We start from the raw sequence: 72,089 nt of genomic DNA, 5'->3' as shown, positions 1-72,089 counted from the left end.
GGGGAGTGGAGCCGTGATTCCCTAAGAAAAGGGAGAGAGATAAGAAGGGAGATATACAAGAAAGTTAAAAAAAAACAGGAAAAGGGAGAGATTCTTCGTCATTCCAAAAGGAGAGAGTGGAAAATGGAAAAAGAAAAACGGAGAGCAGAGATGGAGGAGTGAAAACCGAGAGAGGAGAGAGAGGAGGAGATGGGTCTTCGGATTAGGTAGAGATGGAAAAAAGGAAAATGAAAACAGAGTGAGAAAACGGAAAAGAGAGGAGAGTTAGCAAAAAATGGAGAGAGGAAGGAAGGGAGAAGGAAGAAGGATTTTGAAGAAACAAAGGCAATGGATTGAGACAGAGCCGTTGGGGTTTCCCTGAGCGAGGGAAAACCAGTCTTCTTCCTCTGGTTCTTATTTTCTTTTATTCTCTTTTACTTTTTTTTTTCTCTTCTGTGACCATGAACCCATCTTCGTCTTCCTCCACCAAAAGCCCTCCATTAAACCCATTAAACCCATTCACCTGAAAATCGTCCTCTTCTCATCTACTTCTTTCTCTTGTGTGTTTTTGTTATTTCCATTTTATTTTTATGAAAACCCTTCATCTCCATCTTCATCTTTTCTATTCTTTCAATTTAACTCAAATCCATTTTCATTTCCTACCATCTCTTACCCACTAACCTGTTCTCTTTCTTTCCACTAGGCAAGCCCTCATCCATCTCAACCGATCCACTTCATTTCCGCTTTCTTATTTTTTCCTTCCAACAACCTTAACCAATTTCTCCCCTGTAATCCTGAAACCGACATCTCTTTTCTTTCAAATGTGGGATTCGAGCAACGGCAGTAGCTGAGACGATGCATCTCTTCCTTTTTTTTAATGAAGTTTGAACCAAGTGGTGAAGCATATAGATGAATCCAAGTGTTGACTGCCGATCTCTTCAGATTTATGAAGACAACAGTGATGGTGATGAAATGATGGCGAGGGGCAGTGCCAATTAAACTCGGAGAGCTCGGCTTGCGTCGTCCGTGAAGTGAAGGGTGTTGCTGTGATCCGTATTATTGACTCCTTTTTAATTCTGTTCTGTTTATTTTTGTTTCATTTAATTCTCTTTGAGTGGGTCTGTAACTAAACCCCTCCCCCAATTTAGTTCCCGGTTTGTAATTAAATCCCTTTCCCCATTTTGATTCCCTAATTGTAATAAATAATTTTCTTCATCAGCACAAGCTGCTGTCGGCTGCACTAGGGAGCTCCAAGAAGACCCCAGGTATATTTCTCTCCCTCTTTATTTTTCATCTGTTTATTCTGATTTTTTAGGTATAAATTGTTCTTATTTCTATATTTCGGTCCTGCGTTTTGTTTGGCTTAAATCTTGGAAATATGTTTATTCCAATGCTTCAGCTCTTCTGTTCTGTCTATTTTTGAACATTGGGATGCCTATGGTCGTTGTGTAGTATTATGCTTCGATCCCTTTGTTTTTGATGCTCTCTGTTAATCTTTTTGAATATTTTCAGATCAGATTTCAACCCTGTTAGATTGTTTATGTCTTGCTCACATGACCCTAGCCCCATGATTCTTAATTTCGTTATGTTGATCGGTTGCAGTTTGGTTTGTTGTATCAATTTTAGTTTGATGGATAAAATTCTGTTATGTTTGTTCTCTTCCCTGTTGTTTGTGTGTGCCATTTTGAGTCTTGGGTTAGGTTTATTTTAGTTATCCAAGTGATTTATTGGTCTGTGGCATTGAATTTTATGAATTAGTTCTCGAATCAGACTGTGTTTTGTGGGTTGGGTCAGATCGTATTTGATATTAGATTGGGTTGATGATCAGTTAAATTTTAATTTGCTGAGGGGTTTTGATCGAATTTCATCCCATATTTGGATTTGGGTTTCAGACCTCTAAATTTGTGAATTTGGTTTGGGCCCAATAATTTGGGTCCATTTGGCTTTGGTTCTGGTCTGAGCAGACTGAACCTCTAATAACTTTTGGCCCATTATAAGTGGGACATCGGTCAAAGGGGAAGGGTTGTGCTCGACCCGTATAATCCTTTGGGCATGATTTTAGTTCGGGTTTCCAATCTGATAAATTGACGAATCAAAAATGGACTTAAAATTGAACTTACAAATATGATTAAATGGTTGGGCTTTTGGGGGTTTGGTCCCATTTCTAGGTTAGTATGAATGTGGGTATGATCTTGGGCCTCCAATGGTATTAGGCATTTAATTGAGAAATTGGTTTCGGGCTTGAAATTACGAGGCTTGGACTTGGTTTAGTTGGGATTTCGGTATGGGCCGTGTTCCCAACTTGGGCCCATTTGGCTTAAAGTAGTTGACTGTAGGATTGGGTCGGCCCATTGTGAATGGGCATGAGTCTTTTGGATAATGGGCTATGCGGACCCAATTTAGACTCGTTTCAAGTGGGAGCCAATTGACTTTGGCTTTGGTATGGGCAATGATCCATTAACCAAATCGGATTGGGTGGAGAGATTCGGGCTTATTCCTTTGGGCCCATGAGTGCATTTTAATTTATAATTTAGGATTAAATAAATACCTCCCCAAATTCAAATCAATTATGAATCGAGGTTATGGGATTCCAAATGAATTTCAAAAATCATTTTGTGTAGAATGTAGGGTTCCATATGATCTTGACATCATGCCTCAAAAACCAATGAGCCTATGACTTGTACTGGGATTTTAAATTCCGGTCTATCGACATAGTCCTCATGTTGGTCTCCCATCCCATTTCAGATCACTTGAGACCCTATTTAGGGATCATTCGGGTCGTGGGTGTCCAAGCATTGGCCCAATGACCAATCACGGATTTAGTGCGCATGTGAGTGAGAGGGTGCCCACCAGTGGCTCGAGTTGAGATATGTTTGATTTGGGGTTCCCTTGGGACGTAGATGCACGGTCTTTAGGATGGGAGTTGGGCTAGTCCGTCATCTAGCCCGTGGAGGTTCTAAAAATCCTCGTGATATGTTTAGTTAGATTATCTTGCCCCATGCTCTGTGTTCCATGCTCATTGTTCTGTATTTCATATTCCATGCTTTGTATATTTTTGTATAATGCTTTGGTAGCTTAATCATTTTGTCAAATTATCTGATTACACCTTAGTCTAGAATAACTTAGAAATCTGGTTTAGACTTTGAACCCCTGTACATAGATACCTAGTATAGGACAAGTGGCTTGAGACTAGGACTGTTTTAGTGAGCAACAATGGTCAAAGCAAAGGATGACCGGTTTCAACCGGGCAGACTGAGTGCCTAACACCTTCACAGTCCGTAACTTGACACTTGCCCGATGATCTGGGTAGACCATAGTCTTATCCATTGAGTCATTAGTCACTCCCTAGTGGAGAATATTTATGGGTCCTAGACCCTTTTTAGGTGGCGACTTCCTACCAACCCGTTTACCCTCTTTAGGAGAAATTAGGGTCCTTGGTTTAGGTTTCACCGGCGAGATCCGATTTGCATCGGGTAGAACCCACCCCTTGTTAGGAGTAATTGGATTAGCTGAAATGCCTTGGTTCTTACACAAAGATTGAGGATAAAATAAAAATTTGTATTGAGCAATAAGTACTCATTTTGCTTTTGAAGCTGCTGTGCGTAAGGAGATTCAGGATGAAACTGATCGAATAACTGGAAAAATGAAGCATATCTCCAACATTCCGATTCATCTAAGCATCTACTCTCCAAATGGTTTGTATCTACATACCTTTAGCTCTGGCTCTTGGTCTAATTGCTGTATTTGGATTACTTCATTATACATGCATATGTAAATTTGAAGAACCGCCCTTCTTTTAAAAGATTTGGTGGTGAAATGGTGTTCTTCTTCTTATTGTGTTACAAATTTTGCTTACATATTTAGTGGTGAAATAGTATTCTTCTTCTTTTAAAAGAAGCTGCCCCCACTTTGGTTTGTGCTTCAAAAGCTCTATTTCTTCATGTGAGACCTCCTCTTGATGTTCCAATGATCTTCAAACAAGTTCATCTCATGGTTTTTTCGAATCTTTCACATAGTATTCTCTTCCTTGGAACCGCTTTGTAACCTAGGGTTCCAAAGAGAGGAGGAAAGAAGAAGAAAGTAACTCGACTCTCAAATAAAAAAAGTATGCTTTGGTATCAAGTTGGAAGTTAATGAATTTCCAAGAACAAGGAGTAGAAGAAGAAGATGAGGGAGAAGAGAAGAAGAAAAATAGGGAAGATGGTGGAATGTTGTGTGTTAGAGTATTCTCTCCAACATACCTATATTACTTCATTAATAATAAGAAATTAATTACATACACCTCCTTAAGGAGGTATAGGTGAAAACGAAAATTACAATATAAGGCAACTAGACAACAATCTAGTTCCTAAGGTACCCTTATTACATAATGTAGACACGAGCAGTTTAGGCCTACAATAAATAATTGGAACTCCCCTTGAGCTTGACAGATGTAATCTGAACATTGACATTGTCGGTGGAAGTCTTTGTGTCAGCCATAATGAGAGAAAAATCTTCCCAAAAAAAAAGAGTAAGGGTAGCAACAGCTGATTCAAGAAATTCTTCAAACTCCTAAAAGGCAGTAGCAGTTGATTCTTGAAACAGGGCAATGGCAGTTGATTTTGGAAGATATAACCAAGGCGCAGCTAATACAACCAACTCCAGGATGTAGAAGAGTTTGAATCTTCAACAAGAAGAAGAAAACAAACTAGCAAAATAGAAGCTAAAATCAAACTAGCCAAGAGGAAATCAATGTCAGGGTTTTGAGAAGAATAACCCCAACTTCAAGTACACACTATAGGCATTAAATCTAAGATGCAATCAATTGCAAATACCAACTAGGAACCATAGTATCACAATCTTCAATAAGCACAACTCCAAAAACAGCCATATAGAAGAGATTAACATTGTCAGGTTTTTGCCTTGGAATCGATTTTTGCAGACCTTAGCTGTAGGAGATGCAATCTTCAAATCAGCAATCATTAGTAGTGTAGCCAGAACTAAAACACTCCATTAATAGGGAAAGGAGTGGTTTTAACGCATAGTAACCACAACAATAGGTGGCTGATCACCACAAGGGAAAATCAAGAAAGATAAATCAACAGGGAAATTGTGGAAGGGACTCTAATCTGATTATAGGTGCTCTGAACTATGTTAGAGCATTAGGATCCTATAATCAGACCAGAATAATAAGAGAATGAAGAAGAGAAAGAAGAGAAGAAGCACACAAGGTTCAAAGGTGGAAGAGAACCTGCGGCCAGAACAGAATGTTCTACCGCAGGTCTATCCCTCTCTATTTATAATAAATCATAATAAATGGATAGGACAATACTACCCCTACAACGAACCGACATTACATATAACAGAAAAGAAAGAGAAAAAGACTAAACTGCCCCTAGCACACTAGTACTTCAACAGTTGAGATGGTTATTTTGCTTCAATAGTCGTAGTTTAGAGTGTTTCAGTATTAAAAGAAAAAACATTCTTTTTCATTGTTAATTTGGTCGTTTATGTTCACTCTCTTAGTATATTTGATGAAAAAGATATTGTTTAATTGGCAGTTGTGAATTTAACACTCGTTGATCTACCTGGGTTGACAAAAGTCACTGTAGGTAAGTTTCTGGATCTTATTGCTTCCTTGCTATTTTATTTTAGTGGTATACTATTCTCTATTATGATTAATTCTTTCCTTTGCAGAGGGATAACCAGACAACATTGTTGAAGATATTGAAAACATGGTCCGCTCTTATGTTGATAAGGTGAGAAACATATCTAAACATCGAATTCTTGTCAGTTTTTTTAATGTAGTCCTAAGTTGGTAGAAGACCAACTAGGAGCTAGTACACTAGGATCTAATATGAACTGGTAATCCAGTTAGGACAAAATATGATTTTAGGTCAAAATTAGGGTAAGGGTTTGAGGTGTTGGTTATGCTAGACAGGTATAGGGGAGTCTATCAGTGAAGGTCCTGAGATGTTTTAATGGAGAGAAGTATGCTGATTTGAATTAACAACAATTTAGGGTTAGGGTTTCAGGTTTTTGAAAAGTGTAAAATAGGGGAATCTAGGATTTAGAGTGGGAGGATGGGACTAGGGTTTGGATAGAGTGCTATAGGAGCAGGGGTGGAGAATTTGAACTAAAAAAGAGGGATTTTGCTGGTTGGTTTGGTCTGGGCAGAATTTAGGTTATGGGAATGTTGTTCAGTGATGGGGGGATGTTAGGGTTTGGTGGTTTAGAGGATTAGAAGAAGAAGGATGGGGATGGGGATGCTTCCACTTACTTGTAATGGCAGAAAATTATTGGCAACAGCTTGTTGATGGAGGAACTTAAATAAAATTGAATCTTTGACTGAAATTAGAAAGTAGAACTTGAAGAGACCTAACCGGGCTTCACACTGTAAGGTGTCTATTGGATTAAACACTAATCCCACCAAATAATCACCCGGGCTTTCCACCGCAAGGTGTCAGTTGGATCAAACACCAATCCCATCAGCCTTGATCAAACACAAGACAAAAATCTTCAACGGAGAAGAAGAAAAGCAAAAGCTTTTCATTAATATCAAAATTCGTGTTCAATGTTTGCTCCAATTATAACCTTATATAAAAGAATAAAAAATAGACTCCTACACTAAAAAAGAAAGGCCTAACCCAATTCTTAACTTGTTAGGTAACTTAAACTAATTAGAAAACTGAAATAGACTCAAAACAGAGTCCTAATAATACTTAAAAGAAAACTATTAAAATCACTTAAATTGAACCATTGGTTACCGGTTCAATTATGAACAAATACCCCAAAATAAAACTAAGTATGGGACTAAAACGACAAATCCCGTATGCAGCCTAAGTATCCATATTTTATGCCTATAAAAGTGGCCTGTTACATAGAAAACCCATGGGATCAAAGGCCCAACATGTATAGAACCCAACCTTAGACTTATTCCTAATAAAACAAATTTATTTTGGTGAAGAATCTACATCATCTTTATTTCTCTCTCTCTCTCTCTCTCTCTCTCTCTTTTCTGAGCTTATACTTCCACAAAAGGAGATGTTCAGGGTCTTTCTTATGAATTTAGGTTATTCCCCAAAAGAAGATGTTCAGATCTAAAACAACAGAGTGTTGGTGTGAGATATGTGTTTGGATCTCCCATTCAGTACAATTCTCTAATTCTTACTAATGTGCATTTAATATGTATCAATTAGTTCTGCATAAATTGAACATGAACTAGATCATTAAATACAGTTTGCTTGATTACTGGGACATTGCATATTATTCCTATGTATATTTAGTAGATCTGTAGTACTGAAATCCCAATGCCCTAAGATTTGGGAGGTAGATCTAATTCCAGGATTTGTATCCATACCAGACACCCTCAGGAGGTCATCTTACATGATTGTGGGTTCCCAAACAAGAATTTGATGACATGATTGTAGATAACTAAGAATTCTTCTTTCTCCAAAACTACTACTCGTATTTTTCCAGCTGGCTGTTTAAGAATTCAATAGAACCATGTATCATGTATGTTCTTTCTGATTTTTAATTGCTTATGTGAGATCCATTGATGACAGGTCCCCTCCTGCCCACCCTGCATATACCTTATGTTTTAAAGTTGCGTGATACCAGGGCTTCTTTATTTGTGGTTTTGGAACTATCCATGCTTCTTTCGAGGCCCAGATAATTATTGCAAAGATGCATCATCAATTTCTTTCTCTGCCTTAATCGATCATATAGAAACTTGTTTTGGTTTTGTAGCCAAATTCCATCATATTGGCCATTTCTCCTACAAATCAAGATATTGCCACTTCAGATGCTATAAAGATTGCAAGACAAGTTGATCCTTCTGGTATATTGAGGTTAAATTTTATTTGTTTTTATTTCACAGTAAGGTTGCATTGCTTTGTGTATATACTCTAGGTTCAAATTGGACATATTTGGTTCACAGTTTTATGCATTTATTGCATTATTTTTATTGTATTTTGTACTTTTGTTAGGTAATAGAACATTTGGGGTGTTGACAAAGCTTGATCTGATGGACAAGGGTACCAATGCTCGGGATGTACGAATATAATTTTGGCTTTCTATAGAAAAATGTTGACCTTACATGTTATTTATGTTTGTACACAAGATTACATGGAGTTAACCTGGCACTATCCCAAATATACTGGACACTCTTGATATTCTTACATGATATGTTTTGCATAAACCTGGTGATCTGAACTTTTGAAAAATGATTTGCTGTTGTTTCTGAATGTGTAAGGTTTTTGAAGGAAGATCATACAGACTGTAGCATCCCTGGGTTGGAATTGTGAACCTTTCACAAGCTGATATTAATAAGAATGTGGATATGATTGATGCCTGTAGAAAGGAGATGGAATATTTCCAAAATAGTAGTGATTATAGTCACTTAGCACATAAAATGGGATCAAAATATCTAGCGAAACTTCTATCTCAGGTGGACACCAATTGTTTTCTGGATGTTTCTTTCCACATTTAAGGGCTATTAACATAGAGTCGTCTTTTATCATGATTTACTTTTTTTGTCAGCATTTGGAGACGGTAATCAGGCAACGCATTCCAAGTATTATAGCATTAATAAATAAGACAATTGATTAGCTAAATACAGAGTTGGACTATCTTGGCAGGCCTATTCGATCTGAAGGGGGGGGGGGGGTAACAATTGAGAATCTCTTTGAAATCAATTGTCCTAAAATATGTAATTATTTTTTAGCCCGACTTTATTTATCTCACATATTTTGGTTGTTACAGGCCCAGCTGTATACAATTCTAGACATGTGTCGTGCATTTGACCGTGTATTCAGGGAGCACCTAGGTGGAGGGTAAATGGAAAGGAACCTTTTTTGTTTTTGTTAATAATCTGCAAGTTGCAAAAGATATAGATTGGTCTTTGTTGGACAAGTGTGTGTCCATCAAACCCGATTCGGTCCGGTTCAATCTGGTTCACTTTTGTATTGAATATTTATACATTTTAGTTTAATATTGTCACATGTGATATAAATTTTTTGAGCATTATGTGTCCGTAAGTTATACTTAAAATGGTAGTCATGACTAGGGTTTGGGCTGGGCACCCTTATCATATGGTCGTCGCATTGGGTATGCCTAGACATGTGATGTTAGGGTACGAATGCGAGTGTTCACATGTTTGATGTGTGCATTGGCAAAGAATCTACTTTGTCGATTCCCTCATGTATTACTGTCAGATGAAGGAAGGGATAGACATGTGTCACCGACACCCTGTACCTGAGGGAACCTTGTCACTGCAAAGTGTGATCGCATTCTTTGGTTCATCAATGACTGAGACTCAAGCGAGCCAAAGCCGGTGTTCTGGGAATACGTGAACACTTTGTTAGTGAAGGAGTTATCCAACACGGTCATCACTGCCCGATTAGGGAACACCAAGATAGAGACTGTCTGTGCATGGTCGGATCAGAATCTGGATCCAGTATCGTTTTGGAAATGGTTTTACAAAATTTATTTTACATAAAATGATACATTATTTATAGTTATTTTAAATAAAGTGTTTTATCGAGTTTTGCGGGACCCGATTGGATGCACAGACGTTCTTATATGGACATGTACTATGGATTGGGGTTTGGCAGTACATGTGTACATGCCCTAGATTCCATAATGATGGTGTTGATTAGTGGGGGGGGGGTTATATATGATAAATTGTTATCATATAGGGAGTTATTTAGAATTTGCTAATTTAATTGGTTCTTTATTTAATTAATGGATTTGGTGCTAATTGTAATTATCTATTAATAATTAAATAAAGAATCTAATTAATACTTTCTCTATTAGATTCTGCTTCTTCACCTGTGTAGCACTTTGAGTTTAAACAGAACTGCCAGACTGAGAGAGAGAGAGAGTTAGACTCTCACTAGGGCTCTATTAAATCTATCTAGGATTTAATTAAACCCTATTATTATAAATAGGGGACCATAAAACGCAGAAGAGAGGAGCTCTCCACGTTTTTGGAGCAGATACTCTCTCTCCTACGTTTTTGGTTTCTCTCTCTCCCTCTTGTGATCGCTTCTTCTTCTTGCTTCTCTCACCTGTGTTTAAGAGTTAGGGTTTGTGAAACCCTAGATCTGTGCTGAGGAGTTTGAGGGCATCTGAGACTGGCGTGTAGAACCTTGGTAGCACCATTGGAGGTTCAGATCTGTTTGCTTGGAGCGCTCGTTGGAGGAAGAACCACTGTCTATTGGAGGAGCAACACTTGAGGCTCACCAGGTTAGCAGTTCTTCATTAATTCCTTCACTTTATTGATTATTAATATTTATGGGATGCGAAAGAAACTCGAATCGGCTTTTTCCGCTGCGCATTCGAGTTAGGGATGGATCCCCCTTGCCATGTGATGGACTAGGGATGAGTTTCTTCGTCCCTACTGTGATAATAAATTTTATGGGACACATGAGGGAAGGATAAACCCTAACAGGGATGTACCAGGGTTCCCATAGACGACCATGGGAAGCCCTAAAAAATTAAAATGGGGCACCCATGGGACACCATGGGCTAACCCAGGGCATGCAAAACCCTAAGGATAAATATATTGGTCTCCCTAGGGAAGCATGGTTTGATCTCTGGACCGTTGTTGGGCCAACAGTGTGGTATCAGAGACACCTTTCCTACCCATGAATATTAGATAATTAATGGTTTAATATGATTGTCATGAGTGGGATGCAAGTTGGCACATGGGTAGTTAAAATTATGGTTGTTGTAACAACCTTCCCATGTGCACATGGGTAGTTACAAGGTTGTTAGTGTAACAACCTACCCATGTGATGACGGATTTGGTTTGTTTTATTTATTCCAATTGTTGAAGCATGTATCAAATTAAAGAGTGATTATTAATTTTATTAATTTAAATTTTTTAATCATGATTTATATGTGGGGGGGGGGGGGGAGCGCACGCTGCCAAGCCTCTATGCACGCCCTCCCCCTATTGCCTGCCTATGTGCGCATCCCTTGAGGGCTGCTGCCTGCGGGCAGCAAGCTTACGGGTTGCGGGCTTGCAGGCTGCTGTCCGTGGGCTTTAGCCTACGGGGTGCAGGCCTGCGGCTGCTGTCCGTGGGCCTTGTGCCTATGGGCTGCGCAGGGAGTGCCTGCAGCCTGCGCATGTGGGCTGCATGCACCCCCTTGTTTTCCCTTCAGTTTAACAATTAAAAAAAAAAAAAAGAGGATTTTTCAAAACAGAATTTTATTCATTTGTTTTGTTTTTTGGAGGATGATGATGGGTGAAGAGATTCTCTCTTTATCCACTTGCAATTAAAATGCGATTTTAATTTTATGGGCTTGGATACATGTTATCACATGCGATGTGGTGGTTCAATAATTGAAGAAATCCATGTTTTAATTTTTGGTCCACTTGCTTTAATGCCCATGCTTGAAATTATATTATGATGTGATTATGGGAATGCCATTCTAATAAATAGATGGATTGTTTATGTATGTGATACATGGGGTTATGGGTGGATGTGATGCTTCTCTCTCTTTCTCTCTCTCTCCCCCTTTCTTTTTTATAAACAAATGTACTCCATCCCATGGGCAGCCCAAATGGTGGGTTGGTTTCTCCATGCGGGGTTTCTTTATTATTATGGAAAGGAAAGTGTATAGAATTTTTCCTAGGTTTCCATTGTAATTTTAGAGGAGTTAGGACTCCCAGGGCATGTAGATGGTGATCCACATGTGGCGCTCAAAGCTTATGGAGATGCAAGTCACCTACTTTGAAGATGTGATCGGGCGGAGGAGATGATCGAGGCGTGGCATCCATGGCATGATAAATGCACCCAAAGTTATTAGTTTTATTTTTATTGGAAGAGTTCTTTAATTGCTTCTGATAAAAATGCCGTCATCTCATAATCACTTTTAATTAATGTTGATTAATTATGTTATTTTATTCCATCCATGATATGTATGTGCGAGTTGCTTAATCCCTCTTTAATCATAATACATGTATGATATGGACTAGTCTTAAGCGGTAGACATGTCCATGGCCTCCTATTAAAGATAAATGTAGAGATTGTGTGATATGCTCCGCATACGCCGACAGGACATTGTCAGGACCACTGTCACATTTATCTATATTTACCTCTATCGAGATACATTAGGGTATGGATAGTGAGAGGGCACTGCGACAGTGGGCCATCTTTCATGATTCCATGATTCTAACTAATGCGATAGGTAAGTACATGACTTGGGTGTGTGTCAGCCGACAGGATCTGGACATGGCACCTAGGCGACCAAAAATATTGGAAGCCCATGAGGCGGACAACTTAGTCCACACTACCATGGTGTGTATAATGACTCCCGACAGGGTAAGTTATGCATGCAAGGGTTGTAGGTATCCAATTCATCTTTTGGGTTATGAGGGAAACCCAAATCATGAAAGACCATTGATGTGTGTGTGCTCAATTTATTATTTTCAATGGTCATTAATTAGCATGTGGTTATTTACTTGTGCATGTGTAGATTAATATACGATGGGTGCCGTTAATTCCAACCTGTTAACACTCATTAGCGAATACAAACTTAATGGTACAGACTATGTAGATTGGCACCGGAGCATTAAGTTGCTCCTTACTGCTGAAGGACTATACACAGTTCTAGATGAACAAGTTCCTCCTCAACCCGACCCGAGCGATTTTAAGGCAAATGAAGAGATGCAAGAGTTCCTCATGAGGGATTCCAAGGCATCACTCTATATCCTAGGATCATTGGAAAAGTCAGTTGTAGATTCAGTCAAGGATATACGCACTGCTGGGGGTAAAATGGATAAGCTTGTTGAATTGTTCAACAGGCAGTTGACACACGCACATTTTGATGCGGTGAGTCAAATCCATAACTCCAAGATGTCCCAGGGGACTCCAGTGATGGATCATGTAATGAAAATGATCAATCTGTTTGAAAAACTAGAGTGCATAGGGATTGATTTCAGCTTGCGATACAAGGCTGATGTAATCTTAGCGTCACTCACTTCTGCCTCCGCACCTTTTAGGATGTCCTACAAGATGTCCGAGAAGGAGATGGAGCTCACCGAGCTTGCTAATGCACTGGTAGAGGCTGAAGAGTCCTTGAAAAAGGACAAGGCTGAGGTCAATGCAACTGAGGCAAAACCTTCTTCAAACGGGAAGAAGAAGAAAAAGGGAAGTAAGGGTAAGACCCTGAAAGCCAAGGGTGGAAAGTCTGGTGTAGACACTGAATTTTGTCACCCCTCGGCCATGATGACAACAGGACACGGACAGACATCAGTATCTCTCTCATGAAGGACTCTTGTCCCTACATATAAACCAAATCACCTTAACATCCCTAAAATGACTTATAAGACCCTTTTATCAAATGCTGAAGGAGGTACTGCTCCCCCTCCCCCACCACGGCGCCGTGGACGCCTTCCCACGGCACCGTGGGGATGTGTACCGGATTTCCATGGCGCCATGAGGGGGTGTGACATCAGCCTGCTGACGTCACCCACGACGCCGTGGAAAAGTCCCCCACGGCGCCGTGGAGGACTTATCTAGCCAGGAGAGAGAGGGGACCCCTCCCTATAAATAGGAGGGTCTCCCCCCCTCATTTCTCAAGCTTTTCTCGGGTAAGGAGACCCTCCAGAGCTTGTTTTGCCCCCCTTTTTACCTTCTTTTCCTCCGTTTTTCCCTCTTGAGTATGTGAGTGAGTGGAGTTTTTCGACTTGGGTAGATCCTTCGGTTACCCATCCAAGTATAGAGCGATTCTGCTCTCGGGTATTGTTATCCCGTCAGTGTACGGATAACGAAAAACTCCCTTTACAGTCGTTATTCTGTCTGTATACAGATAACGAGAATCTCTTATATAGCCGTTACTCTGCCCGAAGTCTGAGTGACAAAACTCATCTCGTATAGCCTCATTCTGTCCGACAAGAGAGAGACAAGACGATCGTCCGTCTCCACCTGAGCCGTGGGACATCACATATTTCGCTCTCGGTGCGCTTTCATTCATTTCTTGCATTTCTAGACAGGTATCTGTCTCTTTCCCTTTCATTATTTTTGGCATAATGTAGACAATTAAAGCAACTCGTTTAGTGTACATAATAGATGATTTTCTCTTCCTTTGTCAAGATTAGTGTATCATAATTTAGCCTTACATGTTAGTATAAGATATATTATCAAGGGAGAATATTCAAAAACCAGCATCTAGTAGAAAGACCGGTTTATCCGGGCGAGGTGGGTGCCTAACACCTTCCCACCCTCGTAACCTGACTACTTACCTTGAATCTCTGACCAGACCATATGGAATCAAGTAGCCCTTTCCGCTAACCCCGGATGGGGCTACACCCATTGGGTCCTAGGCCCTAATCCTAGGTGGCGACTCCATTTCTTTATAAAGCAGGATCCCAATCCCCATGATGATATATCGGAATGATACGCCGTTATTCATCGAAGCCAATCCTTGTCGCCATAAGGCTGAGGAACCCTCGTCCCGAGGACCACGGTACTTACATCTGGCAATAAAGGCATAGGCAAGTGCTTCTATTACAAGAAGGAGGGTCACTGGAAAAGAAACTGTCGTGCTTACCTGGCAACTTTGAAAGACAAGAAGCCGGATGAAACAGAGGCTGCTAAAGAAGGTACATGTGATGTTCACGTTCTTTATGAGTCTAATTTGTCTTTTGAACCGACCAATTCTTGGTTGGTGGATAGTGGATCCACTGTTCACATTTGCAATGATTTGCAGGGGTTCAAGGAGACAAGGAACCTAGAAAGAAATGAAGTGCGTCTTCAGATGGGCACTGGAGCTGAGACCATGGCGTTGGCTGTGAGAACTTTTATTTTAAATTTTAGTTCTGCTAGTTTAGTTTTAAAGGATTGCTATTATGTACCCTCTTTCAAGAGGAAGATAATTTCAGTTTCAAAACTTGTTTTGGACGGATATAGTTTTTCCTTTAATTCTAAATTGATTATTCGTTTTAATAATTCCTTTGTGGCATCCAGATATATGCAAAGTGGTTTGTATTTTCTAGATTGCCCTATTAGAATGAATGTTGTTTCAAATGTTGATTTGAAACAGAAAGCAGCTCCAGTAAACTCAACATATCTGTGGCATCTAAGATTGGGTCACATTAATGTGGACCGAATCAGTAGATTGGTGAGGGATGGGCCCTTAGAGAGTTTGAGGGTGGAACCATTCCCCACCTGTGAGTCATGCCTTCAGGGCAAAATGACCAAGAAACCCTTTAGCAATAAAGGTGCTAGAGCCACAGATTTGTTGGAGTTGATACACACTGACATGTGTGGACCCATAAACATACAAGCAAGATATGGGTATGAGTACTTTATCACGTTCATCGATGATTACTCTAGATATGGTTACATATACTTGATGCGTAGAAAATCGGAAGCTTTTGATAAATTTAAAGAATTCTAAGCCGAGGTCGAAAGATAGCTCGGTAAACGCGTTAAGTCCTTACGATCAGATCATGGAGGGGAGTATCTATCGGATGAGTTTAAAGAACATCTCACATCCCAAGGGATAGTTAGTCAGCTAACTAATCCAGGCACACCACAACAAAAAGGTGTATCCGAACGACGCAATCGGACCCTATTGGATATGGTCAGGACGATGCTCACTTATAGTGAGCTGCCTCTTTCTTTCTGGGGGTACACTTTAGAGACGGCGATATATATATATATATATATATATATCTTGAATAGGGTTCCATCTAAGTCTGTAGCCAAGACACCCTTTGAGTTGTGAGAAGGGCGAAAGCCCAGTATTCAACACCTTAGGGTATGGGGTTGCATAACACATGTGCGAAAGCAACAGACAGACAAGTTGGAATCCAGGACTTCGAGATGCTATTTCTTAGGTTACCCCAAAGGCACGATAGGCTATTATTTCTATGACCCAGTTGACCAAAAGGTCATTGTAAGTAAACATGTCACATTTTTTGAGGAAGAAATGATGACCCAGAGGTCTGAACTAGTAGTCATAAAAGAGCTGTCAGATGGCTCAGAAACGTCACTTCCAGAAGTGAGACCAACTGACATACCCGCTGAAATACTAACACCTGAGGAACCTCGACGCAGTGGGAGGACTATTAGACCACCCACCAGGCTAACTCTTCTAACCGAAGAGGAAACAGTGGAAGAGTTCCACATGGTATCGGTTGAATCGGATGATGATCCGATGACATACTCTGAGGCTCTAAAGGATGGTGATGCCACTAGGTGGCTGGAAGCAATGTGCTCTGAAATTGATTCGATGCATTCCAACAAGGTCTGGACTCTAGTCGATCCACCACTTGGCGTCAAGCCGATTGGATGTAAATGGATCTTCAAGAGGAAGAAGGGCGCAGATGAAAAGGTCGAGAGATTCAAAGCGAGACTGGTGGCAAAGGGTTATACCCAGAAAGAGATATAGACTATGAGGAAACCTTTTCACCAGTAGCGATGATGAAATCTATCAGGATTTTATTGGCTATCGTAGAACACTTTGATTATGAGATCTGGCAGATGGATGTGCAAACTGCATTTCTAAATGGATTCCTTCAAGAGGAAATCTACATGGAACAACCAGAGGGGTTCTCTTCCTTGGAGGAAGAAAGAAAGGTGTGCAAATTGCAGATGTCTATTTATGGGCTAAAGCAGGCTTCCAGGAGCTGAAACATCAGGTTTGATCAATCAATCAAATCGTTTGGTTTTGATCAAAACATGGATGAACCATGCGTTTACAAGAAGATCAGTGGGAGGGCAGTATGTTTTCTTGTTTTATACGTAGATGACATATTGCTGATTGGTAACGATGTAGGATTCCATTCATCAGTAAAATAGTGGTTATCCACAACGTTTTCGATGAAAGACCTTGGTGAATCTAGCTATATCCTTGGGATCAAACTTGTAAGAGATCGCCAGAAAAGGATGGTAGGCTTGTCACAGGCTACCTATATAGACAAAGTCCTGACCAGATTTAGTATGGAGAACTCCAAGAGGGGAAGTGTTCCCTTCAGGCATGGAGTCAGTCTTTCCAGATCTCAATGTCCTCAGTCTTAGACGGACATTGAAGAGATGAAGAGGATTCCCTATGCCTCAGCAGTAGGAAGTCTAATGTACGCTATGTTGCGTACGAGGCCGGACATTTGCTATGCAGTAGGTATTGTGAGTTGTTACGAGTCTAATGAGTGGAGGTGCCATTGTTTAGAGGAGTACAAAATAGAAATCTACAGCCGATCCCTATTTTTATGAACACCTTGCATCATGTGATGCGGCTAATAAGGTGTTTGGGTTAGGAAGTTCCTAACATTTCTAGAGTAGTCCCTGATCTTGTCAAGGGCCCCATTCCCCTGTTATGTGACAACAGATGGGCCATTGCACAAGCTGAGGAGCCTAGCGCTCATCAGAGTAACAAGCACGTGCAGCGGAGGTATCACCTCATCAGAGAGATTATCCAGCAAGGCGACGTGAGTATCTCCAAAGTAGACACAACTAAAAATGTGTCTGATGCCATGACAAAGGGTTTGTCACCAGGAGTGTTTGAGAAACACATGGAAGGCATGGGTTTAAAATATATGGGGAATTGGCTTTGATGTACAAGTGGGAGATTGTTGGACAAGTGTGTGTCCATCAAATCCGGTTTGATCCAGTTCAACCCGGTTCACCTTTGTATTGAACATTTATACATTTTAGTTTAATATTGTCACATGCGATATAAACTTTTTGAGCATTATGTGTCCGTAAGTTATACTTAAAATGGTAGTCACGACTAGGGTTTGGGCTGGGCATCCTTATCATATGGTTGTCGAATTGGGTATGCCTAGACATGTGATGCTAAGGTACAAATGCGAGTGCTCACATGTTTGATGTGTGCATTGACGAAGAATCTACTTTGTCGATTCTCTCATGTATTACTTCCAGATGAAGGAAGGGATAGACATGTGTCACCGACACCCTGTACCTGAGGGAACCCTGTCACTGTAAAGTGTGATCGCATTCTTTGGTTCATCAATGACTGAGACTCAAGCGAGTCAAAGCCGGTGTTCTGGGAATGCGTGAACACTTTGTAAGTGAAGGAGTTATCCAACACGGTCACCACTGCCCGATTGGGGAACACCAAGATAGAGACTGTCTGTGCATGGTCGGATCAGAATCTGGATCCAGTACTATTTTGGAAATGGTTTTGCAAAATTTATTTTACATAAAATGATACATTATTTATAGTTATTTCAAATAAAGTGTTTTATCAAGTTTTGCGGGACCCGATCGGATGCACAGACGTTCTTATATGGACATGTACTATGGATTGGGGTTTGGCAGTACATGTGTACATGCTCTAGATTCCATAATGATGGTGTTGATTAGTGGGGGGGGGGTTGTATAAGATAAATTGTTATCATATAGGGAGTTATTTGGAATTTGCTAATTTAATTGGCTCTTTATTTAATTAATGGATTTGGTGCTAATTATAATTATCCATTAATAATTAAATAAAGAATCTAATTAATACTTTCCCTATTAGATTCTGCTTCTTCACCTGTGTAGCACTTTGAGTTTAAACAGAACTGCCAGACTGAGAGAGAGAGAGTCAGACTCTCACTAGGGCTCTATTAAATCTATCTAGGATTTAATTAAACCCTATTATTATAAATAGGGGACCATAAAACGTAGAAGAGAGGAGCTCTCCCCGTTTTTGGAGCAAACACTCTCTCTCCTACGTTTTTGGTTTCTCTCTCTCCCTCTTGTGATCTCTTTTCTTCTTCTTGCTTCTCTCACCTGTGTTCAAGAGTTAGGGTTTGTGAAACCCTAGATCTGTGCTGAAGAGTTTGAGGGCATCTGGGACTGGCGTGTAGAACCTTGGTAGCACCATTGGAGGTTTAGATCTGTTTGCTTGGAGCGCTCGCTGGAGGAAGAACCACTGTCTATTGGAGGAGCAACACTTGAGGCTCACCAGGTTAGCAGTTCTTCATTAATTCCTTCACTTTATTGATTATTAATATTTATGGGATGCGAAAGAAACTCGAATCGACCTTTTTCGCTGCGCATTCGAGTTAGGGATGGATCCCCCTTGCCATGTGATGGACTAGGGATGAGTTTCTTCGTCCCTACTGTGATAATAAATTTTATGGGACACATGAGGGAAGGAGAAACCCTAACAGGGATGCACCAGGGTTTCCATGGGCGACCATGGGAAGCCCTAAAAAATTAAAATGGGGCACCCATGAGACACCATGGGCTAACCCAGGGCATGCAAAATCCTAAGGATAAATATCTTGGTCTTCCTAGGGAACCATGGTTTGATCCCTGGACCGTTGTTGGGCCAACAGTCTTACACCATAGTTGCCAAAGCATCTCCTAGGCATTCAGGTGCCCTTTGCTCGAAGGGTGCCTTGTTGGTATCGTCTTGACGTGTAAGCCCCCTCCAACACCTTGGGTCGCCTAGAGCCAATACAACTATGTCTTACACTATGTTCACTTGGTTGGTTAATCCAGTAAAGAAAAATGCGTAACTTAATTGATTGTTTTAAGTGAATGTGCAATCCATAGTGATAGTAAAATATTTGTAGTTCTAATGAAAAATATCTTGAAAGGGAAAGCAATCAACTTCTCTGTCAAAACCAGGTAGTACATTATTTAATGCTAATAGTCTTTTTTGATTCTGCAATATTAGCAACATATTTGTTTTGGATGGTCTTGACGATTGTTCATTAAAAATGTACACAAAAACTGAATTGAGGATTTGAAGGCCAGGGAACCATACCAGATTTTATGAGCATTACATTGTGTTGTTTTCCCTTATGAGGAGACAATAAGAGGCCGAAAAAGTTTATCTTGTTGGCATATTAGTTTCTGCCCAATACTCTATCAATGTGTAAATGTGTTTCGAAGATGAATAAACACATAGGTGATAGTTTACCAAACTGGACACCTTGGTGATGACCATATGGTCATGATGATTTTGGGAGTACTAACTCCCAAAGCTCAAGAACCAATGAAGCTGCAAGCATCAAACCTGAGTTTAACTAGACGTATCAAGCAAGCATCGATTGAAGAGAGATGAAGAATCAGACGATCACAACATACAAGCTTCACTGAGCCACGGTTATTCAAGAATTGATGAATGTAATGATTTGGAAGAAGCAACATGCATCAAGGGATGAAGTGATCAAGACCAAGCTTCAAGTGTCTATAGAATTAGGTCTTTACTTGAGTATTTGCACTCTAGCCGCCTAGAAGCTCTTTAAAAGTTGTAATAAGTCACCCAAAAAGATAAGGGAGTCAACCAGTCTCTTAGGATATAAGTTGACAGTCATTATTGTGTCTTAACTGAGATGGCAGTCGAGATACGGTCGACTGACAATGACTGGCATGACTAACCTAAGTAGTCAAATCCAGATGGACGATCATCCAGATGTCCTATAGTCTGGACGGATGTCTGAATTACTAGATGGTCGACTGGACAGAACTTGATCTGATAGGAAAAACTTCCTGAGAGCAAGGTCTGGATTTTGAGCTACAGGTGGTCGACTAGATGCCCATACAGTTGACTGGCCAAATAGCCGTTAAGGCAGAAATAGAACCGTTGGTTCTAACTGCTAGTCATGGTCCGGTCGACCGGCTGAAGTCTAACAGCTATATACGGCTTGTTTTCTGAATGTTATGAACCCTATAGCCCTCTCTATCCCTTCGCCATTCTCTCTCCGCCCACATGATTCTGGTTTGCTCTCTCTCTCTCTTCCTCTCTTCTTACCTAACAGATCGAGTTCTTCTTCTCTTCCTTCTATCTGAAACTCACCACTAACAGATTTGTCTACCAGATATGCATCAATAATGCAGCTCATACTAAAATGTTCCAGGGTTTTTTTTTTCAGTATGGCATGTTAGCTTATTGCATCCCATACGTTAGGGCTTCTTGAATTACTACATCTTTTCTATTGCTATCAAGGCAATGTTTGATTTTCCCCATCAAAGGTTTCATTGTTATTGAATACTTTGCTTCTTTCAGGCGACTGTGGTGGAGATCGGATATATGGGGTTTTTGATAACCAGTTACCAGCTACTCTGAAGAAGCTTCCCTTTGATCGACATCTTTCTTTACAAAATGTTCGAAAAGTTATTTCAGAAGCAGATGGTTATCAGCCCCATTTAATTGCTCCAGAACAGGAAAATAGAAGGCTTATTGACAGTTCTCTTGGATACTTTAAGGGCCCAGCTGAAGCCTCAGTTGACTCTGTAATACTCTGATTTTAATTTAACTTTATGCTGAAGATATTGTTACTTTGTAATGCTAAGTTGGTCCTGCAACCATGGTGTACTCAGCTGGTTCACCACTGAACCTGCATGTAGGGCAAGGACTATAATCCTATGTTCAGCATAGCAATTTCTTATTTTAAGTTTACCATACGAGTTTGTCTATAAATAGGTTCCTGTTAAAATATCAGTTGATAACATTCTTTTATTGGTTTGATTTGTCTTAATCCTCGTTACCCCAAAGCCTTGTGGATGGTTTCTTGTGATATTACGTCCAGTCATGATTTTATATGATTCTGAAATTAATAAACTAATTATCTTGTATAATAATGCCTTCTGAATAAAAAAAAATATTTGAAAGTCATAAATAACCAAAAGTAAATGATGGATGGTTTTATTTTTTGAATAAAACTTCCAAAACCATGGTATTCTATGTGTGTGCACTGAATTCTACAGAATTCAAACGGGTAAAGCTTTTTATTTTATTTGCACAAGGTGATGTCAAAATGCACCTTTAGACATTAAAAACTCAATCTTGTCTTTACTAATGTAGATTTTCTGTCTCATTGATTAGGCTTATTTTGTTTCAGCTGGTGCATATAGTTTTGAAAGATCTTGTTCGAAAGTCGATAGGTGAGACAGAGGTGAGTATTATATGGTTGGAGAAAACTGTTTGTATGAATGAATTATGTGAATGTGACAAGAGCCCATGCTAGTTTTACATAATCCTGTTCTTCGTCTCTTAGATTAAGTTCTATAAAGGTTTTGGAATAAGTGTGATTTAAGCTTGATAAACTAGCAAAAAAGAACTGTCAGTTCTTCGGTACTCATGTAATTCAATGCTTACTTGAGTTCGGTTGAGTAGCTGATCTTTGCCAATCAGCTGGAATCATTGGCATTAAAACTATGAATCACTGAATCACTTTTATAGTGCATGTAGCCAAATCCTGAAAGCTGGAAAGGTTAAGACAATTATCAGAATGGAACCACATATAAAAAGTAATAGCCTTTTAAAGAAAATTTGGCTTCATGTAACTGTAAGAAAGTGTTAATGGAACAGTTGTACATTTCAAAAAGTATTTCTCTTTCAAAGAATAGAGAAGAATTTATTGCCAATTTATTTTTGTGGCTCTACATAATTGCAATGATTCTTCAGAAAAGGGATACATGTGTCAAGTAGTCATAAACCTCTCAAAGAATATCTGATGCTTCTTATAATTCTAGGTAGTTTTATGGTCTTTAAAATTGTCATCCTCTATTTAACTTCTTTCATGATGCGAACTTGTTAAGCTCATAATATTTTACAATTGTTGATACCACAAACCTTTATTAGCCCATTAACTAATCTGCCTACCTATTATTGGAAGATAAAAATCGTATAAACCTATTAATTGAACATTTCTTTTGCAAGAAAGAATCAAACAAGGGGAATTTTTTTTTTAATTTTGGTTTCAATTCCATAGTTGTCACGGGGGTTAGGCGACCCAAGGCGTTGGAGAGGATAAAAAAGCAAGGTGACATCAAGTAGGTGACCAAGGCACCCAAGTCGACCAAAGCGCCTGAACACCTAGGCGTTGCCTTGACAACTATGTTCAATTCCATTTGGTGTCTTTCTTAAAAAAAAAAAAAAAATATCTATTTTGGTTTCTTCTTTTTTCATTTTTTCCCTTTAAACTACAGGGCAGATGCTTAGTTGTCCACAATGATGTAACTGATACAAAATTTAGTACGCATACAAATGCTGTCTTTACAAACTTAGGCATCTAAACCAGCACACATCTAATATGGCATGAATGGAGCAGTCTAATTCCAAGTTTGAATGCCTTTGCTACCTTTGAGTATATTGCTAGGGGTGGTATTTGCTTCCAGAGGTTACCCTTAATGGCCTTTTGTAGGAATTGAAGTGGTTCCCAACACTACAAATTGACATAGCAGCAGTAGCAGGAGAAGCCTTAGAAAGATTCCGTGAAGATAGCAAGAAAACTGTCATACGACTGGTGGACATGGAATCTAATTATCTGACAGTGGAATTCTTCCGGAAGCTCCTTACGGAGCGAGAGAAGAGCTCAAATGCTTCAGGCTCCAATGCTACAGGCTCTAATATGGACCGAGATTCAGAGAACCATTTCCGGAGGATTGGTATAGCAGCTGCTCTTTCTAAGTTTCTGTTACATGGATTTACGGATTCAGACTAAAAAAGAATGGTGTTTTGTGTAGTTTGCACTTGTCCCAACTCCTAACATAAGTTCATAAATTGCTCGCAGGGTCAAATGTCTCAGCTTATGTGGGCATGGTATGCGATGCGCTAAATAATTCCATCCCCAAGGTTGTTGCTTATTGTCAAGTTAGAGAAGCAAAACGCTCACTGCTCAATCATTTCTATGTTCAAATCGGAAAAAGGGAGGTAAAGTTCCTACCCTTGTCTTGTTGCATTCTCTACTTTAATTTATGGTTCAAGGAATAGCTGTTACAAATGCTGATAGTGCACATAGTCCCCAGGTCCAGGCAAGGCCACTAGTTTAGTCTGATGGCTGAGGTTCAATCACATGCTATCATCATTGTTGCAAGGAAAGAGAAAGAGAAAGAGAATTAAGAAAAGTATTAATGCACGTCTGAATGTTCAATGAAGCTTTTTTGAGAGAAATCATGGAGAAGTTTTTCTTTTCCAAAGTGCTAAATTGACATCAATATCAGTTATCATTGATGCACATCATCTTGAAAATCTGCCAATGCCAAAGGTCCGGATAATTTATGGCGAGCCCAAGTAGTAAGCCCCAAAACTGGAGAAATGCTCTTTGCTCAACAAACTAGACCACCACAATTGATTTTCTAGTCATAAGAAAGAGGAAGTACAGTAGGATTTTGGTGAGCTCAGAAGATAGTGAATTACAGAGATCTTGGACCTTCTCTGCACATACAACTTGAGCAAAAACATGAATTTTACTGATTGATCAAACAATCCGGAATGCAAAGTCTTAACTAATCCAGATGTTTCTAGTTTTGAATAAAGGAAACTTAGACTGACCATAGACACAGGTAATCAAATAAATCTACTTTAGGTGATCTTACTGTGAAAAAGGTATTGAAGCTGACTATAAATTGGTTTTCTATGCAGAAGGAGCAGCTAGGGGCGATGTTAGATGAGGACATAGGACTCATGGAGAAGAGGGAAGCTCTAGCTAAGAAGCTTGAGCTCTACAAGAAAGCTAGGAATGAAATAGACTCTGTAGGATGGAAATGAAGAGAATAAATGTGGATGGTCATGGTCGCAAATGCCTTTGGTTATACACATATGCATTAGCACAGACTGCTATGCACACTACCTAATCAGTTAATTCAATTATTCTTTTTATACTCAACTTAATAAAAGCCCAGATGTATAAAGATCTTAAAGTTGGGTTTGCATTTAACCAGTTTTTTCCCCCCATCTAGGGCATGATATATGCATGGATAAATAGTGGTCAATGGTTCTATTTTCTTCAATTTAGAATTCAATCTAGTTGACTCGTTGATTAAATATTTTGGAGTATTGGACCTATGAATATTAAACTTTTGAGCCGGTCATTTCGCATGTGGCTGTGCCTGGACACAGGTACACACTGCAGCACAGGACCTGTCGCCGTTCTTTTTCCCTTAATTTAATTTCATTTGGGGTTGGGTGGAGGATGATCTTACTGTGCATGTTACCTGTTATTTCTTTTCTCTAGAAAAATTACATATGCAATAAATTTTATGAATCAGAACTTGGCCATTTCAAAATTAAGAGGAAAGAAAGGTTAGAAACAAATGATTTTCATTGACAGATAGAAAATGAACTTGGTGTAATAACCAAGGTGGTGCAAGGTCTATTTGGGCCTTGAGACGATTCAGAGAGTAATGGAGTTGTAAGTGATAATAATTAATAATGAAGGAACCCCAAAGGGTAGCTCTGTTGGCAAGGACCAACTGAGCTGCCCTTCCCTTCACCAATTGGGTTTACCACTGTATTTCTTCTCCGTTTTTCTTTGTGCTTGTAAATGGTAACCCTGTAGGCTACTTTTCCTCTTCTATTGGTATCTTCTAAGGTTTATCTTGGCCCTTGAAGTTCTCTAGAAGCATTCAATCCAACAACTTATTATCCCCCTCCCCCCCCCCCCCTTAAATGCAAGGCATTAAAGCTTACCCATCTTGTCTTTGCAGATGACCTTATTATGCTCTACTTCAAGGCTGACCCTCTTTCAATTGAGTCTTCTATGTCAGAGTTCCACATCAACCTTTCCAAATCCCTCCATCGGAAGAGGTTAAGTCTTGTTTGAAGGAATTGATTGGTTTCTCTCTGGGTCTCCTTCTGTTCAAATACCTTGGGTTGCCGATGATTCCATCTAGACTCATGACCCACCATTGTACCCCCATGCTCGACCTCGTGCATAAGAGACTCTAGCATTGGAAGGATAAGTTGTTATCCTATTTGGGCCGTTTTGAACTAATCAGATCGATCCTTCAGTCTGCCTATATTTATTGGTCAAGTATTTTTTGTTTGCCCCAGGTTGTTATGGTGAAGCTTAAAGCTCTTATGTGCTCCTTCCTTGGGAAAGGATCAGATTGCTCTAGATTTCTCCACCCCAATTCTTGGGCCTTTGTTTGCCTTCCTAAAGCTGAGAGAGGTTTGGGGTTAAGACATATAAAAGATGTCAACTCGGCGGGTATCCTCAAGTTGATTTGGAAGTTTGCATCGAAGAAGAAAAACATATGGGTTGATTGGGTCTATTCTAGGCATCTCAGAAATAACAATTTGGATGGCTCCCATCTCTGATTAAGGGTGTCAATTTGGTACGATACCGGTATTCGATAATTCGGTGCAGTATCAGTATGTACCTCTAGTATCAACCTCCATACCGATATCGTACTGTACAGAGTATGGTACCATTTTCCCATATCGGTATCATACCGAATTGTATTCGGTACGGTAAGGTACCAGTTTGGTAAACGGTTTCGGTACCGAATTGACACTCATATCTTTGATGCTTCTTGGGTTTGGAGCAAGACTCTAAAGCTTAAACCTCTTGCTTACGGAGTTATCAACTCTTTGATTGATGATGGTGCTTCTATTAGGTTTTGGCTGATCTCTTGGCACCCCCTAGGAGTTCTCCTTCCTTTAGTGGGTGACAGAACCATTTATAACTTGGGTTCGAACAGATTAGCATTGGTCTCTGACATTATTCATGATAATGACTGGGTTCCTCCTATCTCCTCTCCCCAATTGGCTTCTATTTGGCATACTCTCTCTTGGGTATCCCTAGAAGGTCTTCTGGTGGGGGAGATTTGGTCACTTGGTCGGCCTCTACTTCGGGGCTATTCAACTCTAAGTTGTCTTGGGACTTTTTCAGAACTCGTGCCCCAATTGGTCATTGGCAATTTGGTCTAGTTTAAGTACTTTATCACAACTTCACTTCTTGTGGGGCCCTCACTTACTACCTCCCAACACAGTCCTTTATCCATAGGCACATCCCATTTCCTCCTTCTTGCTGTCTTTGTTGGAGTGCCAATGAAAAAGTTGACCACATCTTCAGTTGCCCTTTCCTCTTAAAGATTTGGAACTACTTCTTGCTCATTCCTGGACTCAGAGAAGAAGAATTATGTCTTTTCAACGTGAATGGATTTGGGTGAACATGACCTTCGGGGGTTCATCAGTTTGTGATCGTATGGGTAAGCTAGTCTTTGATGTTACAATTCATCATATTTGATTGGAGCAATCTTAGGAGATGATCTTCTGACTCTCATTCATTTCAATAGAAATGAGACTCCATTCTCTTTGATATCAACAACAAATTGTCAATGGTATCTTCTAGATGTGTTGATTTCCCTAGAAAAAGGATTGGGGTCTCCACCTCTCGTTGTAAGGCGAGTGTGGTGTTATTTTGTATTTTTTGTTTTGCCTTTTGTTTTCTTCTCCCCCTTGGGCCCTCCTCTGCCTTCTCCTTTTGGTAACAAATTGTTATTCACCCAAAAAAAAAAAAAAAAGTGTAGAGAGGAGATGCATCCTGACAAAGCTCTGTTGCAAATTGATTTTTTTCCTATTTTAACTCTGGGGTAGAGTTTGTATATAACATAAGAAGGTGGATGAAATTTATATACCGGTATTTATAATGATTGAATTGGAGAGATGGGTGAAAATAATTAAGCAAGGGAAACTTGGATGGATCTGATTGTCCTTTTCTCCTATTTGTTCTGCTTTATCTTGTTTTAAATCTTATTTCAGAAATTTCATTAATTAGATGAAATTTTATTAAAGGATGCACCCAGTGCTCGAGGATCTCGTCACTACAGGGTCTGGAGAAGGTCATAATGTACGCAACCTTACCCTTGTTTTCGCAAAGAGACTGTTTCCAAACAATTAGATATTTTAGAGATAATTAGAAGAGATAGTTTGGGGGGGGGGAAACATGAAATAAATGTTTAGGGGGGGGGGGGCACAGGTGAGTAGTCACTAGTCATGGTCAATTAAAGTGCTCTTACTTGTAGAGTTTGTATTTTCACTTTATGAATGTTAATTTTGATTATCATGAATAATGCCATTATTCAGAAATTTTGAGTTGTAGTATTTGCTATTATAGTTAAATTCACTTATTTTCCCTTTGATGAGTAGTATCTATTTAATGAATTAGTGTGCTTCTAGTAAACCCCTATTTTTGTTGTTAGAGGGCTTCACCCTCCAATGTAGAAGAGGGTGTAGGGGGGGGGGGGGATGGGGGGCAGCGATCTAGATAGTAGAGTTGGGCTGTTGGAGGAGACCTACAAGAGGGGATTTGATGGGTAGTTTATGGATTTTGAATTAACAGGGGAGAAAGAAAGGTAGAAGTTTGCTTTTGGGGTAGAATTAGAAAAGCAATTTGGGGTAGGAGAGTGATGGAGTAATAGTAATTTCCCTTTATGGAAATGAGTTAAGGGTACCATCCACCAGCTTGTTTGTAGTAGGGCTACGAGTTTGGCTTTGTTGGCCTGAGCCTACCCTAAACCCGAGCAACGCCTAGGCTGAGATACCCTAGCCCTAAGGATGGGTCAGGGATGAGAATTTCAAGCCTTGGGTCAGGCTGGGTCAGGCCTTGGGCTGAGCCCTGCCTGTCCCAGCCTGGTCTGTTGTTGTCTTGTTTGATAGAAGTCACAAACTTTTAAATCGTGTGTTGGACATAATGGGATCATCAATAATTGAAAATAATGCCGAACCACGAAAAAAAATTTGAAAATAATACATCAGCTGAAGATGCATTTGAACAATAAAGTAAGAAATGTGTAATTGCTTCCATGCTCTTATTTAACATCTTGTATACTCTTTACATGTATGCTCTGATGCATCAAGCATGAATTTAACTATTTGTGTTGCTTTCAAATTAGCTAATGCAAAAAAGCATTAGATTAATATTTATATTATAACATATTCTTATTGCCTAATCCTTTGTTCTATGAATAATTCTAATATGATTAGAGGACATCAGAACCCAAACTAGTAGAGATAATTATTAGATGTTTTTGGTTCTGAAACTATACAAGTCTGATATTACTTTGAGATTTTTGTTTTCTCAAATTATTGTTACTAATGCTTTTAATTTACTGTCAACGTTAATTTGCTAACCATTTATGTGCTTCTTCTTCTTCTTCTTCTTCCCGGTCAGGGCCAATCGGGGTTAGTCCAACCCGGCCTTGAGGGCAGGTCAGGATTTGAATTTTTAGGTCCTGATTCAGGGCCGGGCCTGAGACAAGCTAAGTGGACTCAGGGTTGGATTGAGGTTTTAAAAAGCCTGGCCCAACTTGACCTAGTTGCAGCTGTAGTTTGTACTATAATCCACAGTTCGTACATCCTAATGTTTTACATCAACATGAAGAAGTTTGGAGTAATCTGTTAGTGCCACCTCCATTCACAGACGCGAGAACTCTGTTCCATTGCAAGGGGAATTGAAGGGAAGGGAAATGAAAATTTTCAAACCTAAAAAAGCAAGTTTTTGTAATCATTATCGAATATGATTGTATAAATTACTAAATTCCTTACCATTTTTAATTGGAAAAAGATTTGTACAACACCAGCTCAAAAACCAAATTGCACAACCCCACACATATCATTGTTCATGTGAGGGGTGATATATCATAAATACCCCTACTGGACAGTGTAGGAAACCCTCTCCCATATTTAATGATGATACTTTTTTACTTCAAGTTCCATTTGGTTGCATGAAAAATTGAAGGGAAGAAAAATGAAATTTCAAACCTGCAATAGGAAACTTTTGTAATCATTACCAAAAAAAAAATATGAATGATACCATGTAGGTCAAAGAACGAATAGCTAGGTTTGACATGTCACAGAACCAGAAAATCTTCATTGGTCTCGGAACAAAAAGCAAAGAAAATGATAACTTGTAAGGTTGCTCCCACGTTTAGCAAGGTCTTTTGGTTGCACGAAAAAATTTAAGGGAAGAAAAGTGAAATTTCAAACCTATAACAGGAAGCTTTTGTAGTCATTACCCAAAAAAAAATAAAAATATGAATGATACCATGTAGGTCATAGAACGCATAACTATGTTTGACACATCACAGAACCAGAAAATCGTCATTGGTCTTGAAACAAAAACAAAGAACGATAACTTGTAAGAAGGTTGTTCCCACGTTTAGTAGGGTCAAATGTATACAGCTTTACCCCTATTTTCAAAGAGGTTGTTTCCAAGACTTGAACCTATGGCCAAGCATTTAGCAAAGTGAGCACTTGACCAACGTGCCAAGCACGACCTTCTTAGGTAACTACATAGAGGTTTGTATATACATCTAGGGAAAAGGCTCTATAAGCCTAAGGCATATAGCCATATACTATGCCCCCTTACATGTATTATTATATTTTTTCAATATAAGGATAATAATATTAAAAAATTAAATGTGAGAAGGTGTAGAGGCAGTAGAGTACTCTACTTGCTCAGAAAACCCTCTCACTAATAATAAATAGGGAAAGAGAACACTACCTAGTCGCATGCAAAGTGCAGCCCCTACATCCAAACACAAAGCCACACAAAATGATCACTGCACCAAGAATTTCTGTCTTTCTATGGGGGTGTGGCGGTCATTTTGCATGGCCCTATGTCTAAGCACAGGGGCACATGCCACAAGCAACCAAGTAGCATTCGTTCTCCCTAATAAATAAATAAAAATTCAACTTGAAGAGGGTAGACCTAGGAACAACAGTAAGGTTGCTCCATTGTGAACAAATGATTGCAAGTTTTAAGTTGAAAAACAGTTTCTCTACGAAGCGGGGGTAAGGCTGCTTGCGTACATGTAGCCTCATGCACTAGGTATGCCCTTAAAAAATCCAACTTGAGGAGTCATTCATTCATTCCCCTTTACTTATTCATACTCGTAGAAGAAACAATGGTGGTATTACTAAGATGAAATAACACAGTATTTTTCCATATTTTTAGGTAAAGAAATAATACACACTATCACATTTTAAGATATGGCAAATACTTCTGCTACATGAGGCTAATTTTAAGATTAGGGCCCATAATCTCTCCATAGCAAGGGCACTGGGCACATAGCTTTCCTGCATGGATGCTATACATGCCATTTGATATTTCAACTGGTGTACAAATTTGGTGCCCAGTGGGTGCCACCCTCGCTTACTCATGTTCAGGTCCAAGCTCGCCAACCCTTGTTCAAAGGCTGCACTTTTAAATGGCTTCTTTAAGGCTAAACAGAGAAAGGAAATTGACAAAAGAAATATATTATTTTTGGGGCACTATACATTTGTACATAATATGTTGTACAAGGAGAATAAACTTCAGCTATCTTCGATTTTACGCGGCTAAACGAGCTTCATCAGAGGCCGGAACTACAATGTCGAGCCTCATCATGGGCTTGTACTTATCAGGGACTTCTGCACCTGCATGTATGCACATTTCTACAACAACCGGAGCCTTACCATAGAACTGCTTCAGCAAACCTATCAATGGGGGTGCCTTTGGATCTTGCACATGCCATATATAATTTGGTGGGACAACTTCATCTACAGTTGCATCCTGCCAACCATGTTTCCCATCTCTCCACTGGTGCTTAAATGCACCACAAAGCTTTGCATTGTGCCCCCATGGTCCAACATGAACCTCAGAGCAATACCCACATGCCTTCACTGAATATTTCCTCATCAACTTCCTCACACCCCACCTCACCTTCTCGTACGCATCGAGAGTCTCTTGTGCAATTTTTGAAACATCAGATGCTGCAAGAGGTGGAAAACGCATAACATGATCCCCAAATGTATCAAGTTCCATGAGTGGGTAAGAGTCTATAGATTGACATGGTTTTGGCTCCTCAACAAATCCACCTCGATCGATCACTTTCTTCCCAAACATTCTACTGGGTTCGGTTCTTCTGCATGAAGAGCATCCTGGTAAATCCACCCCTGCTTGGATGCACAACTCCACAACAGCTGGAATCCTGTCATAGTCAAACCTGGTCTCATGCTTTATTCTCCGACCAAAAGGGTCATAAAGGTGGTATGATTCAACAGGGAGAAGAACATCATTGATAGAACCCTTAACCCATGAGTGGAAACTTCTGCGTTTTTGGCTGCCTGGGCCATGGCAGTCCTGGATATTATGACCTGTCTGGCCCACATGGACTTCAGAGCAGTCACTGCAAAGAGAAAATATAATACATTAGGAATGTGTAGGAGTGGAAACATAGGGCCAGGCCTGCATTTGGGTGGGAGTGAGCCAGAGTCTTCAGAGCAAACCCATCAGGCCTGGATTGAACATGGTGAAAGCCATGGTAAAACTAGGGTTGGGCTTGGGCTACAGATATACTACCCCGCCCTGCCCAACTTCGACATGTGTATAATAGAGTACATATATATATATATATATATATATATATATATATATATATATATATATATATATTTTGGTAAATTTATAATACATATTAGACATACATAGAAGATTATATAGATATGTACAAATTCAATGATATCCACTATTTAAGTGTATATATAATACAAATTATTTTCTTTTGGGAAGAAAAAGAAATGTTTTTGTTTTCAGTATGGCTTAAGCCTTTTCACTTAATATATAAATGGGCTACCATACTGAGCCAAAGTTGATTTGCATCATAAAATGTTTGTATAAATACATATAAATATATCATCACTGAAGAAAACACAAGAAGGGATCTGCCTACACTCTGGGTGACATAGGCAGATATGGGCCAAACTACAGGCCAGGTGGGCATAAGGCCCTTATAACTGTGCTACATCCAGCCTCAGTCAGCCTGATCAAACAAATTCCACCCCCTCCTCCCAGATTTGTGGAATCAAGAGTCGACTAGCTAAATAATTAAGGAAAATAGGAATCAGCAGAAACAATGTGGAAATTACTACAAAACAAATACTAGTTACCTGCAACCATAGACAGGAACAACATGTAAAAGCTGCCCCAGGACCCTTATCAGAAATTTCCAAGCCTCCAATACATCATAAGCATCAGGAATCAGATCAGGCACAAGTATTCCATTCTTTGGAGGCTCAAGAGGCTTCTCTTTTCCCATTTCAGCAAATTTTTTGTCAGCCCTTGCTGCCTACTGGATCTTTTTGAGTGGGATTGGATAAGGCTTTTTCTTGTTCTTTGGCAGTATGGGTGGAAGATCCACATTCTGTGGATACACTTCCTGTTTCTTGACCACCGGATCTGGTCTGAGCCCCTCACTAACACCAAGGAAGATTCTTGATGTTGTGAGCACATTGGGATGAAGCCATTGATGCCTACACTGGCAGCAAAGTAAAAAAGCATGAATTAGAGTCCGGACCACAGAACAGAGAAGCTCTAGAAGAAAACATCACCTGACAGAATCCTGACCAGAGCTGACAATAGTAACTGGAGGGTAACAGAAGACATGTGTGCTTGCATTAACATACAATCAATAACATCCTTAACAAGCTTACAATATGCCAAAACGAAAGTTTTTAAATATAAATAAAAATCATACCAAAGAGACCCTTCATTAAGTAGACAAACAATAGCCCCAATCCTGTGCATGGTCCAAAAGTTGGTTCAAACCAGTGTCTGCGGAATGTTGCCAAAACGATATCTCTTTTAATATAAGTCCAATTGAGCTGATTCCAATTGCATTTGAAAGATAACTTCAAGATTGACAACTTTGCTAGAAATAGACTTCCTCTAATTCGGCCTGAAACATGCTAAAAAATTGATCCAAAGTCAGATGAACTGAAAACGTCACGAGTTGACATCACTTGCCACTCAAAAGGCCCGACTCGACAATGAGGCACCTTCCATCGAATGTAGCTCGTTGTCTAGGTACCCCCTAGAGTATCAAACAAAATCTTCTGGTTATCGAGCATTTTAGACATCAAACTCGACACTAAGACACTTTGGCAATATCTAGGCATTACCGACCGATAGTGGCTTGTTGATAATTATGGGTAATTACACACTTCTATTGAAATGGCCATATCTTCTTCGTTCAACCTCCGATTGACAATTCTTTTTTCTGTGTAAAGAATATTCAAAGGAATACATTTTTTATGAAAACACCTTCAACTGAAGAACAATGCATGGACCTCAAAACTGGCCTTGTAGCTGATTGATGTGTAGAACACTGCCTTCCTGAAACACAATAGACCATGTCAAATATTTTTGCCATAACTTCCAACTCTCATGTCAGATTGGTCCGAAACTAGAATGGTTGGAAAGATGACTCAAATGACTTTCTTTCTCATGTTTTAATCTTCCATAAAAACCGACTAAAGGTTACCCCAAAATCCCCATGAAGTTGCTGCTACAACATAAACATATAGTCTTCCTTGCATAACTTCATTGTTCAACTTTGGCAACACTTCCTCACCTTCGGCAACAACACCTCATGCACACTAGGACTAGTGCCTGCAGCCTCATCATGCTAATGACAACATCAATATGCCTGCCAGCCTCTCTACTTTGCTCTGCTCTGATCTTCCACACATGTCATTTACCAATGACCATAGTTGTCACTACATCTAGGCGACCTAAGGCGTTGGAGTGGGTAAAAATTCAAGGCGTCCAAGACGCCCGCCTAGGCGCCTAGGCGAAGCCTTGAAAACTATGCCAATGACCTTTTACAACAACCTTAGAACCACAGTGTGAGTGTGTTGACTATTTAACCATGTTGACAACAATGATAACATCAATAGCCAAAGCTCCAACACCCTTTAATCACATTCTAGGGACAATTTAGAGCATTTTGCAAAAACTGGGGGCAAAACAGACTTATAATGACTAAGCTATGGCCACTTGACCTGAAACATCCGATTAGGGCAAGGGGCGAATGACCAAGATATTTTAAAATGGAATCTAGGACGATAGGGGTGCATGAAAGTCCAGCGGGTCAGTTGTGGAGAGTCCAATCTTTGCTCCAGAATGCAGGTGGATCAAGGTTCGTTCGATCGCGTGACAGAGAGAACGAGGCACAGGATGAATAACGAGCCAGAAAACAGAAATCCTTGATGTGCGCACAGTATACGTGTGATACATCGGATCATGATTTGATTTGTTGTGGCGCTGCGTACATACAATCTCTATCAGCGACGAATCAGAGCTTGCTTGGGAGCATTTTTACTACCATGACATTTGCGCATTGCGCTTTTCAATCAAGCTCGTTGGAAGTGGATCTGAGCTCTTGAATTTTGATCCAACGGTTCTCATAACTCTGGAACCGATTAACATCATGTCATTTTGTGCCTCAGGGTTTTGTAACCTGAGAGCATCTCATTTGAGGCCACCTATGCGATCATCCGTTGAACACAAGACACGCATCAAATGCCTTAGTCATGAGACAAGATGCACTGATTGTGGCCCGTGGCTAGGCACCCACGAGTGGGGACCTCTACGGTCATGCTGCCGTCGTATGTGGCGGCCTGCCCCTTGTGTGTTGCACGCGCACTGGGTCTGGATGGCCGGCTATACTGCGTGGTCCCATGGCTTTGCATGCTTGGCTGGCTGGGCTGCGCTAGCAATGCTGCAACGTGGCCCTGCTACATCATCTTGCTACTACAACTTCAGCAACTACGCTGACATCATCAGAGGGCCCCACATAATTAGTTGTCCAATGACTCCACTCACTTTGGCATTTTGTCGAGCACCTTGGGATTCTGGAGTGATTGTACGAAAAATGATCAAGAAGCTAAATAGAGCAGTTCATAAACAGATGCAGGATTGGCGACCGACCTTGTTCAACATTTTTCTACATGTACAGATTGTATGAGAACCTTTGAAGATGTAAATTTATTTATGCAGGAGGTATCTACATACCACCCAAGTATATTGCATCTCCCACGCCAAGCCAACGGGCGCACGACAGGAAATGCTTGACAATTCGTATACAAGGCCCACATGGTCAGGGAAAAGAGAGAGTGTCAGATAGTGTCAGGGAGGAGAGAGAGAGAGAGAGAGAGAGTATGAGAGGGCATGTACTAGCAGCAATGTGCACATCATTTCCCCTTTATTTATACTCCTAGAGCTAGGACTAGTTCCTGCTGTCGTAATTGGCTAGGAGAATTGCTATGTATGGACATCATTGCAAATTAACAGTAACTGAGTAACAAGTATTAGTATCCCAAAGAAAAAGACCGATCCTTAATATATAGTGTGAATCCAACTAGTTCTCTAAGCAAATTCAAGCAAAAAACTAAGAAAATTAAATTTAACAGAGAAAGCATAAACACAACCAAAAAAAATCAAGAAAAATACTGAAGTTACAAAACTAATCTAACCGTTGAATGTGTCTGTTTCTGTGTTGTTGTTCGCTGCACTCCAAGCCTGGTGGTGAGGGAGAGAGAAAAAGATAGGGAGACAGAGACCATCTGCAATTGTAAGCACCAAAGGTTTGAATATAAATTCAATTCAAAAGAAAGAAAGCCTAGTTAGTATACAGAGATTCTTAAAAATAAAAGTGAGTAATAACAGTATAACAATAATCTTGAGAAATACCTGAAGCTGCTTTGCCGGATATATTGTCTTCCACAGTAAATATGAGATAACTAATGATCAGAATGCGTGCGAGTCAAATAGATAGAAATGGTGTTTCTAAATGGAATGAGAACGGAGAAAGAGGGTAGGGTTTGTGGGGAGAAGAGTGGAGTGTAAGAACCATGGGTTCCGAAAATCCAAATCCACCCGACAAGGGGGGAATATACGTGTGAACCGGATCTCGCTGGGTAATATTGAAGCCGCCACCTAGAAGGGGTCTAGGACCCATAAATGTACGCACTGGGGGGAAAGACTAATGACTCAATGGATAAAGGTTGTGGTCCATCCAGATCATTGGGTAAGTGTCAGGTTACGGACTGGGAAGGGGTTAGGCACCCAGTCCGCCCGGTCGGAACCGGTCGTCTTTTCCTTTGACCATTTGCTTGGATAGACCTTGCTTGCAACCCTAAAACTAATTATTCTAGATCTAAGTCATCCTAAAACTGAGTACCTAGGACTAGGTATCTATGTACAGACTGAGCAACCCTATGCCAAATTCCTATATCATTCTACCCTAGGATATTTAAAGTGATTAAACCGACATAACAAACAATTAAAATAATAAAAAAGATGAACATGTACAATCTAATCATATTGGCACATGCAATACATAGCTAAATTACTCTAATTTGGCTAAACATAGCATGCATGGAATTCACATATTTAAGACATGCAAATCTACTAATCCTATTTATATCAAGTAAGCAAAAAAAAATTTCTAAACATCTACGGGCTAGATGACGGGCTAGCCCGAATACCGTCCTACACATCTACGTCCCACGGGATCTCAATATGTTTCGTGTTTCAACTCATGGCCACCGGATGGGCTCTTTCCTTCTCACACGCCTTAATTCTAGGGCCAACTATAAGGCATTGAGTGATACAACCCCGAGATCCCACTTTAGACGGTAACATGCACTCAAACCCAAGTATGGATTATATAGCCTCCCCATTCTCGACCTAATCTTGGCTGATGCCCAAACCAAAACCAAAGCCAGATGACTCCAAATCAATATGGGCCTAAATTTGAAATGCGGCCCACACCCAAAATCTGAACCAAACCAAATCCATGTCTTATAACCTCAAACTTAAACCCATTTTTTAATTAAGTGATTTACCAATGACGGAGCCCCAGCCTGAACCTAGGCCCAAAATCACACTCAAATCCATTCACATTGAAAACCATAAACCCAAATTGCTTTAACCCTCCCATACCATGGATCCATGCTCAATATGTTATTCAGGCCGGATTAGCCTAGAAACAGGCCCCCGGATTGGAAAAAAAATCCTAAATCCGACAAGGAAAGCCAATTGGCCTCAAATTAATAAGGGCCCAAATTGGATCCACATGGCCCATTAGATGACAATCCAAGGAAACTTTATTATGCAAGACAGATGCAGCCTTTGGGGGTTTAATCATGGGATTATGATCATGTTTATTTTTCAATAACAATATAGAATCAGAGGATAAGGGATGTGAATTTTACAGAACATGGAGAATAGAGATCACAGAGACCGCATGTTTATCAAGAAAATGCATAACAGATAGGTCACCGATGTATCTCTATTCTGACATTAAGCACAGAGGATAGAACAGCAAATAAAACCACACGAATTTCTAGATCAAGCCTGATTTACTGGCTCATCAGAGAAAGGAATTCAAACAAAGATCATAGAACATATATTGCAAAATACAAATCATCATTGAAAAAAAGAAAGATTCGACTAATGAGATTCTTTAGAGAAATCTGAAAAGAAATCTAAGCAACGAAAGCCTGCAAGAGATAAAGATGAGGATTATTTACCTGAGACCGATCGATACTTGCAGAGATTCAGATGATTCTGGTGGCTGTTGCTTTCGTCTGAAATCAGACAAGAATGTAGGAACCTCGATCGATTACAGTGAACAGTTCCTTTGACCTGAACCAAAACTTCGCCCGGAGAAGGTGTGGTAGCGGCTCGATTCAAGGGGACGGGAGATTATTACAGACCCAATAAAATAAAACTATTACGGTCCCCAATCAAAAACAGAAGTGAACACCAGAGATGAGCATCGTCACTGTTGTAGCAGCACCGACAGCAGGAGGTGGAGCAGCAACTGGTATCAATCGACCAACACCATTATTGCAATAGCACGGGCAGACAAGGATGGAACAGCAGCTGGGTCTAGTGGATGGAGAAGAAAAAAGGTTTAATGAGGGGCTGCAACTCAGGAACCGCCGGCGGCGGCGGCGATGTTATCTTCCTTGGCTCAGAGAAGTTTCGGCCTCTGGTCTCAGTGCATCTCTCTCCCTCTCCTTCTCTCTGTCTTCTTCTCTTTTCCCATCCGGTTCCCTCTGTTTCCTTTTTTCTTTCTTTCTTTTGCTCTCTGCGTTTCTTTTGCTTTTTTTTTTTCTCTGCCTCTTTTCCTCTCTGTATACGTGTCCCATTTCCTTTTTTGATTTCTCCTCCCTTTGGCTGTCCTCTCTCCCCCGCCTTTTTTGAAAAAGTCTTATTTTTTAATGTTTTTCTTTTTTTAGGGCTTATTTGTATTTCTTTTCCATTTTACCCCTCCCCTCTTTTAGGTTTAGGTATCTCTTTTTTGCCTTTTCCTTTTTACCCTTCTCCTTCTTTAGGTTTAGATATCCTTTTTTAAAAAGAATTTTTTTTTTCTATTCTATCCCCTCCCTCTTTTAGATTTAGATATCTTTTTTTTTTCCTTTTTTACCTTTCTTTTTTATTATTTTATTTTTTCTTTACCCTTTTCTTTTTTGATTCCCTTTAAATGCCATGTGGCACCCCTTTATGGACTTGGCATCCCCTTATGACTTTTCCATGGGTCAAGTCCACACATCCTCTCTTTTTTTTTTTTTTTTTTTTTTTATGTGCCTAAAACAGAAGTCGTCAGTCTTTCGCGTGTCGTCATAGCCAAAGGGACAAAAATCAGGTGTCTACAAGAAGATAGAGACTGAGAAGAGGAAAGCCCATGTGAGCCCTTTGTCCGTAAAAATCTAGAGAGAGAGAGACAAACAGTTCTTTACCATTTTTATGCTAAGAAATCGTTTTTGGGGTGTGGAATAACGTTTGGTAAACCTGTTTCGAAAACGTTTCTAGAACACATTTGGAACACCAATGGCATTTGATAAAACCTGTTTCTAGAAACAGATTCTTATGCTGTTACCAATAATTACAGACTTGCCATTTACACTATAACCCCACTACTTATGTAATTGACATTACCTTTCATCATATTAGAAATCAAAATCATATTTTAGTCCATTACAATCAATATTTCTTAAATTTAATAATGAAAATTTCTTTACGAAAAGATGTAATTTAAGTAATAAAAATAGCCACGTGATTAAAAGTTTTACAGTCCAATTGTCAAATTGTAAACATCAGTATGTTCTAATTAAAGAGTTTGCATAGCAACATGCCCAGATGGGGTTCTAATTTCCTCCTTTGCTCAAGTCAAGCTTCTGCATAGCGTCAAATCAATCTCTAAATATTCTTGTCTTTTCCTCAAATTCTTGAATTGCTTCTTTTAACAATCTTTTTTAGTCCTCCTCGCCTTGGATTGTTGTGCGTATATATCCCTTGACATAATTAGATGAAGGCTTGTGTCCCATTGAAATCAGGTTAAAAAGAACAGAATCGAGATCCAAATCAATCCCGATCATCGGTCTGGATCAGTCAAGAATCAGCCAGAATTGGCCAAAATGTGCCCTAGTCCTAGAAATCCAATACAGAACAACCAAATTGGATAGGCCGGAATCAGGATCAGATTTGGCCAATCCAATCCCGATTCTTATATCACTGGTTGAAATGTTCCAAGTATATCAGCTTTGCACACCTTACAACTCCAGACATGGAAATTTAAATTTAAATTTACTTACAATGATTTTGGCAATTCCACAATTAAGAGTATTCGTAGGCCAGCCCATTAAGCCTGAACTAGAATGATATTAGGCCCATGATCAGGTTGGGTTCATTCTGAAATCTATAGTGCAAGGCCCATGTCAGCCCATGTACACACCCCTAGTGTCCATCTTTGTGGGTAACATGGTCTCAAATACCAAAAAAAAAAAAAATTCTCACTTGTATTTCGAATATAAAATGGATCACAGTTGCAGTGTTAATGCACCCCATAAGATATTAAAAGAGCCAAAAAAGAAGGGGTCCTTCATGGCATAATACAAATCTGAGTAGAGACAGTTGGGAAGAACAAAAATGTGATTAAACAAGATAAGAACCCTAAGACTTTTATATAGCTTCAGCACACATGGAAAATCAGAGAAAAAGTTACAATTTCAAAAATGTTATGCTTGATTAAACCTACTTTAATCTGTTCATGTAACCCTCACTTCCTTTCAATTTCTATGCTAGTTTCTAGACCTTTTCCTTTCGTTTCTAGCTGAAGCTGCATCAGACCTAACCCATAATTAGTACCTGCTCCATCTACTAGAGCCAACACATTACCACACCAATTCACTTCTCTTAACTGAACCCTTCAAAATTATGCTACTGTAATTCTTGTGGGTCTGCAAGAAGACCTTTTAATAACCAGATGGCCCTTTAATCCACACTCCAATCCCACACATTGCAGTTCAATATGTAGCATAATTTCGGCAGTTGGTTGATGTAGTGCAATGACCATGAAGTCATGTGTACTACTATATCACAACTCTCACATTCAAAACAGAAAAATTTATCATCATGATTTCCTATTTCTAGCAGCCGTTATACCCACATTTAACCAAAGCTAGCAAGTCATCCCAATTTTCTTCTTTGAAACTCTAATTCTGTTGTTTCTTATTCTTTCTTTTTTGGAGATAAAGACCACTTTATCACGGATCCTCTACTACCGAGCTGCCCGGCAAGATCGTGCTGCCCAGACACGGGACTGCGTGCAATTACCGCCTTACCTCGGGCAAGGCATTTGGGCAGGGGTAAGGCGAACATTGTGCATAGCCCCGTGTCAAGGCAACACGGTTCTACCAGGCAGCTCGGTAGTAGAGGATCCAAATTCTAGATTTTACTAAGGGAAAAAATGAATTTGACTCCATCCACATCAGGCAAATGTAAATATTTCTTAACCAGGGTAACAACAAATGTCATAAGCATGAAAGGAACAGACGATTGTAGGTTTTAATCTCTTACACAACTTCTTGGTTTTCAAATGATTTAACAAGCACCCATGAACGAAATAAACATCATTCACTCACCAAATACCAGGACTATTGGCAAGCTTCGGGAGCAAGAGAGCTTTACCTGAAGCAGATGACTAGAATCCCAAATGAGAGCTAGTCACAAATTAGGAATCGATTTCAGTTACTAAACCCTACAAAATATGGTTATTGTTAAGGTTTAGAATCGGTTTCAGTTCCTAAACCCTGCAAAATAGGCAAACTTGATTTGGAAAATAGGGATGGGGACCTCAAGTTTACAAAATCAGGAGTGGGAGGGAGAGGGAGAGGGCCAGCGAGAGGCTGCTGGGAGGAGGATAACTGAAGACCCTAAAATCTGGAGTAGCAGGCAAGGGTTTTCTCAAGCGCACACACACACACAGAGGAGTTCGTACCTTCAACAATGGCAATGGAGGCGAATTGCAGGAGTGAGTTGAGGTTGCTTCGGGTGAAAGAAGAGATTTCAATCGCAGAGAGGAGAAGACGGAATTTAGCTCATCTCCAGGGAGCCCAGCATGCCCAGGGTGCTGCCAGCCGTTGAGCTATGCTGCACACATCCCTAGGGGTGCGCAGAGATGTGTGCAGCACAGCTCAGCTGCTGGATGCCCTTGGCAGCACCCTGGGCATGCGCCTCCCTGGAGACGATCCTAACGAGTCATATTTAGTTCATCTCCAGCGAGCCCAGGTTTTGCCGCACACATCCCTAGGCGTGTGCCGAGATGTGTGTGGCACAACTCAATCGTTGGATGCCCCCTGGCAGCACCCTGGGCATGGGGCTCCCTGGAGACGATCCTGATCCAGACGAGTCTCATGGTTATTGTGCCTAGACATAGGATAGCGTAAAATTACCGCTTAGTCCCTAGTGAAGTAAAAATTCTCATTTTTGTCAAATGAGCCAATACGTAGTCTCATTGCCCTTGCGTTGGTGCAGGCACTATAGGACCAGAAAACAAGTTCTTGTCCTGACAAAAAATTAAGGGAGAGGATTTCCTGAACAAGATTCATAGTCTCCATAGAGGAACGCATCAATGAGGTACGAAAAAAAGATAAAATATATTGGAGGGCAATGAGGTCATTTCATGAGAGAAAGAAAAAGAGACACAAAGATGCTATTGTATCATAAAGCATTATATCCACATGTGAGTGATGTGACTCCACAATCTTTATTCACAGTCAAATTTTTCAATGAGAGAGAGAGAGTGAGGCCATCATTAAGGCAGAAAAGGGTTCTCTTGCCCAAAACATGTTAGGAAGCTTAGGTAGAACTCATCCTCAAAAGTTTCCGTTAAGGAGAGTGTGTCCAAGTACCTATAAGTCTCCACATCAAGCTATTCACTTTTGATGTGGGATTATTGCTCTCGCGTGGAACCCCAACAAAACATTCTATCAAGCTTTATGAAATAGATCCCTCACTTGGTACTGCATAGAAGAGAATAAGAATAGATCCTTATGAAAGCACACTGTCTTGGATCCGAGCATACCAGCCTGGACCTTTTTGGATAAGGCTTCTTAGAGTATTTTTGGTATCATTTTTATTTTCATTTTTTGACAATTTTTCATATGTTAGGTATCATTTATGAAACTTGTTTTTATTTAAAATAAATGAAAAAACCCCAAAAATTACATGAGTTTGTTATGGATTACGGGCAAAAACACTTTTTTTTTTTTCATTTTTCTGCTGAACTTTAATAAACATGTGTTTTAATCGATGAAAATAAGGGGTAAAGAGATAATTTTAACACTCTTTTATAAATCTCTTATTTAACAACTCAAATCAACCCTATTTCTTTTCCAATAGAGTCGCATTTGCAGGGCAAACAACGGACCATCACCCCATCGCCCCATCCCTCCATCGCCCTTCCTGCAACCCGCACCCGTCCCTGTCCCCTACCCAAACCCCTTGGATTGACCCCAGTTGTAATTCTAGTACACTCCACTGCCATTGCTCACCTCCCTTCTCCTCAACTTCAACACCCTCCTTACAAAATCGCCACTGGTACCAGATCCCAATCCAATTGATCAGAGACTTTCTCTCCAATTGATATTCCCCAATTAAGAGTAGTGGATTCCATGCTGAGCATCTTTTTCGTTCACGATGCGCCATTATAAATCCAGCACACCGATATATAGTCCACATGACATCAAACATGTTAAACGTGTTTTATATGAATACCTTTTTTCTCATATCTGGCAACTCAATACGGCATATCACGTTTTAAACGGGAAAATTTGGACAATTGTTTTATTTGCATTTCAAATACATTTTAACTAACATAGATGTAGACTAGTCCCTCAATATCCAATGGTCAAAATTGCCAAATCATGCGTTCATGTAATAAAAATTGATGACTTGCTTAGAAAACTTCTCCAAGTTGGTAGAATATTACTGTCACTTTATTGTAATACCTGTGCCCAAAATACAGGGGTAATTTGGACTTTTCACTGTTGTCGCAGATCTTGAGTCAGCAATCAATTGAAGATCTTGATTTTTTATGCGTGATCACTTGAAACTCCACTGGTATCATATCCCAATCCGATTGATCACAAACTTTCTTTATAACTTATATTCCCCAATCAAGGGTAGCAGATTCCATGTTGAGCATCTCTTTCATTCACGATGCGCCATCACAAATCCAACATACCGATTTATAATCCTAATGGCATAAACCATTGTTATACTAAAACCCATAATGTAACACCGTAACGAGGAGGATCTCTCAGATCAAAAGGTCAACTAGTGATGAGTACACATTTCTCCTTAATACGACAGACAGTATCACATGTGAAAATTTATACTAAATTCTTTTCCATACACACTAACGATGTATACTTACATTTATACCCAAAAGCAGCATTTCTAGTGACATACAATGTAACGATCATATGAACAGAATGTCCGATACTATCCCTAGTCGAGAACTGTTTTTGATGAAAACCCATGAATTAAACATATAAGCCCCTAAATAAATTCATATAATAATTAAAATTAAATTTATTTATTACAAAAATATTTGGGTTTGATGGACATATTCCACCAGTAAGATCACAAATATTTAACACCTTAACGGGTGTCAATACAAAAATCCCATATAATAAATACACACAAATCATAAATCTCCAAATCTTCGTTGGTCATCAATGCTTACCAACTCGAGAGAAGTGTTTAAAAATTAAAATGTTAATAGAGATGCTTACACAAGGTAAGGCCATCACCAATGGAAATGTGTGATAGTTCGATCCGGGAATCAGAAGCTAAGAAGCTGTTCAACTTCATCAAGGGTCCTCTGTAAATCCTCATGAATGGTAGCATCTCATCATTTTCCCCCATTGCAACTGCTCCATACATCAAAGTGTTATCATATGCAATAATCCCTCCCAACTTAACTAGTTTCATTAGTAGCTCATGATATTCCATGTAATTTTCCTTGTTAGCATCCACAAATGCAAAGTCAAAACCTTCTTCTTCATGGTTACTTTACACAAGTACATATACCCCACAGGTTAATTTTAAGGGAGAATATTCTTTGTGTCGAGGGCGCAGGTTACGCCCAGACACATGGGGGTGGGCGTAATGACCACCCTGCCCCCCTGAGTGGCAGCCCCATGTGTCTGGGCGCAGCCTGCACTGCGGCACAGAGAACATGAGCTCGATAAATAGGACCTAAATCAAATATGAAATCAAATTAAAACCCACAAAGAAACTGAATACAAAAGCAAATAAAAATTTAAACTGAACCAAACTGAATCGATTCAGTATTGGTTTAAAAAATGTATTCCTATTCTCGGTTCAGTTTTGGTTCTACATTTTGTTTCTTAAATCGAATCAAAACCAAACCGATTGGCACCCTTAGAGAGAGAGAGAGAGAGAGAGAGAGAGAGAGAGAGAGAGAGAGAGAGAGAGAGAGAGAGATCTCACATTGCTTAACATTTCATTCAGGACTGGCATGGCAGGTGATTCAATGAAGTTGATTTTGTGCTCCACATTGGCCTTTTGGATGAAAGGTAAACCAATACTGTATGCTTCCTTATCTGGGTCTATTGCAATTATCTGCCAAAATAAAGTTTTATATATTATAATACGAAAACTATTAAACGCGGGAGCCTTGTGCACTGGGTACAACCTTTTTTTTAATGCTAAAACTAATTAACTAATTAAGCATTGGTTTGATGCTCAACCCAGACTTAATCTGACTTAAAACCAGGTTGAGATTAGCACAACCCATTTCTTGGAAAAAGAAAGGGATCAAGAAAGGGATCTTGTAGTTTTGAACCAACCGGGTTCATCTATTTTTGAGATTTGTCAACCAATCACCTAGAAAAAAGTAGAATAATGCCTTGCCTTAGTAGGTGGGCCATTTTTCTTAATTGAGTTGGCCCAACCCAGCATACAATGGTTTAAGTCTCTGAGAACACCAAGAATGAGTTGGGCCGAACTTGATCAGGCCTGCAAGGGTTGGGAAAGTTTAGCCCAAAAAATAGGTAAGAGGTTTTTGCAACTTTGCACCTCTAGGCTGGGATACAGTCAACGTCAACCTAGCTCCTAACGCAGGCCAAAAATTATCTCCTGCAATTCTCTGCTCGGTCCATTTCCCCAAGTCCATCTAATAGGGGAGGTGTGGACCCCACCCGGTCAGTGTGTTCGGGCAGAGGATCACCCCCATTCTTCTTACACAAGGAACCTTAACTAGTCAAATTTAAATGAATCCGGTCAGTTAAAATAGTTCAGATCAAGTCGATGTATGAGGTTTAGTTCTCCCAAGGTTCATATCAAGATTTGAAACATAAAAGCAAAAAATTTCCCACTTTGGCCAAACTAGAGGGCACAACTTCGACCATATGGATATCTAGAACCAGAACCGAAATTGAAATCGAAACCAGCCATTTAAAATGAATCGAATCGAACCGAATTAAATAGGTTCGGTTTTGGTTTCAAAATATGAAACTTTTTATTGGTTCGGTTCGATTCGATTCGGTTCAAATTGAATTAGGAACCGAATAAATCATATTCTTTTTTAATTATCCAAAAAAAATTAATAACATGGATGATAAATGTTATTCCATTTTAATATTGAAAAAAAATTTAAATAGATTATGATTCTAACAAACAAGGGTTCTTTTGTTGTAAAAATGCAACAAAATTGTCCAAGAACATAAAAGAAGACCAAAATCGAATACAAACCGAGATCAAAACCGAGCCATGTCGTTTCGGTTTTGGTTTGAAAACACATGTTCATATTTGATTTCAGTTTCCACATGTTGTATCTTAAACTGAACCAAAACCAAACCGATTGACACCCTTACTTCCGCGTATTATTAGATAACCTTGCATTCTTTCTCATGGGTGGGTGAGGATTTTTGGCAACCATGATTGTAATTACTTACCTTGCCATGATGGGGCAATGCAAGAGCAGTGGTGAGAAGGGAATAACCAGTGAGGACACCGATCTCTATTGTCTTCACAGCATTCGTGAGCTTTAAAAGCATTGCTAGGAACTGCCCTTCATCAGCAGGCACACCCATAACGCTCTTGCATAACATTTATCCCAACAATATCATCGTAACAATCATCAGAGGGATTGATTGAGATAGAGAAAGACTCAGAGATAGAAGCGGAGGGGTGAAAACCAAGGTGCCTCGGGGTCCTCTACTGTCGAGTTACCCGTACTATCGTGTACGCCCTAGACATGGCAAATGGAAAAAAGACTACCCTACCCCTGCCCGAGCAAGGGTAAGACCGGTTTGCTGTGTCTAAGGCCCATGACAGTAGAGGCAGCTCGGAATTAGAGGATCCGGATACTTGGTATTGATGAACTTCTAAAGTAGTTATTGTGGATGTACTTCTAAAGTAATTATGTGGACTTCAGAGACAACATGGTTCACTTGTGGCTTAAAGGAATTGGGATCCGTTCCTGTACCAAATAGAAGCCCACCATGTGGGACAGATGTACCTTACAAACACACCTCGTGGGGGGAGTGTTGGGGTATCCGGTGTAGGCCAAACTACAGTCCAGGGATAAAACCATGGTTCCCTAGGGAAACCAATTATAAACTAATTAGATTTTAATTTTTAGGCTTTCCCATGGTTGCCCATGGGAACCCTGGTGCAACCCTGTTAGGGTTTCTCCTTCCAATTATAGAGCACATTAGGGACAGAGAAACAACATCTCTAATCCATCACATGGCAAGAGGGATCCATCCCATACTCGAATGCAAAATGGAAATAAATCGATTCGAGTTTCTTTCGCATCCTATAAATATTAATAATTAATAACTTAAGGAATTAAACAAGAATTGCTAACCTGGTGAGCCTCAAGTGTTGCTCCTCAAATAGACAATGGTTCTTCCTCTATTGAGCGCTCCAAGCAAACAGATCTGAACCTCCAATGGTGCTACCAAGGTTCTTCAAGCTAATCCCAGATGATCTCGAACACTTCAGCACAAATCTAGGGTTTCTCAAACCCTAACTCTCAAACACAGATGAGAGAAGCAAGAAGAAGAAAAGAGATCACAAGAGGGAGAGAGAGAGACCAAAACGTAGGAAAGAGAGTGTCTGCCAAAAATGTGGAGAGCTAGCTCTCCCTTCTGCGTTTTGGTCCCCTATATATAAGCCTAGGGTTTAATTAAAAAACCCTGATGGATTAATTAATCCTAGTGAGAGTCATACTCTCTCTCTCTCGGTCTGGCAGTTCTGTTTAAACTCAAAGTGCTACACAGGTGAAGAAGCAGAATCTAAGAGGGAATGTATTAATTAATTACTTTATTTAATATTTAATGGATAATTACAATTAGCACCATATCCATTAATTAAATAAAGTACTAATTAAATTAGCAAATTCCAAACAACTCCCTATATGATAACTATTTATCATATATAACCCCCCACTAATCAACACCATCGTTATGGAATCTAGGGCATGTACACATGTACTGCCAAACCCTAATCCATAGTACATGTCCATATACGAGCATCTGTTCACCTGCTCGGGTCCCGCAAAACTCGATAAAATATTTTTTTCAAATAATTATAAATAATGTATCATTTTATGTAAAATAGATTTTTGCAAAATCATTTCCAAAACGGCCTTTGGATCCAGTTACGATCCGACCATGCACAAACAGTCTCTATCTTGGTGTTCCCCAATCGGGCGTGGTGACCGTGTTGGATAACTCCTTCACTCACAAAGTGTTCACGTATTCTCAGAATAAAGACTTTGACTCGCTTGAGTCTCAGTCATTGATGAACCAAAGAAGGCGATCACACTTTGCAGTGACAGGGTTCCCCAGGTACAGGGTGTCGGTGACACATGTCTATCCCTTCCTACATCTGGCAGTAATACATGAGGGAATCAACAAAGTAGATTCTTCGCCAATGCACACATCAAACATGTGAGCACTCGCATCCGTACCCTGACATCACATGTTTAGGCATACCCAATGCGACGACCATTTGATAAGGGTGCCCAGCCCAAACCCTAGTCGCGACTACCATTTTAAGTATAACTTACGGACACATAATGCTCAAAAAGTTTATATCGCATGTGACAATATTAAACTAAAATGTATAAATGTTCAATACAAAGGTGAACCGGGTTGAACCGGACCGAACTGGGTTTGATGGACACACACTTGTCCAACAATCTCCCATTTGTACATCAAAGCCAATTCCCCATACATTTTAAGCCTATGCCTTCCATGTGTTTCTCAAACACTCCTGGTGACAAACCCTTTGTCATGGCATCAGACACATTTTTAGTTGTGTCCACTTTGGAGATACTCACGTCGCCCTGCTGAATAATCTCTCTGATGAGGTGATACTTCCGCTACACGTGCTTGTTCCTTTGATGAGCCCTAGGCTCCTTAGCTTGTGCAATGGCCCCTCTGTTGTCATATAACAGGGGAATGGGGCCCTTGACAAGATTAGGGACTACTCCAGAAATGTTACGAACTTCCTAACCCAAACACCTTATTAGCCGCATCATATGATGCAAGGTGTTCATAAAAATAGGGATCGGCTGTAGATTTCTATTTTGTACTCCTCCATACACTGCCACCTCCACTCGTTAGACTCGTAATGACTCATAATACCTACTGCATAGCAAACGTCCAGCCTCGTACGTAACATAGCGTACATTAGACTTCCTACTGCTGAGGCATAGGGAATCCTCTTCATCTCTTCAATGTCCGTCTGAGACAGAGGACATTGAGATCTGGAAAGGCTGACTCCATGCCTGAAGGGAACACTTCCCCTCTTGGAGTTCTCCATACTAAATTTGGCTAGGACTTTGTTTATATAGGTAGCCTGTGACAAGCCTAGCATCCTTTTCTGGCGATCTCTTACAAGTTTGATCTCAAGGATATAGCTAGCTTCACCAAGGTCTTTCATCGAAAACGTTGTGAAAAACCACTATTTTACTGATGAAAAGAATCCTACATCGTTACCAATCAGCAATATGTCATCTACGTATAAAACAAGAAAACATATTGCCCTCCCACTGATCTTCTTGTAAACGCATGGTTCATCCATGTTTTGATCAAAACCAAACGATTTGATTGATTGATCAAACCTGATGTTCCTGCTCCTGGAAGCCTGCTTCAGCCCATAAATGGACCTCTGTAATTTGCACACCTTTGTTTCTTCATTTAAGGAAGAGAACCCCTCTGGCTGTTCCATGTAGATTTCCTCTTGAAGGAATCCATTCAGAAATGCAGTCTGCACATCCATCTACCAGATTTCATAATCAAAGTGTGCAACGATAGCTAATAAAATCCTGATGGATTTCATCATCGCCATTGGTGAAAAGGTTTCCTCATAGTCTATGCCCTCTTTCTGGGTATAGCCCTTTGCCACCAGTCTCGCTTTGAATCTTTCGACCTTTCCATCTGCGCCCTTCTTCTTCTTGAAGATCCATTTACATCCAATTGGCTTGATGCCAAGTGGTGGATCGACTAGAGTCCAGACCTTGTTGGAACGCATCGAATCGATTTCAGAGTGCATTGCCTCCAGCCACCTAGTGGCATCAACATCCTTTAGAGCCTCAGAGTATGTCATCGGATCATCATCCGATTCAACCGATACCATGTGGAACTCTTCCACAGTTTTCTCTTCGGTTAGAAGAGTAAACCTGGTGGGTGGTCTAATAGTCCTCCCACCGCGTCGAGGTTCTTCAGGTGTTGGTATTTCAGCGGGTATGCCAATTGGTCTCACTTCAGGAAGTGACGTTTCTGAGCTATTTGATAGCTCTTTAATGACTACTGGTTCGGACCTCTGGGTCACCATTTCTTCCTTCAGAAATGTGACGTGTTTACTTACAATGACCTTCTGGTCAACTAGGTCATAGAAATAATAGCCTATCGTGCCTTTGGGGTAGCCTATGAAATGGCATCTTGAAGTCCTGGATTCCAACTTGTCTGTTTGTTACTTTCGTATATGTGCTATGCAACCCCATACCCTAAAGTGTTGAATACTGGGCTTACGCCCTTTCCATAACTCAAAGGGTGTCTTGGCTACAGACTTGGATGGAACCCTATTCAAGATGTAAATTGTCGTTTCTAAAGCATACCCCCAGAAAGAGAGAGGCAGCTCACTATAAGTGAGCATCATCCGGACCATATCCAATAGGGTTCTATTGCGTCGTTCGGATACACCAATTTGTTGTGGTGTGCCTGAATTAGTTAGTTGCCTCATTATCCCTTGGGATATGAGATGATCTTTAAACTCATCCGATAGATACTCCCCTCCATGATCTGATCGTAAGGACTTGATGCGTTTATCGAGCTGTCTTTCGACCTCGGCTTGGAATTCTTTGAATTTATCAAAGGCTTCCGATTTCCTCCGCATCAAGTATATGTATCCATATCTAGAGTAATCATCGGTGAACGTAATAAAGTACTCATACCCATACCTCGCTTGTATGTTTATGGGTCCACACACGTCAGTGTGTATCAACTCCAACCGATCTGTGGCTCTAGTACCTTTATTGCTAAAGGGTTTCTTGGTCATTTTACCCTGAAGGCATGACTCACAAGTGGGGAATGGTTCCACCCTCAGACTTTCTAAGGGCTCATCCTTCACCAATCTACTGATTCGGTCCACATTAATGTGACCCTTAGTTAGTAAGTTCAGGAACGGCAATTGAAAGGGAACGGATACGTACGGCAATTAAACGGACTAGACGGTAATAATACTTTTCAAAAATTCGGCTTCATAAAATGCATACGATAATAATATGGTACGCATTTAATACGGGTATAATACGGCATAGACGGCAATAATACTTTAAAAAAAATGGACATATATTCATTATATAACATGCATTCATCACCTAATAAATAAAATAATATCATGATTTTATGAACTAAAAAAAACACAATAATATAATATGCTATATAACATCTCTACGATTATCATTTAACATACCAAAATATCAATAATCTACAAGAAATGAATGTCTAAAAATGAGATGAGGAAGTTGATTACCTTATCATTAAATCATTCTTCCAACATTACATTTCTTATTATCTATAATGAGATAACCATATATTTTTAACCAGATGTGTTCTTGTGAAGGGGGATGAGTTCCCACTAATTAATCAACACAAGACAAGAGGGAGAGTTCCAGATATGGATCTCCACTGTACACATTAGCTACAAGAGACAGAAAAACAAGAATAAAATAGAATAGAGATTGAGCCGTTCTTGCCAATATCACACCAGATTCATTTGCTTCACTACCACCATCAAAGTTCAAAGACCAGAGAAACAAGAGGAGAGTACAAGACTTAAGTGCCGCTTTGTTGAACGGAGATGGGGAGGATGATTGGAGATGCCCGGCGGCTACTATTGCTTGCTACGGTTGGATGTTCAACGTAAATCGAAAGGGACGAAAGGGAAAGTGAAATCGTTTCCCTAAATTCTAATCTTTTGGGTATTTTTTTTTTTAAAAAAAATGTATAATACATATAATACGCATATTATACGAGTATAATACTCGATCGATTAAAAAATACAATTTTTTATAAAAATATGGGAAAATACGGGGACGGGAGTATTATAAGTTTAAAAATTTGGGTACGCGTATAATATGCGTATTTACTAACTAAGATGTGACCTAATCTTAGATGCCATAGATATGTTGAGTTCACTGGAGCTGCTTTCCATTTCAAATCAACATTTGAACAGACATTCGTTCTAATAGGGCAATCTAGAAAATACAAACCACTTTGCATATATCCAGATACCACAAAAGAATTATTAAAACGAATAATTAATTTAGAATTAAAGGAGAAACTATATCCGTCCAAAACGAGTTTTGAAACTAAAATAATCTTCCTCTTAAAAGAGGGTACATAATAGCAATCCTTTAAAACAAAACTAGCAGAACTAAAATTTAAAATAAAAGTTCCCACAGCCATCACCATGGTCTCAGCTCCAGTGCCCATCCGAAGATGCACTTCATTTCTTTTCAGGTTCCTTGTCTCCTTAAACCCCTGCAAATCATTGTAAATGTGAACAGTGGAACCACTATCCACCAACCAATAATTGGTCGGTTCAAAAGATAAATTAGACTCATAAAGAACGTAAACATCACATGTACCTTCTTTAGTAGCCTCTGTTTCATCCAGGTTCTTGTTTTTCACAGTAGCCAGGTAAGCACGACAGTTTCTTTTCCAGTGACCCTCCTTCTTGCAATAGAAGCACTTGCCTTTGCCTTTATTGCCAGACTTCCCACCCTTGGGTTTCAGGGTCTTACCCTTATTTTCCTTTTTCTTCTTCTTCCCACTTGAAGAAGGCTTTGCCTCAGTTGCATTAATCTCAGCCTTGTCCTTTTCCAAGGACGCTTCAGCCTCTACCAGTGTGTTAGCAAGCTCGGTGAACTCCATCTCCTTATCAGGCATCTTAAAGGGTGCATAGGCAGAAGTGAGTGACGCTAAGATCACATCGGTCTTGTATCGTAGGCTGAAATCAGTCCCCATGGATTCTAATTTTTCAAACAGATTGATCATTTTCATTACATGATCCATCACTAGAGTCCCCTGGGACATCTTGGTGTTGTGGATTTGACTCACCACATCAGAATGGGCGTGTGTCAACTGTCTGTTGAACAATTTTGCAAGCTTATCCATCTTACCCCTAGCAATGCGTATATCCTTGACTGAGTCCAGAACTAAATTTTCCAACGATCCTAGGATATAAAGTGACCTTTGGAATCCCTCATTAGGAACTCATGCATCTCTTCATTTGCCTCAAAATCATTTGGGTCGGATTGAGGAGGAACTTGTTCATTAAGAACTTTGTATAGTCCTTCAGCAGTCAGGAGCAATTTAATGCTCCGGTACCAATCGACATAGTTTGTACCATTAAGTTTGTATTCGCTAATGAGTGTTAAAAGGTTGGAATTAACGACAGTCATTGTATAATTATCTACACATGTACAAGTAAAAATCACATGCTAATTAACAATCATTGAAATTAAAATTGAGCATACACACATCAATGGTCTTTCATGATTTGGGTTTCCCTCATAACCCAACAGATGAATTGGATACCTACAACCCTTGTATGCATAACTTACCCTGTCGGGAGTCATTATACACACCATGGTAGTGTGGACTAAGCTATTTACCTCATGGGCTTCTAATATTTTCAGACACTTGGGTGCCATATCCAGATCTTGTCGGCTGACATACACCCAAGTCATGTACTTACCTATTGCATTAGTTAGAATCATGGAATCATGAAAGATGGCCCACTGTCGCAGTGCGCTCTCACTATCCATACCCTAACGTATCTAGACAGAGGTAAATATAGATAACCATGTGATAGTGGTCCTGGCAATGTCCTATCGGCGTATGCGGGGCATATCACATAATCTCTACATTGATCTTCAATAGGAGGCCATAGACATGTCTACCGATTAAGACTAGTCCATATCATACATGTATTATGATTAAAGAGGGATTAAGCAACTCTCACATACATGGATAGATTTAAACAACATAATTAATCAACATTAATTAAAAGTGATTATGGGATGACGGCATTTTTATTAGAAGCAATTAAAAAACCCTCCCAATAAAAATAAAACTAATAACTTTGGGTGCATTTATCATGTCATGGATGCCACGTCTCGATCATCTTCTCTGCCCGATCATGTCTTCAAAGTAGGTGACTTGCATCTCCATAAGCTTTGAGTGCCACATGTGGATCACCATCTACATGCCCTGGGAGTCCTAACTCCTCTAAAATTACAATGAAAACTTAGGAAAAATTCTATACACTTTTCTTTCCATAATAATAAAGAAACCCCGCATGGAGAAACCAACCTACCATTTGGGTTACCCATGGGGTGGAGTACATTTGTTTATAAAAAAGATAGGGGGAAAGAGAGAAAGAGAGAGAAGCATCACATCCACCCATAACCCCATGTATCACATACACAAACAATCTATCCACTTATTAGAATGTCATTCCCATAATCACAATATAATATAATTTCATGCATGGGCATTAAAGCAAGTAAACCAATAAAAATTACATGGATTCCTTCAATTATTGAACCACCACATCACATGTGATAACATGCATCCAAGCTCAAAAATTAAAATCATATTTTAATTGCAAGTGAGTGGAGGGAGAGATCCCTTCACCCATTTTCTTCCTTTAAAACCAAAATTCTGCTTTTTCCGTAGACAGTAGCCACTGGCACCATAGGCAGAAGCGATTGGCACCGTAGGCACTAGCCACTGGCACCGTAGCTAGAAACGACTGGCACTGTAGCCAGCAGCCCAAAAGAAAAGAAAATACGTAAATGGGCAAGGAAAAGGGGGAGGGGCGTGCATAGAGGCTTGCCAGCGTGCGCTCCACCCCCCCCCCCCCCCACACATGATTAAAATTAAAAAAAAAATAATCATCACATCTTACATTGATACATGTTTCAATAATTGGAATTAACAAAATAAAACCAAATCCATTGTTTGAGTTAAAATAATACCGCAAGCGTACGGGTCGAACACGAGGAGATATACGCCACTTTATTTAACTAACTTGAAAGTAATGCAAAGTGAACCAAATTAAAGTGTTAAATTAAACTAATTAAATTAATGAAAATTAATGCATCCTAACTCATAAGCATCTAACAAAATTAAGGGATTAAATTGGCGTCCTAACACATGAGCATCTAACCTATCAGACTAACGCAAATTGAAAGGAATAAAAATACAGCCACACATAATAACCACATAAAAAGGAATAAGGGAATAAAAGTGCATCCACAAACCACAACCCTACAAAAAAAAATAAAAGAAATAGAGGGAGAAGAAGAAGAAGATAGAGAGAGATAGAGGAGAGGGAGAATGAGATTAAGGGTTTAAAGAATGAGATACCTTGATGTGCTTGAATACTTAAATAAACTCACCATGGCTTTCTCTTCTAAATCTCCATGTCTTGTCATCAACATAGGAACTTAGACTAAGAAGCTTTAAACTAAAACTATTACAACCATTAAACTAGACTTATGAAATCAAAATTAAGAACTTGAAATCAAAACTAAGAACTTAAGCCAAAAATAGGAAAAGAAGAGAAAATTTCACTAAGTGAATGAAGTAAAAATTACACTAAAAAACTGAATTAAAATTGAACTAAAAACTGAACTAAAAAACTACTAACTTCTTACAACCCAGAGGGCAAGGGGTATTTATAAGGGGAAGAGAGGAGAAGAGAGAAGAGGGAAGTGTAGGAGAAATATTCCCTAAGAAAAGAGAATATTCTCTTCTCCTTCCTCTTTTACAATGCCTTGAATCCTAAGAAAAAAGAAAAAAAATAGAAAGAAGAAGAAGAGAAGATTGTTTACATAGACCTTCTATTTCTAAAAAAATAAACTTCCAATTCTAACAAGTGCTTCCTTTTCTTTGTAGATATCTTCTCCAAGCAATAAAATCAAATCATCTTTGATTTTTCAACTTTCCATAGGTGAGAGAATATCTTTCAAAATAAATCTATCCCAAGTAGAATTCCAGAAGTGCCCTTGAGAAGTCGGAGGAGAGAGAGAGTAAGGGTGATGACTAGGATTCCTTCAAGAATAAATAAAATACCCATTCTGTCCTTCAGAAAACGTGGAGCATGGGGTGCTTATATAGGCCTCACCATTGTGTTCCTTGAGAAAAATCACCCAAAATAGACCCAAATTTCGTCCAATTTGGAGTTCGGGAGCCCAAGATATCTCAAGTTGAAGTTGGACTGTCCAGAGCCCTCCAAATGGAATCTTTCGGGTACAAGAAATATAACTTCTGGTTATTGCATTAAGACTCCTGGCATCTGAACTTTTGCTTCATTTTGTCCCTGTCCGACTATCAATAATTACAAATAAACCCTTACAGACCATTTTCACACTTCGTTATGGAAACGGCCGTAACTTCTTCGTTTCAACTCGGAATTAAGTGCCGTTTGAACCATTGCGAAGCTGACTCGATGGGCTACGCATCCAAGCCATTAACACCTCTAAACAGCTTAAAAACATTTCCTTAGCATCATCTCCTCCATTTTCACAAGAATTCACCTAAAACCTGAAAAGCACAAGAAAGCACCGAGTAACTCTGTCCAATGTGGTAAAATATATGTTTTATGCCCTAAGATTTCACACATAAATGTGCTCATCATCCATCATCACATGGGTAGGTTGTTACACTAACAACCTTGTAACTACCCATGTGCACATGGGAAGGTTGTTACACTAACAACCTTGTAACTACCCATGTGCACATGGGAAGGTTGTTACAACAATCATATTTTAACCACCCATGTGCAACTTGTATCCCACTCATGACAACCATATTAATCCATTAATTATTCAATATTCATGGGTGGGAAAGGTGGCTCTGATACCAAACTGTAGGCCAAACTACGGTCCAAGGGTAAAACCATGGTTCCCTAGGGAAACCAATTATAAACCAATTAGGGTATTGCCCACCCTGGGTTAGCCCATGGTGTCCCATGGGCGTCCCATTTTAATTTTTAGGCTTTCCCATGGTTGCCCATGGGAACCCTGGTGCAACCTTGTTAGGGTTTCTCCGTCCCTCATATGCCCCACGCAATTATAGAGCACATTAGAGGCAGAGAAACAACATCTCTAATCCATCACATGGCAAGAGGGATCCATCCCATACTCGAATGCGCATCGAAAAAAAATCGATTTGAGTTTCTTTCGCATCCCATAAATATTAATAATTAATAACTAAAGGAATTAAATAAGAATTGCTAACCTGGTGAGCCTCAAGTGTTGCTCCTCCAATAGACAATGGTTCTTCCTCTAGTGAGCGCTCCAAGCAAACAGATCTGAACCTCCAATGGTGCTACCAAGGTTCTTCAAGCCAATCCCAGATGCTCTCGAACTCTTCAGCACAGATCTAGGGTTTCTCAAACCCTAACTCTTAAACACAGATGAGAGAAGCAAGAAGAAGAAGAGATATCACAAGAGGGAGAGAGAGAGAGAGACCAAAAACGTAGGAAAGAGAGTGTCTGCCAACACGTGGAGAGCTAGCTCTCCCTTATGCATTTTGGTCCCCTATATATAAGCCTAGGGTTTAATTAAAAAACCCTGATGGATTAATTAATCCCAGTGAGAGTCATACTCTCTCTCTCTCTCAGTCTGGCAGTTCTGTTTAAACTCAAAGTGCTACACATGTGAAGAATCAGAATCTAATAGGGAAAGTATTAATTAATTACTTTATTTAATATTTAATGGATAATTACAATTAGCACCATATCCATTAATTAAATAAAGTACTAATTAAGTTAGCAAATTCTAAATAACTCCCTATATGATAACTATTTATCATATACAACCCCCCCACTAATCAACACCATCATTATGGAATCTAGGGCATGTACACATGTACTGCCAAACCCCAAACCCCAAACCCCAATCCATAGTACATGTCCATATACGAGCGTCTGTGCACCTGATCGGGTCCCGTAAAACTCGATAAAATACTTTGTTCAAATAATTATAAATAATGTATCATTTTATGTAAAATAGATTTTTGCAAAACCATTTCCAAAACGGCCTTTGGATCCGTTACGATCCGACCATGCACAGACAGTCTCTATCTTGGTGTTCCCCAATTGGGCAGTGGTGACCGTGTTGGATAACTCCTTCACTCATAAAGTGTTCACGCATTCCCAGAACACCGACTTTGACTCGCTTGAGTCTCAGTCATTGATGAACCAAAGAATGCGATCACACTTTGCGTGACAGGTTCCCTCAGTGCAGTGGTGTCGGTGACACATGTCTATCCCTTCCTACATCCGGGCAATACATGAGGGAATCGATAAAGTAGATTCTTCACTAATGCACACATCAAACATGTGAGCACTCGCAATCACTGACATCACATGTCTAGGCATATCCAATGCGACAACCATATGATAAGGGTGCCCAGCCTAAACCCTAGTTGCGACTACCATTTTAAGTATAACTTACGGACACATAATGCTCAAAAAGTTTATATCACATGTGACAATATTAAACTAAAATGTATAAATGTTCAATACAAAGGTGAACCGGGTTGAACCGGATCGAACCGGGTTTGATGGACACACACTTGTCCAACATCCGGATCAGCTACCCACATGGGGACGAATGGGGACAGATCTAACACCTCTATAGGGCGTGGATCCCACACCCTAGAGGTGGGTCCCACACCCCAATGAAGGATTCGGATTTGTCCCACCCCTCCCCATGTGGGTGGTAGTTCTGAACTTAGTGTTGGGGGGGGACCACGTCCTCACTAGCATTAGGCTATGTCAAAGTAGTTAGCCGGTGGAACCTAAGGCTGTCAATCAGTTCAGTTTCGGTTTCGGTCCTATGCCTTGATGGTGTGATCCGAAAACAAACCGAGAGTCGAGTTAGTTCTAGAAATGGAAACCGAATTCAAACCTACTCGATTCGGTTCGATTATAGATCTAATTCGATTCTCCAGTACAGTTCCATTCAGCTAGGCTGTCAATTGTTGCTGCCTTGTTATATTCTCAAGAAACTCCATTTGTATAGGAATAAAAAATATTAATAAGTAGATAAAAATCCCAAATGAGTTCTCTATTTTCTGATCTTATCTTTCGGTTTACCCATCAATAAAGTCAGAGAAACACATCAAAATAATAGTTCCAAAAGGAAAGGCAACACCATTAAAAAAAAAAAGATATAGGGTTTTGGATTTAAGTGTGGTATTTGGTTCAGTTTTGATTCAAACCAAACGGTCTTTGAACTAAAACTATAACCGAACCGAAATGAATTAATGCTCTTATGAAAGAACCAAAGCCAAACCAAATTTATTCGGTTCGGTTAATTCAGCTAGGTTTCAGTTTGGTTTTAACATCCTTATTGGAACCCCTCTTGGTATTGGGATCACGTTCACGTATGTGACCGTGCGAGAAGTGAGATGTTCAGATGGAATCCACTTGTACATTGGTTAGTGCACGAGGCTCCTGCCATTGCGGGGTCTGGGCCGGGAAGGGGTAATAATGTACGCAATCTTACCCCTGCTTTCACAAAGAGACTATTTCCAAACTGGAACCCGTGACCACTTGATCACAATAGAGCAACCTTTACCATTGCACCAAGGCCCGCTCTCTACTGTAAAGAAGCTTAGAAGAAAAAAGCAGTAGAACTTACATGTGGCCATACTTCTTAACAGTTGCCTCTCTTAATTCCTTGAGTTGAGCATGTTCCCTTGGAAACGCACTGGTGTCTAAGATATACTTTATGACAACAACAATAGAAAAAGTAATGTATAAGATCTTGTCAGCAGTTTTTCAAGTTCCTGATCTGATAACATAAACCAGTTGATCTGTGAAAGTCACAAACCTTAAGGAGGGTTTCACTTTGGAGGATGCCTCTTCCTACCATGGCTTAAGATCTGAAGATTTGGTGTGGAAAGCAATGGAAGTGACAATGACTAAAGTGTGAAGAAAAGAGAAGGGGAGAAAGTACACTAAATAAAGGTTACTCACGTTTGATTGAGTAGGTACATTAAGGTCCGTCTGATTGTGTCGGTGACCTAATTGACTTGTGAATGACAACCCCACAAGTAGTGGGCCATTCCGCAGTCGCAAAAGTTGGTTAGTGGTGGGTGGCTTGTGTGGCTACCAAAAATAGAAGAATAAAAAATCGACAGCCCCTCATTTTTTCTTCTCATCGTAATTCATGAAACCATTTACTAAATGGATAGATTTTACTTTTAAAATTGGGACCAATCGGTAATGTTGTAGCCAGAATCTGTGTGGATGACATGGACATCATGCAAAGAGTAAATAACATGGAAGAGGTCTGGAGTGGATTACGAGGGGGGATTTTTCGATATCCAAGTCAGTCTCAGAATTGAGATTATTTATTGGGAAGTAGTTTTCTGCATGGGAGTGTGGCCTACGCTAGAGACACATCCAACGATACGGCAAAGAAAAGAAAGAAGAAAAAAAAATGATAACAGTGAAGAATATTAATTGGAAATGGTGGGGAACACAAAATAGAGCAGGGAGAGTAGAAGATGGGTTGAAAAGAACATGAAGCTTCAAAGGAGTTCTGCGGCTGAGGCCATTAGAAGATGGGTTGCTGGGTCATGAATCGTGGTTTACTAACATGAGTGACCCATGGCTTAGGATTAAGAAGATGGGTTAACGGTTAACCCCGAGTTAACCTAGGGTTGGGTATAACCACGGTTAACTTTGGATGCAAAACTAACCTTTCAAATTCTAACCGTTGGATTCATAGCCTCCACGTGTCACTCACCTAGAGGGGTACTTGCAGGAACTTGCAGATCCTCCAAATCGAGAGGATAAAAATCCACAAAAGATATTCTTTTGAGGTCCTATATATCGTCGGATCTTCCCTTATTTGCCAGATATGAAAGAAAAGGTGTTTTGATGGTATAACGCTTTACTATTTGCCACTTGATAGTAGATGGGTTAGTTGCCACTTGGTAGTAGATGGGTTAGTCCATATGATAGTGGATCTCACATACATCTAATAAATAAGGACATACCCAATGCGGGGTCTGGGGAGGGTCGTAATGTACGTAGCCTTACCCCTGCTTTCACTGAGAGACTGTTCCAGACTCGAACCTGTGACCACCTGGTCCCAATGGAGCAACATTTACCATTGCACCATGGCCCACCCTCACCCTGCATACATCTCAATGGCTAAATTTTACTCCAAAATAAGCATGGAAAGTTGCTCAAACTCTAATTCAAAGATTTTAGTAAAATTATCAAATGTCATCAAATGGAGATGAATATAAAACACAAAATGACATTTAATTATTTCATCTAATCATTTTAAGCTGAAATTGTATCAATGAGATGCTTGCCTAATCCACTATCACATGGACTAACTCATGTACTATCATGTGTCAAATAGTGAAGCGTTATACTTCATTAGGCATAGTGCCTCATCAGCCAAATTCTAGCATTTACTCGCCATGCCCTCAACAACTGCACCATGACGGCTGGAGTGAGGCTGAAAGCTTGTGGAGAGGTAGACCACAAGGTCCTTAGTACATGCATCAAGTTCCATGCATTCCAATTTGATTTACCTAGTGGCAAAAGCAAAGATAGCATCTAGAACTACCATTAGGATGGGTACATATGAGAGGGATAGGACTACGAAGGTCTGCATGTATAAACAACGGGGTATAAACCTATATAAGGGAGGGTTCATTGGTTCCAGTGTAAAGTTTTACATGTGGCCAATCTAAACAATTTCCTAGATATTCAATGGTCTGAATTATCACATCACTCTTCCACAAGAAAAAATTTTTGGATGTACCTTGATAAGGAAATTAGGTCAGGGTGTAGTGGAACGCCTTTTACTCTTTCCCATAGAAAAAGAAAACTCTATCTTCATTCTTGAAGGATCACAAGTTTAGCCGTAACCAAGGAGTTTCAATAAAAACAACATCATTCCATTTGTTTTAGTATCCTAAAATGCAAAGTTTATTTTCCTTCTCATTTTATATATGAGTAGTAATTACGAAGGTTTACCTATATAATGTCTATGAAAGTTAAACTATACTCCTCCTACCACCACCTCCTCCTCCATCGTTGGAGCCGGGTTGCCGCCTTTGGTCTCTCTCTCTCTCTCTCCCTTCCCCACCCTCTGCTCTCCCACAACATTTTTCTAGTTGTTTTCTTGCCGTAAAATGCAAAGTTTAGTTTCCTTCTTATTCTATAGAAGGGTAGTAATATTTACTAAGGTTTATCTATAGAATGTCAATGAAAGAAACTCTAAAGAAAGAAGCTCTGTTTTTTTTTTTCCCGGTAATAAGAAAATTTATTCAGCAGAATTTCGTGGGAAACATAAGGCCTCTTAAACAACAAGTTTATGACGCCAAGGAGTGGAATGAGCATTTTAAAAGAATTCACCTTGGCATTCCAAATTTTTCAAAAAAAAAAAAAAAATTACATATGGGGTACTTATCATTTAGAGAAACTACACCTGGATGCCTCACGTCTTTGGAGTACCCTTTTTCATATTTTCAACTTTGTTCATACTACCATCTCCATAAACTCCTCTTACACCGATGGAGCTAGGGATGCTGCCTCTCTCTCTCTCTCTCTCTCTCTCTCTCTCTCCTAATCTGTTCATTTCTCTCCCCCAGTACCCCGCCCTATCTCCCCTAGCTTATCCCATATATTTACTCAAAATCTCCTACCAGAAAACATTTTTTTCCCCCCGAAAAATAAAGTTCTACCTCTCCTTCTCTCCTGATATTTTAAATTCTCATATTACCCCTGGTAGCCTATCTTCTCTTCCTCTTCCAGCAGCCCACCGCTGCCCTGCCACCAGCCCTACATTGCCTTCTGTCCTCTACATCTCCCCCCACCCTACCGGGCTTCTACCTGCATCCTCCTATCCCTTTCACAATCACCATCTCAATTGAATTCTTGTTAGATGTGGAAAAATAAGCATTAAGACTGTCATGCCTCTGCACCAAAGTGGGGGTCAATTAGAGCACATAACAGGGGCATCCAACAAGGATGAGATTTTTCATTTCACAAGGGATGGGTGGTCATTTCATTCTTCTTGCGTCTGGCACAGGTGCCATGCAACTTGGCAACCTTCTTTTTTCCAATTATGTAAATAAACAGTTTTAAAAAAATTACCGGGTATGTCATGTCATTTTTAATAGGGGATGGTCTTCCTCCAACCATGATCATCCCTTGAGCAAGGTGATAGGATGGAGTGCAGAGGATATAGAGCAGAATGTCTTATAATTTATACCAAAATTTTTTTAAAAAAAAAACAAATTCTTTAACACATTAAAAGTGTCAATAAAAATAAATCTCTTTATTTTTTTTTATTTTTTTTGGAGACAGAAGGAGTATCCAACTTTAGGCCAACTAAATCCCCCCGGGCTCGTATATGACCCTGTACCACGCACGAACCGGGAGCTTCTGGGCCCTAGTAAACCTCAGGCGGGTGGCCCCAACAAATTATGCAGCGGCAAAATACATAAATAAAAACTTGGGACTAGGAGGGGATCGACTAAATCTCTTTATTAATATATCCTAATCCAAAGTTGGAAATACATATTGAGATACTTAAAAAAACCTGGGAGTAGAAGGGGATCGACAAGGGAACCCACAAATACAGATGGGTTTTTGGGAAGGGGGTGTCAAACATTGACTCGGTGCCCTACTTCCACGGGCTGCCTTACATCTTGCATCACATTTACTGTTGCAAGGTCCCAAAATCTGATAACATGTAGCACCATCCACCTTCTGCACCATCACCTGTGATGCTATTCCATTTTCACAATAAAAAACACAACAAATTAAAGGAATTAATTTTTGGGATAATAACTAAACCCTACTAATAAGCCTTCTAATTCTTTAAGAGGTTTATCTAAATGATTCACATATAACTAGGAAGTCCCCTTTGCTACATGTGAAGTTTCAAGTTAAAAGTGACAATAAAACTTTGAAAGTCTAGAAACAATGGTTTGAGGAATTGGTATCGAATTGGTAGCTTTGTCTGGATCAGATCGATATCGATTCTAGGGTGATCCCATATTGAAGCGGATGAAGGGTTAAAAAAGTTATAAATCAAATTTTGGATTGAAAATCGGTGGTAAATCTGTCAAAGCCGGGTTGATCCAGGGCGATCCAAATCAGTATCAACGGAGCCGATCCCTTGTTTGGTACCAAATCTTAAAACCCTAGCTATAAGAGAGTGCTATGACACACATAAATAACTGAAAAATAGAGGGATGCATGAACATACATGCATGCCATGACAGACCATCTAAACAAACTTTTGCCTTCTAATAAAACTAGGGCTGTGTTTGGGGTGCATTCTTGGAATGCATTCTAGGTTGATTTTGCATTCTTAGACAATAAAAACAACTATTTTTATCATTTGAGAATGTAAAATCAACTTGGAATGCATTCTAAGAATGAATACCAAACGCAACATAGATATATTTAATGAGAGGAAAAAGATGATGGAATACCTGAGATCAAAAGCAGAGCAAAGAGGAGGATATGACAGATTGGAGTGAAAAGCTTGGCCATCTCTTCTTACTAAACAACTCTCTTGATGCTAACCTACAACTTGCTTTTTTCTTTCTTCCTTTCTTCCTTCCTTGTCTTCATCTTCAAATTGAGTATTGGGTTAATATATAGAGTTATCAGTGAATTGAAGGAAAGGTCTTTGCTGAGCTGTTTGGGAGCATTATTTTGGAAACTTTTCTCCTTGAAAGGTTAAAATAGTTTATTTCTTAATTTCATTCCTCATGTGCCGCAAAAGAAAATAAATCCTCTATCAAACCCCTATAACCCAAAAAATAAACAGGAAAAAAAACTGAAGTAAAATTAATAGGATATAAATGAATTATAAATGGTAATGTTTATTATTATAAGATATCAATGAATATTTAACAGTTAAAATTAGAATGAGGGTCTTTTGGAAAGTGTTTTTATGGTAATATATATGAGAAAATGTTCTCTATGGGGGCGTGAGAACTGCCCCGCCCCCCATGAATGGTGGAAATCCCACCACTCGAGTATGTGCGCTTTCATTGATCGCGCATGCATAGCCCCTGCTCTCCCCCACAGAGAAAGCTTCCAAAAAAAAAACTGAAGTAAAATTAATAGAATATAAATGAATGATAAATAGTAATGTTTATTATTATAAGATATCAATGAATATTTAGCAGTTAAAATTAGAAAGCCAGGCAATGAGGGTCTTTTGGAAAGTGTTTTTATGGTAATATATATGAGAAGATGTTCTCTATGGGGGTGCAAGGACTGCCCCACTCCCCATGGAAGATGGAAATCCCACCCCTCGAGTGTCTACGCTTTCATTGATCACGTGTGCATAGCCCCTGCGTTCCCCCACAGAGAACACTTCCCCAAGAGCATGAATGCAATTCTATAAAAACTAAAGTAAAATGTACGGAGAAAGTTTTCCTTCACCAAACAGTGAAGGTTCACCACACCATCCTAGGGTTCACAAACCCTATAGGTCTTATTATATTTCCTAGAATACCCCTCCCATGTGCATCTGATGGCCCGCAATGAATGGATTCCCATGGCAGATCAAGGAAAATTCGGTCCAAAATTTAATATGCTGATCTGAATGAAGTCTTCTGTATAAATTCATGAGATTGTAAACTTAGTTGTATGATCTCAAGTTATTCTATAAATAGTATTAAAAAAAATTTCCTACAATATGTGTGAAGGAAAAAACTTATCTATTGTCAAAACTCATAAATGTTGTACCTCCATAATAGAATGAGTTAGAGTTGTTAGCATTTGATTAGCAGTCCCAATTGTCTGAATTAAATGGTGTATTAAGATCATTGTGTAGAGCCTTTTGCTCAATACTAACCTATCATAATTAGCTTGAGATTAGCGAAGTAGAGCCTACTTCCTCCAAAGGTTCCATGTTTAAGACCTCCTATTCCTTATCAAGTCTAGGGCCCCCTCCCTGCATCCACCCACCCACAAAAGAAAAATAAAAAATACAAGAAACTACTAAAACCTCCTTCTCCTTATCAAGTCTAGGATCCCCCATCTTTCATTCCTCTAGTGCACCACACTTAAGAATCCAACCATCCACCCAACACTTAAAAAGATAAAAAAAACGCCAGTGTCCATGTTTGAACGGTTGAATTCTTAAGTGTGGTGCAACACTTGAGAGGATGAAAATCTCCTATTTCTTATCAAATCATTATCAAATGATTGAACAACCAAAGTCCATTAAAGGATGATATTTAGTTGACATTCATAAAAAATATCTAATAAATTATGAATTTAGTAGATCCTGTTTGGCAAAAAGACGGATATTCCTTGAATCACTTATTCACAAACCCTCCCCCAAAAGAATAAAAAACAAAAAAAGAGAAGGGTGTCCTCTTTCGTGAATGAAACTTTCGTGCACAGACACAACAAGGTGTGCAATGAACGCCTTACACCCACTAGGGCAAAGGTAAGGCCATCATTGTGCACCTTACTATGCCTGCATAGGACGGGCCATAGAGGATTCAAATTGCTCCTTATAACACTCTCCATTTTCTTTCCTACTTCCTTCAACCCAAACCCAATAGCCATGGATTCCAACAACCAAGAAATAGCACAAGTGCTTCTCCCTTTTATTCATATCTGCAAAAAGGGTCGAGTTAAGCGAGTCAAGGGTACAACCTTTGTTCCCCCATCGGTCAACGATCCACAAACCGATGTTTCATCGAAAGACATCGTAATCTCACCGGAATCCGACGTCTCTGCCCATCTCTACCTACCAAAACTCAAAAATGAAGATATTAACAAGAAGAAGCTACCTCTCCTTACTTCCATGGTGGAGGTTGTAAGGGTATTTATATAATATCTCTTCATATGTTCTAATATAATCCTACTTGTATTAAAGCTCAGGCTGTGAGGCAGCAGCCTGGGTATTCCAAACTCGATACTCAAGGAGTAATGCTTTAAGCAACCTTGTGCTTAAATCCTAAACCCTAACAAAGGCTTCTGTATTGAATCCACTTTTTCCTTAATTATCCACAGACACCTTAATCTCCTCGTCTCCCAAGCAAACGTTGTCGCCGTCTCTGTCAACTTCCGTCTTGCCCCAGAACAACGTCTCCTTGTCGCCTATGATGACTGTTGGACTACAATTCAATGTATTGCAGCCCATGCTGGAGGCGGCACCACCACCACCGCCGCCGTAGAACCCTGGTTAATGACTTACGCAGACTTTGACAGAGTTTTCGTGGGTGGCAATAGTAGGGATTGAGCTCCTCTCCAGTGCGGGACGATGTCCAGCACACCTCGTCCGACTGGGGAGGCCTCGATCCACATGCCACTGCACCAGGATGCGTGCGGCGGTGTGGATCGGAGCTCCCCAGCCGCATGATGTGCGCGGGACCGCCCGACGTACAAGTGCGCTGAAGAGGAGCCGGATCCCGATAGTAGTGGAGCCAACATTGCCCACAACGTGACCATGCGTGTAGGCTAGCTAGGGTTGCCTCATGGCATTAAAATCTATGGTGCTCTCCTAATTCAACCATATTTTGGGGCATCTGAGCCAATTGGATCAGAATTGTTAGCGGATCCAATAAAGAGAGAATTGCAAGAGGGAATCTGGAGATTTGTTGCACCGTTTTCTTCTGGAATGGATGATCCAATGGTTAATCCGGTGGTGGTGGGGGTGCTGAGTTTAGCGGAGCTAGGGTGCTCAAGGGTGCTTGTTTGTGTTGCAAGCAAGGATGTTTTGAGAGATAGGAGAATACTTTATTGGGAGGAGTTGAGGAAGAGTGGATGGAATGGAAACGCGGATTGTGGATGGAATGGAGACGCGGAGTTGTTTGAGGTGGTGGAAGGAGAGAATCATATTTTCCAATCTCCACAATACTGAAAGTGAGAATGCGGTGGTTATGGTCAAACGTTTGGCTTCTTTTCTAAGTTTCAAATAAACTAACCGTGGTGCGGTACTTGATCAATACGTCAAAAGCTTTAGAACCGATGAAACACGTTCAATCAAATCTTTTAACTTATCCCATGCTAAATTGGTACAATCTAACACTTATACACTAGATTGGGCCTCATTACGTAAGCTTTCCTTTGTTTAGCCTAGATATTTGTCATATGATAATTTAAACGGCACCCAAAAAATATTATTTTTTTCATGCCAAAAGACGTAAAAAGTATTGAAGGTTCATGAAATATTTTGTTTTTTTTTTTCTTTATGTGAATTTATTTAGCAATAATTTTAGGGAAAATCCCTAAAATGGTCTATTTGTTCCCATGTGTTGGTGTTGCCTATATTGTGGAATTATAAGAAAAAACCACACCCTTTAACAGTTTAACATTCTCTATATACCCCTAACCCCCGTTTGTTTGCTAGACAAAAAGGGTTGGGAATGGTAAAGTCATGGACTCCACATGTAGAGGGTTAAACAACAGAATAAGCAATTGTTACCATTATTTTTGGTATCGCATGTGATCAATCGTATGAGTTGAAGAAGCGTAGGAGTGCCAGAGTCACAAGAACTCAAGAGATAACCGAACAGATCGTATCCGACTTCTAATCAAGAACGTTCTAATCAAGAACGTGTGAGATCTTTCCAGTGCCTTGATTACATGTATGTATGTTTTAGATGAATATTTCCAAGAGTCTCCTATCCACGTCTTTCAAGATTCTAGCGTTTTTGGTAGAATCTCGAGAGGATGAAGAGGGAACTACATTATAGTTGCAAATGATCATCTCTCCTCCCACAACGTGATGATCATTTGTTGTTATTGAAACCCCTCTCCCTCAGCACAATTTGAATGAAAGGTCATTTGAAATGAGAGATTGAAAATTTAGAAGCCTCGATGGAATGCACCTATGAACTTTTTTCAAACAATTTTGAGAATATTAAGGTTCGACAGAGAACTGACAAATGCAAGGAGGTCTCCAAAGAAGTTGTTGAAGGACAGTTCAAGGCTTTGTAGTACAGAAAAGATTCCAATGTTACTTAAAAGGGACCCGAAGATCTTATTATTCGAGAGGTTTAGAATCTTGAGACTGCTTCACGAACCCCAGAAACTAGAAGGCAAACCTGTGGTTTGTAGCACTACCCGTAAGGGTAAAAAGCCTGCAAATCTCTCTCTCTCTCTCTCTCTCACACACACACACACTCATATGGAACCTTGCAATCATTGCTGAAGAAGTATCATTGTCTGTGTAAACCATGGAACGAACTTGGGTTATGTTTGGTATGCATTCCCATTCTGAGAAAGAACATTCTCAGTCTCAAAATGCACAATGCATTCTGAACTAACAATGGGAACATTGTTTGGATACATATTCACCTTAATAGCATTCCTAATTTTGATTACAGATGGTAGTTATAACCAGATTTCGAAACAAGGAGGATGGGGCTTTGTAATACAAACATGAATTTTATGCATCATCTATGGACTATGGAAATGCAGGAACAACACAAGAAACGGAGCTCAGAAGACTCAAAGGACTCCAAAAGACACTTCTATTGAATTGCAGGAAGCTGACAATCTAGACTGATTTAGAGGAGCTAAAGAATTGGACAACATGCCAAGAAAATCATCCTTGGCCATGGGAACTCTTTCACCTTTTGCTGGACATCAAAAACTTTTTGGATTCATTTTGGTCTGTAAATATTTTTAAACAACCTAGACTTCTAATATAGCCAGCTCATAATCTGGCAAACTATGCTAGGAAAGAACATATATCGCCGGTCTGTATGACAACTAATATTCCCATTATGTTTTAATTTAATTATCTTTTATTTCATTAAAAAAAAAAAAGAATTCTTAATTATAAATTGCTTTATCTCCTAATCATATTCTTTATAAAGAGATAAAATCCGTTTTCCATATTTCATCAAACAGTTTATGAGCATCATCAAAGAAGCTGAATATGTATCCAAATAATGTTCCGAGATCTCACTGGTTCAGTCTTGAGTCTTGACCTTTGTTGGCTATGGTGGCATCCCCCAATCACCCAAAAGCTCTATTCAATCATCAATCAATAGATTATTTTACAAATTATGACGTCCATCCATCTCTGCACCTTCGCTTGAGGAGGAGAATGGTGGGGCAAAGAAGAGGGGGAGAAGAAAAACAGGAAGTAGTCTAGTTGTAGTCTATAACGGAGGAGAAATACAAACAGTCGAAGCTGAAATCTACCCTATTGTACGCCACGAAAATGCAGCGCCTCCATCGAAGCACACCTTTCTCTCAATTTCTAGTTGAGTAAACACAAGGAATGCACAAAGAAAATTGAGAAACTGGGGAGCTAAGTTTTAGAGTCAAATAGAATTGGAGATCCGATGACAGTTTGTTTCAGATTGTAAAACTCTCTCCAGATGTAAGAAACCTGTTCTATTCTCCAACATCAATCCCGAAGGAGTACCCAGTGCCCAAGGCTCCCATCATTCCAGGGTCTGGGAAGAGTCATAATGTACACAGGCTTAACCCTACTTTCGCAGAGAGTTTGTTTCCATACTAGAACCCGTGACCACTTGGTCACAATGGAGCAACCTTTACTGTTGCACTAAGGCCAGCCCTCTTTTACATGTATAATACACCTGTTCAAAAATAGAAGACCATAGGAAATCAGCGGATGAGTGTTAACTCAAGTTAAATTCAGGCTCCACCAAACTCTAATAGGCCTGAACTCAGGCTTTTGGGTGAGGCATGGGCTTTATGGGCTAGGCTTGGGCTGACATATCCCAACTGTAGTTGGGCCATACACCCTAAGTTAGGTTTGGATTTTCAAATTATCTTTGGAGAGTGGGGGGAAGCCATATAAAGGGAAGTGCACACGGGGCGGCCGCTGCCACCAGGCAGATGTAAACTCAGGAGAGTTGATACCCTCGACCTCCTCAGACCTGCATCCAAAAAGCTAGATATACCCACAGAAGCAAAATCACAGAGCGAGACTTACCCGTAGAAACAGGAAAAAAAGCAGCAGCAGCCAACCATGAAAATTTCATTTAATAACCTGGAAAAACTTGTGATATTTGCACTTAATTTACCTACTCCCCCACCCCAGATGCATTAAAAGTCTACACACTCGGTCCTTGTGCCTTATTTGGTCAATTCCAATGAGAGTTACTGCAAAAGGAAGAGAAAACTGGAAAGATGATGATCTAGAAAGAAAATAGAGGAAATCCAGGGGACAAAAAAAAAAAATTCATGCTACACTTTAACTTACACCAAATACAAAATTAATGAAAGTGATCCTCCTGATCGATTTGGAGTTCAGACTACAACTGTTTTTTGTTGACAATATACAACACAGATAAATAAAGACCCAGACAGCTACCTTCCCACCCCTCCCCCCCCCCCCACCAAAAAATAATAATAATATTAAAAAAAGACCCAGAACTCAATATTGTTTACTGACATAATTAAAATAATTAAAAAAAAATCAGAAATTCCCACCTCCTAGGGATGTGATATATTTGACAAATCCATACAAGCTTGTGTCCATTTGGTTTATACGCACCCAGCTGGACTTGGCTCACATTCCAAAAGCAGCAACATCTGTGATCCCGAGTTCGATGCAGAGTGGTTTCAAGCCTGATTCTTCCAATAAACTGAAGGCAGATAAACCATAGTAGGAATGGTACAGATCTGGCAGTTTTCCTGGAAATTTACTAAAACCACCATACTGGTGCACAAGAACATCAAAAAG

At 39.8% G+C, this 72,089-nt stretch overlaps 1 protein-coding gene and 3 pseudogenes across 1 annotated transcript; 2 read left to right on the top strand and 2 right to left on the bottom strand.

Annotated features, from left to right (window-relative positions):
- The window catches only part of LOC122647757, a 28,552-nt pseudogene extending 4,120 nt beyond the window's left edge, over positions 1-24,432 (top strand).
- A 6,473-nt stretch (positions 24,433-30,905) lies between these two features.
- Positions 30,906-36,213, bottom strand: LOC122647754 (annotated as a pseudogene).
- An 8,336-nt stretch (positions 36,214-44,549) lies between these two features.
- On the bottom strand, positions 44,550-60,310 carry LOC122647755 (flavonoid 3',5'-methyltransferase-like). Its single transcript, XM_043841081.1, has 5 exons — positions 60,240-60,310; positions 60,048-60,133; positions 46,762-46,906; positions 45,295-45,427; positions 44,550-44,853 (listed from the first exon to the last, which is right to left on the bottom strand). Exons 1-5 carry the CDS (start codon positions 60,279-60,281, stop codon positions 44,558-44,560), a joined length of 702 nt encoding a protein of 233 aa, XP_043697016.1. The 5' UTR covers positions 60,282-60,310; the 3' UTR covers positions 44,550-44,557.
- Positions 60,311-66,980: 6,670 nt separating this feature from the next.
- LOC122647753 lies at positions 66,981-68,340 on the top strand (annotated as a pseudogene).
- The last annotated feature ends 3,749 nt before the right edge of the window (positions 68,341-72,089 follow it).

This window comes from Telopea speciosissima, unplaced genomic scaffold (assembly GCF_018873765.1).
Source record: "Telopea speciosissima isolate NSW1024214 ecotype Mountain lineage unplaced genomic scaffold, Tspe_v1 Tspe_v1.0140, whole genome shotgun sequence".
In the NCBI taxonomy this organism is placed as follows: domain Eukaryota; kingdom Viridiplantae; phylum Streptophyta; class Magnoliopsida; order Proteales; family Proteaceae; genus Telopea; species Telopea speciosissima.
Note: the sequence above shows the minus strand (reverse complement) of the source record. Positions and strands in the feature narration are given on the sequence as shown.

Coding starts and splice junctions, on each gene's coding strand:
- LOC122647755 (XM_043841081.1), bottom strand. CDS start 60,281: ATGGTAGGAAGAGGCATCCTCCAAAGTGAAACCCTCCTTAAG. Junction 45,428..46,761: donor CATTGCCCCATCATGGCAAG/GTAAGTAATTAC, acceptor TTATTTTGGCAG/ATAATTGCAATAGACCCAGA. Junction 44,854..45,294: donor GAATGAAATGTTAAGCAATG/TGAGATCTCTCT, acceptor TACTTGTGTAAA/GTAACCATGAAGAAGAAGGT.